Source organism: Corvus kubaryi, unplaced genomic scaffold, assembly GCF_017639235.1.
Source record: "Corvus kubaryi isolate FWS band 111438036 unplaced genomic scaffold, C.kubaryi_AGA036_p1.0 138, whole genome shotgun sequence".
NCBI classification, from domain to species: Eukaryota; Metazoa; Chordata; class Aves; order Passeriformes; family Corvidae; genus Corvus; species Corvus kubaryi.
This window is the reverse complement of record NW_024580672.1, coordinates 18825169-18891884: the sequence shown is the minus strand read 5'-3', so window position 1 is coordinate 18891884 and position 66716 is coordinate 18825169. Positions and strand designations below refer to the sequence as shown.

The 66716-nt window shown below is 39.1% G+C and overlaps 1 protein-coding gene across 4 annotated transcripts; it reads right to left on the bottom strand.

Moving 5' to 3' along the window:
• Positions 1 to 6491: 6491 nt before the first annotated feature.
• WDR11 (WD repeat domain 11) lies at positions 6492 to 41679 on the bottom strand. 4 transcript variants are annotated; one of them, XM_042019464.1, is made up of 29 exons: positions 41492 to 41679; positions 40367 to 40478; positions 36854 to 37007; positions 35466 to 35639; positions 34235 to 34421; positions 33603 to 33768; positions 33239 to 33353; positions 32120 to 32315; positions 30950 to 31053; positions 30303 to 30479; positions 28885 to 28969; positions 24047 to 24153; positions 21864 to 21939; positions 20287 to 20395; positions 19856 to 19980; positions 19308 to 19455; positions 18883 to 18989; positions 18311 to 18425; positions 16940 to 17111; positions 15208 to 15316; positions 14363 to 14425; positions 13342 to 13407; positions 12442 to 12610; positions 12109 to 12204; positions 11586 to 11751; positions 10686 to 10783; positions 9591 to 9736; positions 9125 to 9204; positions 6492 to 8632 (listed from the first exon to the last, which is right to left on the bottom strand). In XM_042019464.1, exons 1-29 carry the CDS (start codon positions 41575 to 41577, stop codon positions 8475 to 8477), a joined length of 3666 nt encoding a protein of 1221 aa, XP_041875398.1. In that variant the 5' UTR covers positions 41578 to 41679; the 3' UTR covers positions 6492 to 8474. The 4 variants fall into 4 exon arrangements, with proteins under 4 accessions (XP_041875398.1, XP_041875399.1, XP_041875400.1 ...); XM_042019465.1 differs by having other exon boundaries at positions 30303 to 30476; XM_042019466.1 differs by having other exon boundaries at positions 30950 to 31050.
• Between the last annotated feature and the right edge of the window lie 25037 nt (positions 41680 to 66716).

The window sequence follows — 66716 nt, the reverse complement described above, 5'->3', positions numbered from 1 at the left end:
GAAAGAAGGAAAGAAAGAAAGAAGGAAAGAAAGAAAGAAGGAAAGAAAGAAAGAAGGAAAGAAAGAAAGAAGGAAAGAAAGAAAGAAGGAAAGAAAGAAAGAAGGAAAGAAAGAAAGAAGGAAAGAAAGAAAGAAGGAAAGAAAGAAAGAAAGAGCTCCTTGGCTTGATAAGGATTTAAGAACTATTTTTCTAGAGGGAAAGGAGAAAGAAAATTTCTCCATTTTGTTACAGCTTGAATGGCCATGCCTGCCTTCTTCTCCCAAACGTAGGAGGCATGAGGTGGTTTGTACAGGATTTTGCATGTGCCAGCTCCTATTTAGTTGGGCAGCACAGAAAAGGCAAAAAAATCAATGCTGATAATCTGAAAAAATCAATCTTCAGGTTGTGGAAATGAAATTTTTATGCTGTCGGGAATTAAGAAACAAGCAAACAAGCACTCCAAATCTGTTCTAGGGGGGATTGTATGCAAACAACCAGAGATTGAGATCCAGTATCGCCATTACTGTAGGTATCAGCTACAATTCCAGCTGCAAGAAGTGATTGAAATAGAACATGGTAGGATAAAAAAGACTCAGATATTTGGGGGGCATTTTGTGTTGGTTTTTTTGCATGGTTGGTTTTTTTTGTTTGTTTATTTGGGTTTTTTGGGGGGGGATTGGGGAATTTTTTTGGTTTGGTGGGGGTTTTTTTTCTGTTTGTTGGCAATTTTTGGTTTGTTTTGGGTTTTGTTGTTGGGGTTATTTTTTTGGTGTGTGTTTTGGGATTGTCATTTTCCTTTTAATGATTTCCAGCTACAGCTGGTACCCACCATGAACATCTGATTACACCACCTGCAGTGCAAGTGATTGCTCTGGTAACTTCAAACACAGATGCTGCAAGTCAAATTTTGTAATTCAAAACGAACCCCAAGCCCCTTCCATCTTTCTTTCTCCCCAGAAGTCTCAAATCCAGGGTTTCACGTGTGCACAGGTCACCTGGAGCCTGTGAAGCCGAGCTCCAAACCCTCACATCTGTGTTCACCTCCCTGGGCCTGAGTCAGCTCCTGCTGAACCAGCCCAGGCAACTGCGAAATGTTGATCTGAAAAACCCACCAAGACCTTCAAACAAACCCCATTATTTTCCAGCCAGGTCCACAGCTCTCTCATGACTCTGCCACACCAGCACAATGTGAGTGAGGATGTGTGGAGAGGAGTTGGGGAAGTGGATGTGGGCAGACATTGGATATTCCCAAAGAGCTGCAGAGAGATGATGGAGCATTCCAAGAATGAAGGGCACAACAGAAAAGGTACTTGGGGGATGTTCCTGTCAGCCAGGGGGGAACAGACCAATCAATGCTATTTATTTTGGGGAGACTTGGCTTCTCTCAGCTCGTCCAGGAGAAATTGCAGAGCAGTGCTGGGGTGTTCTCAGCTCAGAGGGGATGGGGATGCTCAGAGAATCCTTCCTCCAGCAAGTGGCTTCAACTTGAGGCTGGAACCCTCCCAAGGAGGGGGGTTCTGCCCAGGCTCCTCTCTCCAGCCACAACCACGAGCTAAGAGCCCAGCTCAGCCTCTGTCTGCAGCCCCAAACCAGGAGCAGAGCAAAGGATACCCATCGAGAGCAGCATCAACAGCCACTGAACCTCTTCAACCAGAAGAACCCTGCCTGGCTCTCCTGAGAGGCCAAGAAAAGCCTCTCTGCTTCTGCTTTCTGTCAACAGGGGCCAAGAACATTTCAGAAGTTGATTAGGAGGAAAGATCCAATTATTCCTAAAAGATGAACTTGTGTTCACATGACACTCAACGTGCATAATTGTCTGGTTACAAAAATCCTTCCTCTGGCAGGACAAGGAATGGAATTCCCGGACAACAAGGAGTAGCTAAACTGCAACTTTATAGGCTGCACACCAGGGCCTAGGATGTCCTTATCCCCCAGTAATTCAGTTGGAATAGCTTCTTCACAAGGAGTTTTTCGGGCAAACAGAATTCTGTTAAAGAGGACAACTAGTTGTTATTATTATGATCAGATTTCCCACCTCCAAAGATCCCCAGCTGCCTTTCAAACGTTAGGTCCATTGCTGTAATCAACACCCTCTTGTCCCCAAGGCACTTTTCAAGAAAAGTGGGTGGTTACCAAACCTCTGAGGAAAAAGGTCATTTAGGAGCCAGGAAGAGAAGACCAAAATTGCCCTTGAACAAATGACATCTGCAGCAGCAACCTGGCTGGTTTTTCCTAGCACAAGCAAATGCTGGAGCTGAAGCAACACAAAAGAATTACACAGTAAATCCAGACAAGAGATACAGAGCTCTGGAGAAGCTCAAAACTTTCTAAAGTAGCTGGTCCTGCACGCTCCATAAAACACCAGATGAACTTGCCTCTTACATAAAGCATTACTGGAGACAGAAACCAAAGAGGTGTAAAAGAGGTGGGTGTATAAAAGTTCACAAACAGTGCTGGAAAAAAGTATTTCCAAAGGGTCACCAAAATACACTATTATTCATGAGCCTGTGGGTGGAGTCCAAAAGCAGGAAAAAAAAAAAAAAATCTACTCAGTAGGGCCATAAATATGAAACCAGTTTGAAAAAATGACCACACAAAAAAAAGCACAAAGATGACCTTTTAGCAACTGACATTTGTTGCCTGTAGCTTTTTATTAGTTACACTAAGTGAAATAAAAGCCAGACAAGTCGACTGTAACTCTATTATCTCCTGCTACACCAGGGTGAAAAGTAGTAACACTGCACTTTTTTCAAACCACCTGCTGGCGTCTCTTTTGCCCAGTGTATAGCACTATCACTCAATAAACCTCTGGAAAGCAGCCACTGAAACAGAGCTTGTCACGGGGAACCTCCCGACCTGCAGCCACTCTTCGCTAAATGAAGTAGCTGTGACAATGACATGGGGGGAAAAAAAAGTATCTTCAACTTGAGGATCGGATTTCCAGAAAGAAAACCTTTAAGTTGGCTCCAAAAAGTCACACTGGAGAAGTATTTAACAGCCTTGCCTTCACCAGCTGCTGAGTTTGGTCGGACAGGAACTTTGGCTTTCCCTGGAGCATCTGCTCGTGAGCTGCTCCCATCAGCCACAGCTTCTCCTTTTGCTGCTGCATTTGCAGGGAAGGAAGAGAAAATAAGGGGCTGGAGGGGGAAGTTTAACCTATGAAAGGGGACCAACAATTTCAATGGATAGCATGGAAATAAGCCTGGTATCACCTCACTGTAATTGCTTGAAGAGTTGCAAGACTGAAATAAACTTACCAGTGACCTTCTGTGACTGCATTTTGAAGATGCTGCTTCCCTCCTCTGGGGATCCACACTTTTCCTTCTCTTCCACAATTGTTATGTCCAAGCCAGAAAACCATTTAAATCTCAAAACAAAAAAAACCCCACACCAACAAAAAGTTAAACACAAAGAGATTCTAGAACGTATAAAGCAAAAAAATAAAATCTAGATGCTCTATTTCAGCTACATTTGACGTTTTCTGCTTTTACTCTGCCAGAGCAGACGGAATCAGATGGATGAGGTGCCAGCTCATCCCCCAAAGGGTGGCCTATGACTTCCACCTGGAGGTTAAATTCACCCTCTCCAGCACTTCCCCTTTTAATTGGCCATTCCACACCCAACTCATTACAACTTCATTTGTTCAGGTGGGCTGAGGAGACAGAAGAACAAGAGAGAGCAAGGCAGAGTTCTCTGTTACAGGAGGCTGGGAGCCTTCTGACGATCAGCTCTTTAGAACAGGCTGTATTTATGCAACTCCAGCCGCTGTTCACTGTTAAAATTTGCAGGAAATCAGTTAAAATGTCAGTTCAGTGGCCAGGATGTGCTTTGGTAGGAGGGCTTAATTCACTACACATAATGCATGCTTGTCAGAAACCAGGCCTGTTTCAAAAAGGTGGATGTTGTCTTTTGAGAGGGAGCAAAGGAGAGCACTTTGCACGTGGACAGCAAAGTCTGAGTGCATCCACTGCCAGCCTCTGCCCATCCTTAGGGAAGGCAGGATTCAGATCTGCAAAGAAAGTTTGTACAGTGCTTCCACAGAAAAGAACTTGAAGGAGTCCTAATCCACCAGTCTGCTGCTAAAAAATTTCTTTTCAGGTTTTTAAGTTGTTTCTTGTCCCCTCGAATCAACAGGAGTGGACAAAATGCCCTTTTCCTGTGGGGTAAGTGTGAGATCCCAGCTACACAAAGCAATGCCACCAACTCGTGCAAGGGGCTGTGAAGTTGGGAAAGAATTTGTATTATCTGGAGAAATAAACAGATATTGACCTTGCAATTTAATCTTTTAGTCCTCCAACCTTTAGGGAGGTGAGAACACAGCTCTGCTGAACCCCTCTGTGAATACTCCTACATTAAAGATGTCACTTTTAAGCAAAATCTTTTGCCTTGAGTACCTACAAACACCTCACCACCGGCATCCACCTCCTGGTTTTGTTTTGCCATTCTCCCATTCCTACAGAAGCTTTTTTAAACACTCTTTCCTTATCTATCCCAAACCTTATCTTTCCCCTTCCTTATCTTCAGTGTTTAGATAGAAACTGAACCCTAATATTAGAATTCCCAACTCAAAAATATCAGTGGGTCAGTACCAATCTCATTAAGAATTTTATGCCACTCTTGGATCTATGGGTATAAGTTTTTTTACCCTGAACTCATTAATGAATGGTTCACATAAATATCAAAGTTGTGATGAATTATTCTGAGAAATAAGTAAATAAATAAATATTTTAAAAACCCAACCCCAAACCCCAACCTTTTCCAAGCTATTATTATTATTATTCTGCTTCTCACCAGCAATTAAATTTTTAGTTGAGCTTTTAGAATACAATTTTGGGCAGCAAGTGCTCATCCACCAAATTCACTTGCCATTAAAGAATCTGTGATTGTCCTCGTTTTCTGTCTCCAGAGTCAGCTGCACCAAAAAATGATCTCTGATTATTTGCTCAGACACTCAACATCAACACTCTGGGCCAGGTTTCTTGATGTGTAATAAATGCCTCTCTCTGGCTGCAGGGTCTCTAAATTGGCAGACTGCATTTTAATGGAAGCAAATTATAAATAACTTGCAATATAGCACTAATCATTTTTACACTGCAATCAAGTATTTCATGTCATTTTCCCTAATTATTCCCCCCAAATCAATTCTATGTTTATGTGTGTATATATATACATCCACACGCAATTAAACTGAATTTTTAGAGAAATACTTCAGAAACTGACCCAAGCTAGGCAATTTTAGACACTGTTGGTCAATGTTTACTTTACAGGCTGCCTTTATTGTGAAGCACATCATGGTCCAATTAAAACTCTAATTAGGGCCTGCCATTACTAAATCTAAGCTGAAAGACCATTTTCTAGACTTTCCATTGACAGGATAAGTTAATCCATTATCATAAAACTGAACAAATTTGGACTTTTTTAAAGAATCACATCAGGAATTGAGAAGAAATAAGCCCATTTTTAAAATTCAGCACTGCCAAGAGAGTCCCATAACAATATTTACCATAAGCTTCCCTCAGGTTGTACAAACACCAATGGAATGTGAGCACACAGATGCAGAGAGAAAACGCCCATGGGACTGACTGAGCTCCAGAGATGTACAAATTTCGGATGCTTCACTGAACTGAAGACAATTTATGAATCCCTGCAGACTCAATCTTATCCATTTTTTTTATTTTTGTCGGTCATGGAAGCTCAAAATTATTCATATAAAACAATGAGAGGGGTAACCAGCACTAGCTATGCTGCAAGATTGTCTCCAACTACAAGTTCCTCATCTAGACAACCTAAATGCCCCAAAACCTCCTCATTTCCAAAGGTCCTGGCCTTTTGCAAATGAATCTTTAAGCAGTTACTGAATACTCTGCTCTGCTAATCAAACATCACAGTTAATTAATACAAGGCTGGTGTTCAAAGACAAATGCATAAAGAATCTTTGTATATGGACCTGCAAACACAATTCCCTCCATTTCCTCATGGCCAAGGATGGTCACACACAGGTTCCAGAGTTATGGCTTCACTGCTCACAGAAGCTTCAAAATGCAAAACTGAGAAACCACACACTATAAACCTCGGTGGCTACTTGCAGTATTCACAGTGCTTTGAGGAAGGAATTCTCAAAGGGGTTTAAGGGAGTTAAAATCCTATTTCTTTTAAAAATTCATTCAGTTCACTTTGTAGGTTCTGAGCACAGAAAGGGACTGGGGTTTCTTCCGTCACTTATTTCCGTGCTTTTCAAAACTCAGGATGTGCAGACCATGTCCTGCTCTAATTTAACCTGTACAAATTTATGTTTGCTGCTAAAGCCTGGGAATTAACGCTGCTCCAACACAATGTTTCATTAGAATTAATACAGAAAATGTGACTCACATGTACAAAGGATAATCACTTCCTCTATTAAAGCCAGCCCTGAGCATTGTTCCTGGCCAGAAGGCAAAAGGACAACAGTTGCACAACCAGCATTAAATTCCAGGGCAAGCGATGATGGCTTTGTATTAAATCAAGACACACAGAGATTTTAAAAATAGTTTTATTATTGTAATGAGATTGCAATATTATCTAAATAAACTTTTCAATCACTATTACACTCTTGTTTTCCTCATCAAGGTTCCAGTTGGGAATGCTGCAAAGTATTCTGCAACCTGCACACTTAAAAGTTTATAGAAACATTCAGTATTAAAAGGCCTTTGCAATATGTTTGGTTTTTTTAAAAACATCAGAGTTATAAATCCAAGTGTATAGTGAAGTAGATTTATTTCAGAGACCCACTGACACAAAACTTCATGACTGGTCAAAGAACAAGATTGGTGTGCCCACAATAAGTCCATGGGAGCCTTGTCCACAAGTGCTGCTACAAGAGTAGGGATTGAGGAGAGTTGTAGTAGTCAGTGTGAGCCAGAATTCAGGCCACTGCTAATGACAGTTAATTTTGATTAATTCTCTTGCTCACTTAAGGCAAATTTCCTTGTATACTCATCTTCCCAAGCTAAAGCAACTTCATAAGCACAGTTCACAATACACTGAACAAAAGGTATTTGATGGTTATTTATGTAAGATGTGGCAAGAACAAATACAATACACTGCAGTTATAACTCTTCTTTTTCTGTTTAGAATGATGGAACTCCCTTTCTCAGTTTGTATACAAAAAGATTTGGAAGGTCTACCCTTTCCAATTTTATCAGAAATGCTACTTCAGATTTGAACCAAAAGTTTTCTGGAGCTGGTGATGTCCCAAAGCTGATGGGAGTTCTCAATGCATACCCACAAATCTTTGAACAAAAGCAGAATCCAATGCACTGTTACTGTAAGTAGACAAGACACAAATTACATTCAAATTAGAGACATTGTACAGGATTCTTTTCTATACAACAAACTCAACTTCAGTAGCTCCAACAAGCTGAGAAAAAGAATTAAGCTTTGTAGCCTAAATGCCACAGTCTTCAGTTTGCAAGGGCAATGTACCACCAGCACCCCCTCCTCAGCTCTAACATTTCTCATCAGGAATACATAGAAAAGACACATCTGACATTAGAAACAACAATGCAAACAAGTCCTTAAATACTGAAATACTGGCACAAAAATGAGAAAAGAGGGTTTTGGTGGCATCCTTGTGTACGTGTACCATAAGATATGTTAGCAGGAGATGTATCTCATGAAAAAGCCGTCGTTTTGGCTTTGCAAAATGCTTTTTTCATCTATTTTTTCATCTACACTGAATAACAAATCAGTGACTGGGGACAGCACCGGCAGTGTCCTGGCCCTGCTGCAGGAGCCCACCTTTCTGCTCTGGAGGTACAACCACCCCCTATCCTTTGACAGGCAGAATTTAGTCCCTAGGGTGTGCAAGGAGCGCACATTCCAAAATAAAATGGAATATAACAATCCCTTAACTGAAAAAAGTGACATTCCATGGATTTCTGGAATGTTAGGAGAGCAACATTTGTAAGAGAACCTGTCCAAGATTCCATCGCAGTCAGGTATGGAAATGACAATACAGTGAACTGATTTCAATTAACAGTCATTTTAAACAAGAAATTGGACTGAAAAACCATGATGTTCCAGGAAAGAACTGTGTGCTTTGAGATCTCTATTTATTTTTAAATACATTTCTATTTTTATAGTATAGACTCAATTATTTATACATATAAATACAACAGTATTGAAGTTCCATTAAGATTTGATTTTTAGAAGTAAATGGACCAGACTTTTACGCAGGTATGGAAGCCTTTCAGCACGTTTTTAAATTTGATTTCTGCTACAGTTGAAAAAGTAGAAATATTATTGTATCAGTTTATCATAAGCTTCTTTCCCCTCCTATGAAAGTGAAGACAAATTTAACAAAAAGCAACACCACAGTTCTTAATCCTGACTTCGAACACATTTAACAGCATTTGCTCAAATCACACAGATCAGCTATTACAGTGATTCAAGAGAAGAATGTATTTTCACCCAGTGGAATCCCAGTTTGACAGACAACTTCATAAACATGGAATTCTCACTCCTGTGTCACCTCCTCCTTCGGCTGTTTGAGTTCAGTCAGAAGCTCCTTCCCAGTTTCTCCTGCTTTTGAGGCAAAGAGAACAGCTCCCTCCTTGAAGCCCAGGAGCTTCAAGCTTCTGGCATAATCTGCATACACAGCATGGATCAATTTATGTAAATGACGCATTAAGGAAAACACAAATTAATAGCAAAATGGAAAAAAACTCAGAATCCTGACCATTGCAACCAATTGTGCAAATCCATTCTTTTTCAGCACAAATAAGAAGAAAAAAGTTGCTTTAAATGCTACTTTTGAATGCATATTAGTATTTGTAAAGCAACATGCAGAGTGCTATAAACTAAACCTGATACACTGCAGATATGCTTAAGTAGCTATCATCATACAATGGCATAACTTGCAACAGAAATTTTAATATCACAAAGATTGTTTTGTTAATTAGACCTGGAGTTACCTACATGACTTCTTAGTGGCTTTTTTTACATACAAGTTGACATCAGTGATGACTCCATAAATCAGGTATTTTTTACATATGCATGATTATTTATTACTTATAATACAAAAGTTTGTGCAACTGCTCAGCTTTCCAGAACACCAGATCAGATGTGAAGATTTTGGTGAACAAGAGGATTTCAGAAAAAGGATATTTGTATCATCATTAACTTCAAATGCCCCGTACGTCAGACAAGCTTCTACAAATAAAGCTGCTCTATCAAAGTACCTCATACTGTTAAATGGGAAAAAAAAAAAAAGAAAAGAGACTCATTTGTTAGGATACAAACCAGAAACATATTCCAGCATATCATGCCAGCACTTGCACAGAGGCTTTCTAAAACATTTTACATCTCCTTTCTTGCACTCAAGAACTGACACTTGCTATAAATTTTTTTTGAAAGATCAGGGCTCAAGTTACTCAGAAAAAGTCATAGATACTATAAATCATTACTGCTTGGTCCATGGGTGCTGGCAATCTTTTAGAGCCTGCAGTAAAGTGAAACACCAGTTGCAGCCAACAGGTTCAAATTAATTAAAGAAGAACATGCTAAAATAGAAACAGATGTCAGAAACAATTTTGGCCCAGAGCAAACATAGACTGTGCTGTTTCACCTTTACCTGTGCAACATCTCTGCAACTTTGGTGAAGCAGCCAAGAGACAAGAGCACAAGAATGGCCTTGGATTTCTGGTTGACCTGCGGGGAGCAGAGGTGATCGACCCAACGCCGGAGCACATCCGCGCACTCCTCCGAGCTCAGACGGACCTGCGGGAGACAGCAGAGCCCGGGGTGAGTTGCCAGCTCCACATAGAGACAGCATTCTGCTTCTGCTTCATTCTCCTCAGGGCAACACTCTGGACAGAAGCAATTGCATCAGAAACCATCAGTTTTTAATAAAAAGTACACATATTCCTTAACACGACAAAGGAAAATCAGAAATATCTGGGTATAACGATACTCCACTCAGGGCACTCCATTTTTAAATGGGATTAACATTACTTTTACCCCAAGTTGTTCTAAAGTTTTTTTAAACCAAAAAGTTAGAAATCTTCATCCTTTACTGAAGACTTCAGGACCAAACATCTTTATTTTTCTTAAAAGCAGGATTCACTCATTTAGAAAATCTAAGTACAACTTTTTCCAGGCTTTCTTCAGGCAACATAAGAGAAATTTTACTCAAGAGATGCTGAAAAATCCTTATTGACTCCTGCCCATTTATAATGTAGAGGATTAATGCTGTGTCTGGGTAGTTTTGCTGTAATTATATCTGCATACCAAAACAGAAGGTGATGCAAATTTACGTGGGTGGTGCTAATTTTGAAATCAGCTCACACACTACATAAAGCTCAGCACGAAGTCATTGCCCAGTTACTTATCCCCATCCAAGAGTGGATTTTTGTAGTTTATTACCAACTTGGTACTGCTACAGCTATTTGGACCTTCCTAAACCACTGCTTAAAAAGTAGGAAATTGAGTATTCCAAGCCATTTTGGGCCCCAGTCCTGCTATGTGGACAACAAGGACAGACCTGTGTGGTCAGAAGGCTGAAGAACCTGTCAGTGCTGATTGAATGGACTGGCTTCTTGTAGCTAAATGGTATTTCCAATTGATGTTTCAGTTATTTAGGGAACTTCAGCACCCTCCTCAGCCTTCCTAAGCACAGATCTAAGCAGGTGGTGGGTGTTACCAGCCTGGGAAGTGAGGAACTGCACACCTTGGCCAGCCACGCTGCACGGTTCCACTCGCCGTAGGTCTGCAGGTAGCGACAGGCATCTGCAGCCTTGTCAATCAGACACAGCAGCTGCACCCCCTCTGGAACAGAAAAATGCACTCCACTCAGGAAGTTCAGGGAAAAAAAGAGTTGTTATCTAACTGTGGAAAAGGATCTCCATATCCTCAGCATATGAAGATGTTGAGACTGGGTGCCACTTATTGGAGCTTCGTCCCAGGCTACAGAAGCCACACAAAGCTCTCATTTGTCTTTGTTCTAAACAAAAATGTAGGGGTTCACAGGACTTCTCATCATAAAGAGATAATCATCTTTGTAAATCAAATAACTAGATTTCATAGGTAATCCTTTATTTTAATTTAATGTTGTCCACAGAGTAATTATTAACAGTCTACAGAGTGGGAAGTATTTTTTCCAGGCAAGTACAGACTTTTAACTTTCTCTGCATGTCTGAGTATTTCAGCATATGGTGAACAGCTCTTGCATTAAGCAAAATTAACCTGTACTTGTAAGAAAACATGTATTTTGAAGCAAGTTCTAAGCTGAAAAGGAAACAAAGTCTATATTTCATCTCTTGTTATAGGACGCCAAATTTTAGTTAATTCTTTAATTAGAAAAGTGGAAAATACATATTATGTGCTCAGCCTCTTTTTGTGCAAACAACTGCTACAAGATTTACTCCAGAAATAACTTTTACAGTGAAAATGAATCAAGACAAGCTGGATTTTATAACTCAGTTACCGATCATTTTTGTGTTAACTACTCTGGGTAGCATCTCCTACAGACATGCAACCTGTCAGATCTATTACAGCAGGATTCACTCCACAGGCATCCTTAAAAATGATGAGAATTACTATTTTATAAGCAAAGAGAAAGATATTTTACCTGCAAGCTTTCCATTGGCTATCATGTTGGTTGCTACCAGTTTAATGGTGCTTTGAGATGGCCCCGATGAGGTGACAGTGGTGACCAAGCAAGCTTTGAGTGAATCACAGTAATAATGTGCATTCTCTGAACTGGTTTCTAGCAGTAGTTGCACTGCTCTGTCAGTCTGGCAAGAGAAAAAAATACAGCTTTGACCATAACACATTAATTTTGCTTGAAAGCCTTTCTGTTTTTACCCTTTTTAAGACATGGAACAAATAACAATGAAAGTTATTCTAAAACGGGCTGAAAAAATATCTCCCAGTCTAGTAATGACTAAGCTTCTATTTCAATAAGGCACTTGTAATAAGGATAGCATTGAAAACCCATCATGAATTTAACATACTAAGAATGCAAAAACTCTGCACTGGGTTAATACAAGTAGGAAATAACAAATATAGTTAGGAAAAGCTTTACTTGAATAGGCTAAGTACACAAAACAGACAGGGAAGGAGAATAAAAAATTCAAATATTACCCACAAACCTGGCCCAAGAGAAGAAGTTGATCAGCACATTTCCTGGTATGATCATATGTTGATCTCTTCACTTCCTGGAGATTTACCCTTTCTAGCTGAAATTTCTGGACAAAGAAGGAAAAATATTTTAAATGTGAGCCTACCATAAGAAATAAAACCAGGCATTTAAAAGATATGTAAATATCTTGCCAGTTTTTGGAACACCCTCTATTTTTAAGCACCAGGAATGTTTTAATCCAGACTGGTATGTTACTAATAAAAGTGAAATATGTACAGGAAAGTGAGTGTTTATTGTGCTGATGACATTCTTATTAAATTTGGTTTTGAACTCTTTGACATACCTGGAAATAAGAATTTTCACACAGTATGTCATAGCATATATCCAGAGGATTAACCAACTGTTCCTGAAGGACAGCTGTGTCTGCTTTTGCAGGCTTTTCCTGGCATAAACTGTGCAAATAGTGGGCAGCAATAGTCCAGAAATGCAGTTCAGATTCATCCCCATACAGTCTGAGAAGATACAAAGCAAGATGTGAAATAGGTTTGTATTCTTTCATATGCCACATAAAAATATGATATATTTCATTTTCTCAAGGACTGTGCATTCCTGTGCACACCACAAGTACTTTGTATGATCAGTGGGACAAACTCCTAGAGAAGATTAAGGAATGACATTCAGCAAGGTAAGTTACAACAGCAATTAAATGCCAGGAATGTTCAGCATAAAAATATGTGGAAATTGATATTTATTATTATTATTTCACATTTAGCCACCGATCTCCTCTTTCAACCACAAGTTACTAAGTTTGAAAAGTGTCTCTGAATACAGACAGACTAAAATTAGCTCAGTTTAGGCAGAGGAACCACACAGAACAAATACACTTGAAATAAATCCCAGGCCTTCCTCTGTTTGTACAGAACTATTGTGAAGTTCTAAATGACATTTTGGGGCATGACCAACTAAATGTAATGTGGCTGCCAGAATTGCAGTTATGAAAGTGCCACCAAGACTGAGAGAAGTTCCCTGTATCCAGAAATCTAATAAAACTGTGTTTCAGTGAGGTAACATTTCCATTTTGGTCCTAAAACCACTCTGATATATGGGTAACAAAGTAGTTTAGGGACTGCCCTGAGTTAAAGGACAATTGGGTGAGTACCTAAACTTCAGCTCATTCCTATGCCTTAATAGCATTGAGATTTTCTTAGGAAACATTTCCTGTATTTATCTGGATCTCTACTACCTGGCAACCAGGAGACATCTCTGCAGGAGAGTAAAATCTGGATCAAGCAGAAGTTTCTTTATGTCACTGCAAAAGAGAAAGCGTTAAAGAATCCGTAAAATGCTGTGCAGGTTTTTTTGTTTGGTTGGTTTTGAACACAAATAGGATGCACCACATACAAACTGAAAAAATCAAACCCTAAAATACACAATTTCTTTTCTGAAATGAGAAAATGCGTCTATGAAGACAATTACAATAGGAATTATATATAATTTGAAATATAACTGATCTCCAGGACCCAATGCAGTGAGTCCATCAGAACTCTTTATCCTTGCAATATAGGGAATCACCACCAGGGTGTACGCAAAGCTGTCAATTAGTCTGCAGTAATTCTACCAATTACAATATTAATTCAATTACAAGTAATCTTGCAGCTATGTAGTATCATAGCAGAAGGGATGCACATGCATGAATTTAGATTTTCACAAGTGTTTCAAACTGGATAAAAATATGCTGTTACCTTTTCTGTCCTACTACATGAAAGGACAAAAGGAAACTGGAAAAAACTGTAATTTTCATGGTTTAAATGGAATTCCAAAATCTGTTTTCTGTGTAAGCAGAGAAATGTGCATCAACACTGCTCTGGAATTATATCTTCAACAAAGGATTTTCAGAATCGTCTTTTCTTCCTCAGAGTTCAAATATCCTAACAAACCTTGGAGTGTTTAAGCAGCAGTGTCCAGTGCAGTCTGGATCACCATAAAGAACCCTAAATCCATGAGAAGCACTGCTTAAAGCATTCCAAATGCTCACAGGTCAGTTGTAAATCATGTGCTGACACTATCAGTACCTTTAAAGCACCAACTTTAAAATTACATAAAAATTAACATTTTTTTAAAATAAAAACTGTCATTACTCAAGCTTATCTTTAGAGAGGCAAAAAGCATTCTTTCTTCATTAATTGTGAATTGCCACAGACTTCAGATTTTTTGCCTTCTCAGAATTCCATAGCTTACACAAGTAATAATAGGAAAATTCTTACTTGGACAATGAATTCAACTGCTCTTGAAGAAGGTTTTTAATATTTTCATTCTCTGGATAATCACTGGATTTAAAAAAAAAAAAGAAAAAATAGAGGTTTTCTACATTACTAAAAAGACAGAATTATCTGAAATGGAAGAGCACTACTTGTAGGAGAAAAACACAAGCACATGCATGGAAACAACCTCTCACATTCTTTTGGCAAGCCATTCCTGCAGGATTCTTTATCCAGTTACCAATTCCAAAATAGCAGGGAAAGATTGGGTTTGCTTGCACTCAACCTCACAGTTAGTGTCAATCTTTCTTTTCCCATTTTTCTTCTCTTAAAATTAGTGAAATTAGTGAAATTAAAATTAAAATTAGTGAAAATGGCAATGCCTGGAGCATTCGTATGTGACCACGAGCACAATATAGGACACAGAAGCGTGCTCCTATGATGATGTGAACGTGGCTCTCCAAGGGTACAGACAGGTCTATCAGAATATCAGAATATCACTTCCAGTTACACTTTAGGAACAATCCTGACTGCTGCATTAACTTCTAGAACAAACAGAACACACAGTTTTTCTCAGAAATAATATAATGACATAAAAATATTGCCAGTACTTAAAGCAGGCTGCAGTTTTTAATAGCCAAGTGCTACTGAAAGCCAGAAGAAACACCTGACCTTAGAGCCTTATCTATTTATTACTTTTAGTAATAAATAGTGAACTAATTGTATTTTTGCCTGTCCTCAAGAGTGGGGAAACCTATGCATCTAACAGTTATTTGCACAGAAAGACTAATAAAAGATGTAGGCTTTAAAAAATAATAATATGTTATATATAGATCTATATTTCTTCTTACATGTCCATGATATCTAGAGAGTATTTCTCATCCCATGGTTGATGCAGCAGGAATGCTTTTAAAGCTAATGAAGCTCTTGGAACAAGCAGGTAGGGACACCAGACAGGTTCTGAAACAAAAGGAAAAGATTCATTGTAGAGAGGCTCAAGTGCAAAAATGCTGTGTTCAGGAATCAGAAAATGCACCACAGACAACGTAGCAGCAGAAAACACCAGAAAATGTACCACAGAAAATATACCTCCAGAAAATGTACACCAGAAAATGCCCCACCAGAAAATGCCCCAGGCTTGTTTGCAAGCACCAGGAAAATCATAAATAAGTCTTTTCACACACCCAGCACAGGCTGCTAGACATAAAAGCTTATCTCTACACGCAAGCAAAAACATTTCATAGAGGGTACAGGATTATCAACCATGCTCAAATGAGAATTTCAAGATATTCCCTAGTGAATTTAGCCATAGACTCTCCTGGAATGCATTACACTGGCATGAGGCAGAGCTGTGTACAATGATTATTGCTACTGCACGGGCATGGTGCAAAGTAAGTAAAGCTGTACCCAAATGTATCATAAAGCATGATTAGTTTTGCTTTGTCCCCATAGTTCCTACAGTATAACACAAGGATTAAACCCCATCATCTGGAAAGGATGGTGGGAAGTTTAATGAGATAAAAATGATACATTAAGTGCTGTCACACAAATGTAAAAGTCACTAAGTCTGTACTCAGTACAAGGTGTGGGTGACAGGCAGTAAATGCTACCCAGTGACTTAGGAGTAAAATAAGTACCAAAACCAGCTCCATTATTAAAAATTCACAATTCCCTGCATTTCATATGCAGTGAGTGATGCAGGACTCTTGTAAATGTGATTTGGTAATTAAAACATTACCACAGTGCAGAGGCAGAAGGACAGTTAAATCACAGGCAGCCTTACAGCTGGCACAGTTTTAATTTCAGTGTGCTTGGGTTTACAACATTCATCTTTATAACTTATTATTGCAGAACATTCATTTGATAGCAAAAATGGCTGTGATAAATTACATTTCCTCAAATAAGCCCACAGCACAGCTCCCCACATCAGTTTATTACATGTGTTTTAGAATCTACTGTGTTTTAAGGAAATGTTTTAAGGAAATCATATGAGTAAAGGTTGGACTGACTCAAAAGACAACAAGAACAGTTATCTGAACACCAGTAATAATAAATACAGAAAAATGCAGCTTAGTTAACTAGTTAAATATTTAAATTCCCTTCTTAAACATACAGCTAAGAAGGCAAACAGCACTAATATTGCTATTTTAAAGGTCAGTTTGAAAAGCAATGAATCAGACTACAAACACCTGCGAAACTCAGAACATGCATTTCCACACATCAACAAATGTTTCAGTATCATGTAATGAATATCAGTGATGGAGGTACTGATACCTAATTGATGTGCCAATGCTTTTTAAGTCAACTTGCTGGATATCTCTACAGAATGCTCTTATTTTGTTCATTTATATTTCAATTAAGATATTAAAAAGTATATGTAATTTAGGAGATAAAACTTGTATTAAAAAATTCATCCATATGACTTAAGCATAAAAAAAATCCTGTATCTATGAAAAGCAGTAGAGAGGCATCAAAATGTCCACATGTGACAATTCCCTGTTCTAACAGAAGTGCTGAGCTCCACCTTCCAACCAGGAGTGCAGAAGCATCAAGCAGTGGATAGCAAAAAAGACACAGCCATACCTATTAAATCCTGTTCATCCATCCTGAAACATGAGGGCTTCATGGATAAGTCCAGCACTCGGATGCATCCATCATCTGATGCCAGCACCACTTTGTCTGACGTGCACCAGTCCACATCCAAGATCCGGAAATTCACGTTTCTCCCACTTCTTAAACTGCTCACCATTTGTACCTGGGAAAGTTCAGTTATTTTTTATTTTTAGCAGCCTCTCCATCACCCAATGTAAGGCTGTGTCATGCAGCCAGGAGGCACAGCACAAAATTCACAATGAAAGGTGAAGTTAGCCATAAATCATTTCAATAATGGTCTTTTCTGGAGAGTAGGGAATTCAGAACCCTTGGAGTTAGGTCACATGGTTGCCCTGAAACAATACTATTTCCCAATTTAGAGCTGAGAAAAGATCCTTTTGAGCACAGTGTACAGCTGCCTTTTTGTTATCTTTTTTAACAGGACAGGATTAGATGTATAATAGAACTGAGACTATAAAATATTACTACAGATATTCTGAAAGACTTTCAACTGAAAATGTGAATTTAATTTTAAATGCTTTCATGTAGGAAACTCCTTTATCCTAGAAAAATAAAAGGAGAGAACAGCTACAGGAGTATCTTGTGGCATCAAAACTATTCAAATGTGCTTCAAGGAGAGACTCACTGCGTAATATCCTACTCTGCTTATGGAAGTCACAGTAGTTGTTTGTATCTGCTGTCCAATTCTTATCATCAGTGGAGTTTCATATTGCACTAATTAAGTGTGAGTTTAAAGTTGGTGCTCATTACAAAGTGAATGGGGAAAAAAATTTAAATTCCTGTTTCATACCCTGATACCCTGAACTTATTCCAGGGGCTAAGTTAAAACAGTACAATTATTTTTCCTTCCCCACGGTACTATAATCCCCTGACAGACCTACAAAGCAAACCCCAGAAGGTTTGTGAAAATAACTACAGAGGTCCTGAGTAAGAAGAGAAGCTAGGCAATGTTAATGAACAAGTGTCTGCTTTTCTGGTATTCCCTAACAAATTAAAGCTACTCTTGACCATACACAGAAGAAACCTGCAGTAAAAGCAACCTCGTGTCCACAGACTGGGGACTCCTTAAATTTTCAAGGTCTGGCTCAAAACCATTACAAGAGGATGACAAAGAGTATCTCAGACACATTGTCAGCTTCAAGAGTGAAAGACACTTCTCACTGATGGCAGCTTAAAGGTGCTTTATAGGGAGTAAAAGCCTTCGGAGAAAAGCCGTATGACTTTATCACACAACTGTCAGTAAGAAACCATGATTCAGTAAAACTGAATCCCTCACCCTGATTTTCAGAGGTGATGTGTGTGCTTTGAGGAGAAGTGCCTATCAAACCCACAGTCACTTACCTCTTTTGAATCCCAAATTTCTGCCCCATCGTTGTACATTGCAAGAAGTTTTTGATTTCCTTTCCCCGGGGCAAACCGTATTTTCTTCACCCAGCTCCGGTGTGTAGGAATCCCCCTAAGGAAAGACAAGAGCAGGATCCATCATTCTGTACCTAATACTGTAGGAGATTGAATCTTTTCCATGAACTTTGCAGGTCCCGGTATTGCAGACTGAGGAAGAGAACAATCTTTCTATACATGCACACTCAAATGGATGCCCAGATAATTAAAACTAAAATGATGAAATGCTTGGAATAAACACCACAAGATTTAATGTTTTACCAGAAGCCATTGCAGATTTAATGTAAAAAAGATATCTAGCTGGTGTTAAAAGCCTGATTAAATGTTAATTCTTCTGAAAACACAAGGGATTAAATGTAGAGAACTGCGACACAGTAGACATTTTCTGAATTTTTATTTCCAAATGCTTGCATTTTTCCCTACAGTGAAGAATAAAAATGAGGAAGGATGAAAACATTCCACATTCCAACACTTATAATCTCATGTTTGACAGACTTAATCTGCCTTCATACCTGGACACTCTAGCTTTCAAATCCCAGAAGTTCAAGTTTCCATCAACATCTCCAAGAACCAGGATATCCCCTTTCCAGGCAATACAAGTAATGCTACCCATACTTCCCTGAAAATATTTAAGAAGCAGAAAAAAACTTGTGATTAATAGATCCAAATATATGTACAAATATTTCAACAATAATTAAAAAAAAAAAAAAAAAAGACATGATAGACCAAACTCTACTCAGTTAAAACAGAAAAAAATATTTATAAGATTGTGAAACCAGAATTGCTATGGGTTTTGAAGCTGGAATTCATATTTCAGATTTCAAAGTACTGCATTAGTGACCACTTGCTGCTACAAAGCTTATCCCTGATTTTTTTCTGGCAATCAAAGCTAAGCAGAAAATTAAAGCATCAATGACATAGAAAAATTGGAACTCACATCTGGAGGAATTCTTGCACTGTCTTTTACTGAGTTTCCCTCTACTGTGAGATGATAAACCTGCCCATCAGCACCTGTAAACACAAAGTGCTCTCTGGCAGAGATGTTCTGGCTCAGCTCTGATTTACTTTCAGCTTCCTGCAACAAGCTTTAAAAAGAACATGAGACGCAATTATTTCTTTCTTGAAATCAGAATTGCAAGACAAATTCTACCTAATGCACAGAGACAGCACAAAAAAAGCATATATCCTTCTAAACACTTTATTTAACAGTTAACTATTTATTACTTGCACTCTTGTGGAAACGTCCAAGGGCAAATAACAGTTTTACTTAAAGAACCAGCTAACCAATGCACTGCTACAGATACACCTGAGAGAAACAGGTACATCAAAGTCCCACATAGGAAAACGAAAGGGAGGCCCATCAAGTTGCTTTGCTTGCTAGGTACTCAAGCATCAGTTCCAGAATATTCTGTTCCACAGAACAGTGGCACATGGTGGAAAAACAACAATTGCTGTAGCACAGGATTCCATCAGAAGGAGGGGTACCTGATCACAGAGGATTCCACACTGCTGACTTCAGTGTCTGATGCCACTGTCTGCCGGGCCATGGCCTCCCTGGCTGCCAACTGCTTCTTCCTCAGGCTTTTTAAGTTATGGGAAGGTGACCACTCCTGTGAAAAAGAGCCCAGGAAAAATGGAAAAGACAAAGGTTTATTCCCTGAATTTACTGGGGCTTTATAACGATTTTCAAGAAGATTGCTCTCTGTAATACCTCCCTCCATCACCCAAGGGGCAGAGCAGATTTCTTCACCAGAACCTCCTTTTTTCCTGCTTCCATTTGGTGACAGATGAAATGTTAAAGTGCTTCCCCATATATGCTACAGCTACAAGTAACATTTGCTGCAATATTGTTTAAAGATTTTTATACCACCTCAATGTACTACATTTATTAAAGAGTAACAGAATTTACTCCTTACCAAAGCGGTGGCTGTAGGGAAGTTTTTAGACATTTCTCTGAGCAGAGTGCATGTTCTGACATCCCAGATCTCCAGTGGTTTGTCTTTAAATACCACAGCTAGATACTGCCTGAAACAAAGGAGAATTTAGTCCAGCAAGAGTCATTTGAGCATTTTCCTTCACACATGTTGCTCACACCAGCACTCTGGAGACTTCCAAAACTAAGAGGAAGCAGAGCAAATTAAATCCCCCTCTGAAGTTTGTGATTCCCTCGAGTTACTGAGAAGCAAAAGAATGTCTGAAAAAGAGTTCTCTTCAAATCTAACAGAATTATAAATTTCTGACAGGTGGTTCTGCACAATTACTGTGAAGGAGACAAGGGGAGTAATTCAGAGAGAGCAGCAGCACCTCTGATCTCATCGTGTTCAGCCTGAGTCAATGACTGCACCAAACACCAAAGACACACCAAGACTGCAGGCTGGACAGACTTTTTTCTCTCTTGCACATGCATGCCACTTCCTAATCCAGGGATAAATGAGCATAAAATCATCTCACACTAAACCACTTGCCAGTCATGTCTTCGGACTGTTCATCTGTGGAGCTGGATGAGTGTAAACACCTTTAATCTACCACTTTTCACATTCAAGTTGAAAACAGAGAGGCTGTGCAGCAATTTGTCCTCTCAGGCACTGCATTCATCTCTCTGCAAGTGAACCTCCTTTCTTGTCTCACTCAACACTCTCCAGACTCTTCACCTAAGCCCATGGCTGTTCTTAATTTTTAATGCATTATTAAGAACATTGTATGGTTGAACTCTTCCAAATTCTCTGGAACTCCTACATACAAAAATATTCCTGTGCAAGCTAGAGGACATTAATTTTTTTCCTCCACTGTAAAGAAAAAGCTTTTAAGATTTAGAGACAATGCCCTGTTAAATTCAACACCACTTTAATTTCATTTATACAAGAAAGTGAAGTAATTTTCCAGACTACCATGATTATTCTTTTTGCTACTATGAAGACCAGGGGCTCCTGTCACAGGCCTGAGCTCAAAATAATGAGAACTTGAAAGGAAACAATTTGGTCATTTATCAGCTGACTTTTCAAACAACTGTATCTCACATCTGGTTTTTCCAGCAGACAGTTATTATAAAGGCGTGAAATACTTACACAAAAGCTAAATAAATGTGAATAATCATCCACTCTTTAATGTCTAACTTCCTAGTTTTAAATAAGGCTTAAGTTATGGAAAAGAGAATTAACTCATAACAGAATCAAAGTGGACAAAACCAGTTCAGCACTTTTATTAGCCTTAATATTATCAAAATGCCTGTTCAGTAAACACAAGTCCTGCAAGAAATAAAACATTAATTACTGATCTTGCAATATGATTGGATCCTGAAGTGACAAAGTCAACCACAGAAACATTCACAGCTTTTGCACTTGGAATTAATATTCTGAAGCACTTCCCTCTTGATGCTGTTGGATATTTTTCTATACACTCTGAAGTGCTTTTTTTCTTGGAATGTGTGTATTATCATGAGGATTTTCGTGCAACACAGTAAAATTTATAAACTTCCCAAGGCTGATGTACTTACTTCAAATGAGACACCTTTATCATTTCAATGGCTGGCTCGTCGTTGCCTCGCTCCCCACGGAATGCAATGCTCCTGCCTGGAGCACAAAACCAGGAGGGAGAACAGACACAGTCAACAAACTAAACAGAAATACAGAAATAGTTTATAAACTATTCTGTTTGTAAACAGAACCAGTTTACAAACCAGAAGAGAACCAAATCACCTGTCATCTGTAACATTACTCTTGTCATTGTCAAAGTTTTACCACATTTAATTTCACTGCATTTAAAGTTTACATTAAATATAATGTAAACTCTAAAGTCAAGTCTAACACCTGACTCACTTCCAGAGAACATCAACTCAAATGGATGCATCAGAATAACATAGAGAGAGAGTTCAAAGAGTTATTATTTTCCACTCAAAACCAGTGAGAGATTCTCTCTGTTCCCCAAGGAGGAAATTCATTAATAGATTTCAAGTTTGATAAGAGAAATTAACTCCGCCATAACCTAAGTCTGATAGTATTTCATGGTGAGCTACATTCTACACTTATCAGAACAACTCCCCTTCTTTCCAGCTAAAAGAGTAAATCCTAAGAATTTATAATCTTATCCCCAACAAAATTTTCATCCACTAGAAGGAAGTGTTGCAGAATTATAGGTGCTCTAGATATCACTAAAATAAGTAACAACCTACAAACAGCATCTTCTATGCAAGTTCCAGTCTCCTTAGCTTTCAAGGAAAATTCAAGCCATAAACTTTAGCTCCTCTTGTAGCTCACAGCTAAATTACTTAAGCCAATTACACGAATAAATCTAGTTATCAAGAACATTAGTTAGAGCTCTCATGTCAGAGGCTACAGGAAATCTTTCACCTCTGTTTTCAACATCTTAGGAATTGTCCTTCATATTTTTATTCAGAAATGTACATGTGAATTTTGTCAAAGTAAATCTGAATCAGCACAGTTTTCCTAGGCCTAAAATAGAAAGTTGGGCTCCTAAGTGAGGGAAGAAGCAAAACTCAAACAGTTAAATTGCTGTGCCTTCCCTGAAAGCTTTAAAAGAGGAAAAGTACCATTTTTTACCAAACCAAATGCTAAAGTCTCAGATATTCACATTTACTCAAAACTTGGTTGCCTGCAGAAATACTGAACCTTTTATGACTTCTGTCTAGAAATGTTTTATGCTGATTCACAAGCTGAGTGAAAAACCAGATTCCCATTTTACATGAGATTAATTTCCCAATGCACGTATCTTTTCTGTTCTGATTTTAAACAGATGAACAAAAGGCATTCTATGAAAAAATTTACAATGATATCATGCTACAAGAATAACCTCTCTGTGCAGCACCCTGGAAAGACAATTGATGTTTTTTCATAAACTTAAAAACCTCAATTAAAAAAAAATCACTTTACATAAAGCAATTCAGAATTAGTCGTGTGTTCCAAGATTCAGGCTCTTCAATTAGAAATTAAATGGCTCCAGGTTTTCACAATCAAAAGTGATTTAAAATTATTGAAGTGCTTCCTGTTCTGGGCTGTCTAATCTCCCCAGTTCTATCTCCTTGTATTGTGCAAATATTGAGTTCATTACAATTATATTTCTCCTCCTATATAAGGCCAAAATGTTGAAAAAACACACGTAACCTGTTAATTTTGCTACCAACAGTATCTTTTAAACAGTTACTTATTTTTTAACCTTTCCAATTCTTTATGAAAGTATCAGCTTTTATTGTTTAAAATCCATTTTACACTCATTCACACTCGAATCCTGACTATGTGCCTGGCCTGCTGCTGAAACAAACCACAATAAAAGGTTCAACGCTGTTTCAGGTGCACACGAAACAGTGGGTGCAGACTGTGACAAAACACAGTAGGAAATATGGAAAGAAATGAAGTTTGTGAACAAAATCCACCACTAATACCCTGTGTGGCTGCTTCTAGAGCCCCTGCTGACACTTATTATTCTTTCAGTAAGTCCAAAATGTTTTTGCAAAGGTGTTGGTTCAATTCTGTCTGCAGAGCACCAGACAAAAGACATCTTGTGGCTTCACAGAGAAGAGTGAGAACAATTAAAGCTCCTCTTTATTATTTTATTTTGCCATGACAACAGAAGCAATAAAAAAAATAAAAAATAATAGTCAGAACTTGTCACTCCCCAGCAAATCTGTCAGCTCCTGGAGCAGATTTCTCAGTAAACACAAACCTGTTGGAAGGTCCACCAGCTGCAGCTCATTCCTGACCAGTCCCAGATTGTTGGGTGTTGATGTGGCAAAGGAAATGAAGCCAGTCAAGCTTATCCACTCAATTCCCCTGTGATCAGAAGGAAATACAAGGAGCATATCAGCCAAAATATTTGAATTGCTAGAAGTCTGAAGTATTTTTTTTCATGTATATTCTTCTAAAAAACCAGCACAGATGTAATTTTCTAGACTTTCTGGAAACATCATATTTAAGCATAAAAAGAAGCCACACATTAACAACTATGATGTGAATATAAAGTTACTGAAATTTAAGAGCAGCTTTCTTTTCAGACTGTATTGGTTCTTCTTTGGTTAAATAAAAAATTCAGGTAGGAACATTGTTAACTTTTGCAAAAAGGCCTTTACAGATCCTCAGCACTGGAGCGGACTAAAAGCCCTGCTCTGATCAAATCAGTGGTTACTATCAAACAACTCCAATTTCCCAGCACACAGGAAAATATTCATGTGAGGGGCAATGTGGGCAGACTTCAATCTTCCAGTCCACAGAGAGGAGAATAAAAGATGATACAAAAAGGCCCCAAAGAGATTTCACAAAAGAACCAAAAACGTGGTGGTTTTTTGGTTTTGTTCTTTTTGATCACACCAAAGCAGCTCCCAAGCAAATCTTGTTGCAGTGCTGCAAGGATGTTAAGTTCCAGGGCTCAGAACATATTGGCAGCACAGATGGATTCTCAGCCAATTCCTGAAATATACCACAGGGCAAAAGGGACAGAAAGTGGCACCGGGTGGGACTGTTCCAAAACAAGACCCTTCTCCAGTCCCATTTTTTCCCACACACACTTGGTGCCTGCAAAAATTGCTGAGTGCTTTATCTGTGAGATAAATCAAGGAGCTTATCTAAAGAAAATTGAGCTCTAATACACACGTGTGTTCAACTTCATTCTGACACAGATAAAAGGATTTAAGGTTTCCTCAAATCCTTCAAACACAGATTGCTTAAGAGCTGTTCCCAGGACAAGTATTCTGTTACATCAACTGTGTGCTTTGCAAGAATACATGTGAAGTATGAGAAAGATAAGGAACAGTATTTATGACTTACTGTCAGTAAATCCAACTCACACTGTATTAAGCAGAAGTTTCCTAAATGCAGCGGAGATGGTGAAACTAAAAAGCACTTCCATAATATTTTGCACATACAATTTACAGTCATATTTATTATTTTAGTTCAAGCTTTAAAAACATGGGAAGATTTATTCCTAAGTCCTCAAGGAAAGTTAAAAATTTAGGGCCCAGTCTTTTTCCCAGTAGGACCTATGAAAGTTCAACCATTAATTTCAATCAAAATGAGAAATATTCAATTATTAATTGAAACATCACAGGCATGATTGAATAGAAATCTGCAACTGCAGTAATGGGTAACATTGCAAGTCTCCAAAGGGTCAAAAATCCAGGGACGTTTCTGAAACGGAAGAAATGTGAATTCTGACACCATTTCCATTTATCTGTTACTCAGCTATGTTTTTTAGAAAAAGTCCACTCCTAATGCATTGTTAGTGCTGGTATTGTTCACCATTCTCCTTCAAAGACCTGACGCATTTTCTACACTTCTTTCATTAGCTCAGATTTAACAGGGCAAGTCCTTTTTCTCTGCTTCTACCTGGCCATCTGTCAATACCAATAAAAATCTACAGAAACCCAAGACACTCGTAATCAAAAGGAAACCTTAGCTCAGCTAACTGCTTGCACCTGAAACAACAGAATTTTTGTCACTGTCATACATAGAAATTGAGAATCTGAAGACAGTGGTTTGAATTTTAATGACAAAAACAAGTAATGGCTTCCCTACTGAAATAGCCAAAATTTCCTCATAGAAGTCATCTTTGCCTACCAGAATTAAGAGTTACATTCAGCTGCCAACCACTTCTCAGACTGAATCCACTCTTTTAAAATGTAACATTTAGGGATTCTATACATTCAACTTGTCTCAGTTACTTCAGGAGTGAGACTCAGTTGCTTTGATTAATGTTTCCAATGCAAACAAATTACAAAGTGCACTGAAGTGGATAAAAACACAAATTACATTTCCAGTTGGGAATAGATTGTTGTGACTTTATGACATGGCAGCTGCTACTTAAATTTAAGGATTATAAGAAAAAGAGAAAGGCAAAATGGGAGATAAAACCATATGTGCTATCAATGTACTGGTAGATATCTTTCATTTTAATTTCTCTATTCAGGGAAAGTTTTTTTAAGGAGATGATGAATGTTTGCAAAGCAGTTTCCCAAAGAGCAGTCAGCTGAAATTCAAATGCTAAAGCAGCTTCAATTCAACTGCTAAAATTTGGATGCAATGTAGTAATTTTCAAGTCATGCCTGCAGGCCATAGACATTCTTGTTACAGTCAGTGAGATTTTAATTTTAAAAAGAAAAGCTGTTGCAGCCTTGAACTTGCTGAGCTTCAGTGAAAAAGAATGAGCAGCGCTGCTCCAGTCACAGCTATTTAGCTATCAGAATAAGCAAAAGTAGCACTGAGAGCTGCAAATGTGCCACTGAATGTAAAGCTGCACTGCAGGCATTTTATTTGCATGTCTCAAATATATTCGACTCCGCACTGAAGATGTTTTATTACCTCCTGTACTGCCTGTTGTCCACAGGTATCAGACTTGGTTAGCTCATGGTTCTTCCAGTTTCTCTTAGTAATAAGAATGATTTGTATTTCTCTCTATCTTGAAGGAATCCTGACCTCCTGCTCCCAGTTTCTGCCAGGCAGCACAGGCCATAGCTCCCTTCTTGATTTCCCCTCACCACTTACACTCCTGGCAGTGGCCTGATTGATTTTCCCTCTGTGTGCTTTGAAGCCTTCCTGCTGCTGCTTGCCTCAATCTTCTTATAAAAATAAAATTAAACTCAACAGCAAAGTATTTACTTACATAATTCTAAACAAATAGTGAAAGCTAAGTAATAATCATAAATAAAAGAAATATTCAAGGTTACCCACAAGTATGAACCATCTTAAAAGGATGGACAGAAAGGCAATTCTTCCTCCTTCTAGTCACAATGGAATTTCAAAGTTTAAACAAAAACTCAAAGAAACAAAAATTCAGCATGTGACTACACATGTAGAACACTTTAATCTTAAAAAAAAAAAGAAATCATAATTGTTAACACCCAAACCACTCAGTGGCCATTAACTTAGAACATTTGATTTGTAAAGGACAATTGCCTTATTTTTATTACATTCTCTTCCTAAGTACAGAGCACTGAAAACTCTGCTGGCCTTGAGTTACAATTTCAGGGTATTCTCAATTACATACTAAAATAATGATGGTCCCCGAAGGCGTTCTTTCAGATAAAATGGAAACACTGGCATTATTCAGTCTATCTACATTTTAGAAGCAAAGTAAGAATTCCCAGTGAAAGAAAAACTTTTGCACTCCATTAAAATCAATTAAAAAAAAGAAAAGAATCCCCATGCCTTAATCTAAATTGCTTGAAGCATTCCCTTGAACTTGTACAAATTATGTAGAAAGTCATTCTGACAATTGAGGGAACTCTAACAAATATTTAAAAGACTTACCCTGATAACAGCTTCTGGCTAAATAAAATTCACAAAAAATGAATTCTACAAAGACTTGTTGCGGACATTTGCCAGAAAGGTAATGTATTCTTAAAGTTTCTCAAAAGCTGCAAACTCTTTACAAAGTGAAAAGCCCAAACTAACAATACTAAAAATGCACAAAGCTTTTTTTTCTAGTGTATTTATTTCCTCCTCTCTCTCCATCTTTTTATTTTTTTTTGAAATGTGGGTAGTGTAGAACTCATTTTGAGTTCTATAATCACTTTAATAAAAAAGGACTCTCCTCTTGTGCTGCATAACAGAAAGTAAAATGAAAATAATTTCATGTGTAGATAACAGTAGGAAACCAAGAGATTCAAATGGTTTAGAAGAGAAAGGGGAATTCTATTCTTACAGTGTCAAGTAATCACACAACAAACATAAAGTTAATTGTGGTGGTAGATTCCAAGCATGTTTCCACAATGAACTCTCAGAGCTGCCTAGTCTCAGTAACCTGTACTTTCCTTAACTTTTTGCAGAATGCACAGTAAAATGCAGACCTTAGCTAGACGAAGGCTTCATGACACAATTCTGATACAAATTTTTACTAATATTAGTACTAGAAATAAATATTTTATTTTTATGCACCAGTCTGTCTGGAAATATGTATCCAGCAAGCACCACCTTGAATATCTGTGCCACCAGTTATGCAAAAAGTTCTGCTGGTGTGTACACACAGGCACACAGCACAAAAGCTTTAACACTTACTCTCCTCCTTCTTAGGATGGATAAATACGGATTCCTATGTTCCTAACAACCTGTCAATGTAAAATTATCTTTACTTCACTTAGGACTAGAACTGTCTCAACAGCAATTTCATCCTCAAGGGGAGAAAATAATTAAGCCCTGACACACAAACTAGAATTCAAAGGACTCAATCCCAATAGTTATAAATAAGACACTGAAATAAAGTTTCTTGTCCTAAAAAGACTTCTTTGTCCTGCAGTGCATTGAAGAGACTGGAAGTAGTTGATATGCATCCCAGATCAGCAGGCACAGATGCAATTCCAATATTTCTTTCAATGTAATTTTCATTACAGTTTTGTCAGGGTGTTACAGCTCATACACAGCAAAGGCACTGTCAGCGTAGAGCACTCAATGGGCAATTTTCCTGATTTCATTAACAGCAAGGCAAGACACCCACACAGCTGGGTAACATCACTCAGGTGTTTCAGCATTTGTTTCCTAAAAGGAATATAGCAGGAATTAAAATTAAAATCTTACTTGACTTCACAGGAATGGATGCTTAACTCTTTGTGGAGGAGTCCACTTGTAAGGTGAAACACCAGGACAGAGCCATTGCTGGTACCTATAAAAATTGATTAAAGAAATATAGGCACATATTTTATTTTTTTCTTCCATACTTCAGTGCAAATTCAGCATTTACAGCTATTTCTGTCTCTCTATCTTATTTTTAGATACCTGTAACTATTATATTTTACAATTTTAGAAAAACTATTTTAATGTCTAGCACTTAAATCCCAAATATTTAACCCTCTGCAGCCACTGATATCCACCTGGATCAAGACATTCTTCCAAACCTTTTTGTAGAGGCTGTAGAAATCTGATTATTCTTCTTGCATTTCTACAACACACCCATCCAGCTGCAGAAGAAAGGAATGCTTCTTTTTGCTTTGATTACTGGAGATGAGTAAATGCCTCAAGGAAATGTTTTAGCTGTTATCCACCAATAACGCCAGGGGAGAATCCTGGGTAGATTTTATGGAATCATGAAAGTAATTCTGCTTTCTCATCCCTGAAATAATGACATCTTTCAAATTAGAAATCAGTAACTTAGTAGCTATGAGCTTCAATTACATCAAAAACCTTCTGAAATACTGAAACTTACAATTTTCCATTAGACACTTCTTTATATTCATATCAACTTTATGAAATACAACAATGGATACCTAAAGAGCCATTCAGGTATGTTAAATTTGCAAAGACCTTGCTGCAAATCCCTTTGCAAATAGGGAACCTATTTGCTCCCTAATCTTTTTATTTCACCTGTTTTAACAGTTACAGCTCACGGAAAACCACAGGTTACATTTTAGCAGCATTACATCACACCATGATAGACTGCCCACGGTTTAGAGCACAACTCTGAAAGAGGATGCCAAAAAAAATTAGGTTTAAATAGGGAGAACTTCGAGTTAATAAATCAGGTGCTCACTGGCAACTCTTTTAATATCTAGATGACTTTAAGTACATTTGTGGTAAGACAGAATAGATTCATCCAGGAAAAATAACGTGCTGCGAGTGTAATTTTAGAAACTCACATCAGAGCAAAACTAAATTCTCTGTAAAGTTCATTTACTTATTCCAGGAATGCAGGGCTGCAGAAGTCAGTATTTCCTGACATTCAGAATGAAGTGAAAGCAACATGTAAAATGCTGAGTGTATCAACAGACCAATATCACAGTAAATGACAGGATAAATACAAACTTACTATATACAGCATCTTTCAGGTAGCACTGCTTAAACCCAAGGCAGGAAAAAAGAACCCAAAGACTATCAAAGAAGCAAACCAATACAAGGATCACCATCTGCAATAAGTTACACAGGATCAACAAATAGATTTTAATTTTATTAGCAACTATATTTGCATTTAATATTGAATATATTGTTTTCAAGGCACTCACCAACAGCAAGGATGGGCTCATACTGTTTGATGTTTTTGGTTGTGAGGGGCGGGCACATGCGGATGGCGAACGGAGGCAGAGGCAGCCCTGACAGAAGTCCTGTCAGCAGGAATTTGAGGTGCACTTCCTGCAGAAATGAATTCCTTAACTCTTCTCCAGCGCTTGCACCTTGCCCTGCTTAAAAATGAAAGCTCTTGTTAGTAAGAAATTATAATTGGAGATGTTATGGAAAGTTTTCAGACAGGAATTTATATAATAAAAAGCTACAAATGCAGAAGGCACATTTGTTCCTCTTGGGCTTTGTATGATGAAACTTTTTGGAAAAATGGTTGCCATCTAGATTTCACAAAGATGGCATGTGTCAGATACATCGGCTTCTAAGATTAGGATCAAAAAATCAAAGTGTTTTGGCCAGATTCCATTTTAAAACACTATTTTTCCTCAAAGAAAATGAACTTAGAACACTAGTCCTCAACATAAAATCCTCAAGAGCATTCATTTGATAATTTCTTTAGCAAACAGGAATTCTTTTTATTTCAGACTTACCATTAGAAAATAATTCTTAAGTTCTTAAGAAAAGTAAGATGTACAATGATTCAAAACCATGAGAAATTAGTAGCAGTAGTATCAATGAAAGAAATTCTTACCAATCATGTTGTCTAATGAGAGGTCTGGAAGTTTATTTTGGAATGCTCCTACAGGGATTCCACAGAAGGAGACTGGGGAGTACAGAGGTGATGCACTTGAACTGCTGCAAAAGAAATGGAAACAAGTTCCTCTTACAAGGACAATCTCCATCCCCAAGGGACTCAAACAGCCCCTGCAGCCTTGGCAGCCACGTCCTGCTGGGCTGGGGCAGCTCTGTGTCTTGAGCAAAGAGCAGAGACCTACTTGGCTCTTACAGTATTACATTTTTCCTGGTTATATAATCATGACAAAGATCAATGTTTTAGAAATGACTCTTAAGAATAGAAGAAGTAAAACCCAAGAACATATGGATTCTAGAGTAGCTTTCCTGGATATGCAGCACAAGGAATCCATCTAGCAGTATTTTTGAGAACAGCAAGAATAAAAACACTAAATCTCTGATGAGGAACAAAAGGATCTATGTTGAAAATCTGGTACTACTGACATTTAAAATAATTCTGTTTCTTTTATGGCAGTACGTTATTTATTTTATTCCATGGTACTTTAAAGGGTTATTGCAGCAGAACAACCTTAATACAATGAATGTTCAAGGCACTGTATTACTTCACACAGTATTTTGAGAGACTGCTCAAAATGTAAAATTTTAAAGGCTCTGTGTATCAAAACATTGTTTATACCACCCTATTCCAGTCACCTGCTGTGCAGCTTCATATTGCTCAGTGTCAAATTCACACAAATGCAGCAGAAAGCCATTCCCCTACTAAAAGCATAGTTCTTTACAGACTCATTTGGTCCTTACGTATGACAGAAAGTGAGGGATCCATTCCTAAGGAAAATTATATGGTCTGAAGAAAGCCAAATGAGAGGAAAATGCTCCCCCAAAATAATGTGAACAGTCATTCTGTCTCTTGTTTTCTTAGTCCAGACAGTCAGGATGGAACTGCCTTTTAAAGTGAAAAGAGTAAATATAGTTCCTGCACTTCCTCAAAGAAAGGGAACTGATCTATCTGGGTGACATAATTTGCTCCTCTTCCTTCACCCACACACATGTACAGTACTTGAAACACTTCCACACACAGAAGGATCACTGTTGACTTTAAAATACAATGAAATACTGAACACCACTTGTAAAAAAAAGCAGCTTTGGTAAGAAAAGGAAATCCCATTACCTGTTCCGCACATTTCTGCCAGAAATGCAGGATTTTAATTCCCAGATCATCACCCTGCCATCACTGACTATGAGCGCTGCAGAATTCTCATTCACTGGGCAGCACACCATGCTGAAGGGTCGAACTGTTTTGGTCACCCTGATGGCATCACACTGACTTCTTAAATCATAAACCAGCTCCTGAACTGGGTCTGGATCTGTAACATCAACATCCCCCAGAGGACAAAAAATTAGGGTGAAAAATACGTAATGAGATCAATCAACAAAGGTAAATTTGAAGAACAACTGAGCTCTTAGATTGAAATCCATGTGCTTCCTGTGCAACCATTAGGAAAAGCAATCAAAAACTACACACTCTTGATCTTGCTGTACACAAAACGGCTCTGGAAAGCTCTCCAAAATGTAACTTTGTCTTTGTACTATATTATTCCATATGAATCTTGTAAAACCTAAAAAAAACCCTGTTTCATAGCTGGGAAGAATATGCACCTGCTCTCCACAATCTGAAACTCCAGGTTCATTGGTAAACCTGGAAACCAGTAATGTAGCTCACTAGAAATTAGCAAACTGCCCAAACCAAAATAAACAAACAAAAATCACTGTTTTCCCTTTTTTCCAGTCTCCACCATTAGATTTAAAAGACCATTCTTAGTAACATTTCATGAGACAAAAGTTTAATAGTTCAGATTTAATCTAAATTTAAGCCCATATCTTAGCTCTAAAATAAATTTTTCCAATTGACCAAATGACTTCCAAAATCTTGTGTTTGTCTGAAAAATGTTTTTTCTTAAAGATAAAAAGAACGCCATAATCATATTTTACTTAAAACATTCTTGTATATGGTACTGTTAAGCTACTTAATAACTCAAGTATTATGTAGTGATAGAAGTATTTTCAGGATATTAATAGAAACTATTTTGCACTTAATATCAGAGAAGTCAAAAACTGTTTAGGGAAAATGTAGCATAAATTTCAATTTAAACTCAATATATAAGAGACAAAACGCTAGAATGGCTGTAATTCATCATCCTGCGTGGGGCATGATGGTCATTATTGGTGTTAAATTATTAATTAAAATGCATCAAAATTCATTTCTGGACATTTTTGACACAAAACTCACCTGGCTCCTCATTTGGAGTTGCAGTGATGCTGCAGTTGGATCTGCGAACCCTTAATGTGATACAACCATTTTCATGTAGGCAAAATAACCCATCCCTCTGAAAACAAGGGATTACCTGGGCAAAGAGATGTCTGTTAGATTGCATACTCAAAATCCTACCCTTTGCAAAGGACACTTGCAAGGGAACCTACAACTCCTGATGTTTAAGCAAACCATTAAAAATGCTACCATTAAGGCAACACTTCCATTAATTTCTTCAGCTACAGGGTTTGTGACTAAGGAAGTCAATTAAATTGAAAAATTGAAAGGTTTTGATTGAATTGTTTGCTGTTACAAGGATAAAACCCAATCAAATCTTCCTTACCTGTATGAAAGGCACCCCTGTCCTTTCAATTGCAATCACACCCACTGTCTGATTCACTTCCAAGTCAAGGATCAGAATTTCCCTGGGATACAGTAAGAGCATGTAGTTTCTTTTGGAAGGCAAATATGACAACTGAAGACAGTCGTTGAGTGTTACAGATTCAGCACTGGAAAATCAGACATGAACTTTTATCAGCTTGTGTCAACAAACAGCAAGTTCAAAATAAAATTAACAGTTTCATTTTTCCTGCAATTGCATTTTTTCAAGTAACCCCTATTTTGATAACAAGGCAATTGCAGATTTCCATTTATCTGTCAGAGCATCACCGCCTTCCAAAAACACATTCTGTTGACTTTTGTCTAAATAAGATTATAGAGTAATTTTAAAAATTGCACTTCATTCAAATGGAACAAGTGTAATTCTTGCACATCTCAAATCCAATGCAATTCACTTGGGAACAGTGCTGGCTGCCCTGACATTTACTGGCATTCATGGGAAATTACCCTCAGACACAGTGCTTACTCCAATTTGTACACTGTTGTGCTTATTACCTTACAGGCTTTAACCTAAGTACATTGATAAAATATACACGTATACAAAGCATTATCTGAGAAGAAGTATTTGCAACCTACCTTGGTTTTTCATTACTGATTAGGATTTTTACTTTATCAAGGGCCTTTTTGGCCCCTGTAGCAGCAGCCAGCTTGTTGTGAGAAGGACTGGAATGCGGACTAGAGATGTAAACTTTCTTCCCTGAGCTGGCTGGAGCTTTGGAAGGGGAGAAGTCAGAGATGAACACAATTCCTTCACTAGTGAGTACTGGACCAAGAAAGAAAAATAGCACGATTCAGTCTGAAATTTGATTGTGGCATTCCATTTTAATGACATTTTGATGAGGAGAAATGCTAATAACTTCGGTAATACTGTATCAGATAGAAAACTTGTAATTCTAGACAACCAGCACTTTCCAACTGAAAGAGCAGCAGATGGTCCATTACAATCAATTAATAGCCAAAAAACTCAACTTTTCAAAATTAAGTTTATATTAAAAACTACCGTGTTACTGGCAGAAAGAGTTGTTCTCTCTCATCAACTGTTTTTAAGATTCACAATGCAAATAGAAGGCAGAATACACATAGACTGTATCACCATATTTTGTTCTTATGCAGAGCATGGCTCAAATAATCATTAATTCACATTATTTATGTTGCAGCATAAAACTCAGCTAAAGTGTTTATAGAAGGTTGAATGGTATGGCAGAAAAAAAAATCCCCAGACTACAAAGGCTGGCAACTGCACAGTCTCATTACAGATCAGAAGTGGTAAAGCTAAACTCAAGAATAAAACAGTGACTCTCTTATTTCTCTCAGCTTCTTTCTGCTAAAATTAATAAACCTGTACTACATCCCCCTTGACATCTGAATTGCTTCTGGTACTGATCTCACACTGAGTCCTCTAAAATCCTTTCTGTTGAAAATAACGTTTATTCTTGGTCTACTTATCTCACTGCCTTCTCCCTCAGCACCCATCCTTTTACATTTCACAGGGCTCTCTATACTTGGCTTTCTCCAGCTCCCTCTCTACACACTTCACACTCCCTTTTGTAAAGTCTCAAACATCTCTTTTCAGATCTCTAACTTCTCCACTCATGCCTGCTTTTCCCCTTGCCACACAACAGCATCCTCTGAAATAAGATTCCACACTGGCCAAAGGCTCCCTGTCTTTGCTTTCAGACTTCTTATTGGCATTTCTGACATTATTGTCTCTAATCCATTACTTTTAATTTCAACATTTACATTCTAGTTTAACGATTTTCCTGGTCACACATATCTAGACCCCACTGTTTTACACATATTAACTTACAAGCTAAATGTGAGGGATCAAAGGGGTCAAATGAAAAAGACAGGATATTTTCAGCATAACTCTTCTTCCAAAGTTTGGTGCCTGTGTCTGCATTCCACAGTACAATATAGTTAGGTGGGTGAACTGCAAGCAGTAAATCTCTGGAAGCATCTTGATTCCACAGCCACTGCATGTCTGTCAAAGGAAACAGGGAACAAATTTATTATTTGGGATGGTATCAATATCAGACCTGGAAATAAACGTCTTCTCCATTCTAAATCCTTTTAATCAGTCTTAAGCTCAAGAGCAAAATGAAACTGAGTGTGACACTCAAAAATGCAAGTAGAGTGCTTAAAGAACAGGATCAGTTGGAAGGGGTACAATCATCCCAGCTGGGCATCATTTAAATATTCAGGATAAATGGACATTGAAGACTAAGTTTTCTGTCAGTAAGAACAGAGAGACCCCTCAGTTCCTTGCAAGGAGCCGTACAGAGCTCTGTCCATGCTGACAGAGCAGTGCTGGAGACAACAGGCAGGCAGTGGATGAAGGCTCCCCAGGGCACCTCCTACCAGTCACTACATGACCTCACCAGCTCACAGATTTCTACAGTTCATAGGTATTAAGATGTCAAAAAAAAACCCCCCCTCTTCCTTCCTCAGCTGTTATTCTGTTTTACCAATTCAGCTCATTCAGAGCTGGTAAGAGCTTTCCCTAGTTTCACAGAAAACGTGAGATTTCATTTGACCTGAGAAACTGTAGAAATCTTCAATTGTCATGGTCAGAACTCCTTTAAACGTTCAGTGAATTGGTGTCAGGAGCAAACAAAACCCAATTTATAATGCAAGAACAAAGTAAAAAAGCTTACAAAAGGAAGTGTGGCCAATAAAGAAATTTTCAGTGGCCCAGTATCAGACTTAAAATATTGCATTTTCTTTCACAGGATTTATAAAACAGAAAAATAACAAAAAAACCCACCCTAATTTCATAAGAGGACTTTCATATAATAGGTTAAAAAACCCACCAGGTATGACATAAGCATCATCACAAATTTTTAAAATAGCTGAAATGCTCAAAAAACCCCAACCCCAACTGAAAGGCATGAAGATGTATTTGACATAATAAATGTTATTATTTCAGTCAATAACATTCATAAAAATAGATTCTACCTTTTTGCACAAGATCTTGGAAAACATCACCATAATGAATTAAATCTCACAGCATTCCTCTGGGGGACAGTAAATCTTACATTTACTCATAAAACGAACAAGCAAACATACAGAAGGCTGGTAATCCCAACAGCAAAACTCCCTGTCAGAACTGAGCACAGTTTATAAAAAGCAGGTGATGGATTTGTACACAATGCTCTATAAAATAAGTCCTATATAAACATCAGGCACTATCATTACCTTGAATGGGCTTTGAATGTTCCTGTATTTCACAGCGAGCAGTTCCTGTTGCCACATCCCACACAATTATTTTTCCTGTGGCATCAGCAGAAGCCAAACGTAAGGAATATGGAGAGCCAATATTGTGGTGGTAATTTTCCTTAGCCCATTTAACCTGAAAATACAGATGGGAATTGGTTAAAGGAGACAAATCTGTAACACAGACACCACACTTCATGTTCTTCAGATAGATAAATAATGAACTCAATAAAAAAGCATGGTAATAGTTAAAGCCAACAGCACCTGTAACATACCTTTAAGCTACCATCACTTGTGTAAATTTAAGGTAGGTCACCACTGTGCTGCATGACTGCATGGCTGATATTCTCAAATTACATAAATCAACAGTTCTCGTTCCTGAAGGTAACTACAACAATCCAAACACACACACCATGTATGTAAAGAATTTACTCAAATATTTAGAGGAAACTAAATGGCAGTGTTTAAGGTTCTGTGGGCCGCCACAAACCAAAACCCACTGACTTCCAAACAAATGAAAGCTGAAAAATTATCATTCCATTTTTATACACATCCTAAAACGTGTGATTTTCTGAATCTAGCAAATATATTGTGGTACTGGTGAGGAAGGAAGGTTAGTCTTTCATCTACGTGTTGGCTCATAACTAAATAACAAAATAAGGTATTGCTGACATTTGATAACTTTTTGGTTATTTTCAGCACGTTGCCACCACTGATTTCCAGGTACCACTTTCCACTTTGGCATTTCAAACTGCACAGGCTTGTAAAGTGGCAATACTTATGAGAAATCTGTGTCTTGAAATCTGAAACACTCAGTCTACAACTCCCCCCGGATTACAAGGCGATGGATAACATTGACTTCTACCTTATCAGTCCCACATGGAGCTGTTTTGCTATCTGCTTCTAAGGCGAACTTCTGCCCCAGAAGAGACTGCAGACACTGACAGAATAAAGAAACATTATTGCTAAGCTAATGGGAATTCACCTGCTACAAAAATTCCACCCTAGCCAGCTACCCATGTGCTGTCACTGCCTGACACAGAAAGGGTGAGGCAAACACAAGACTTTCTGTAGATCCTGAAAACATGACATTTAAAAACTGAGATAGGATTATCATTAGGCACCACTAACTTTGCTCCATGAAACAGATTTACAGCAGCATTCAGAGCCCTGCAGGCACCTTTGTGCTGCCCCTCTCAGAGGTGTGAGCAGGATGTATCTCACAAACCAGCTGAATCAATTACACAAATGTGACACGTGCACAGCACACAATCTCTAGCTCTAGCTATAAACTCAAAGTATGTTTCTACCAGAATCACAAAGAGTTCTTGAGAGACTCTCCTCTACCTATAAATTTCATTTTTGCAATTCCTGCTTCCCTGCTGTTCAAGAAAGAACTACCCCTGAGGATATCTGCATGTAAAACTGTAATTGTAAAAACCTACAAAGCTACTTATTTCTCAGTTAAATATATATTACTTCAAAGCAAATTCCAAGTCTGGAAAACATCCTTTCTCAAAGGAGGAGTTGTCACCAAGTTCAGAACAAAAAGGAGATCTTTACATGACCAGCCCTGACCAGAAGAGCCCATGTGATGCTTCCACACCATGAACCTCTTTCCTCTCTGCAGTCACACTGCTCCAACAAGGTCCCCACACAGGACTTGACCTTCTGATAAAAGAAATTATTTTCTATAAGTATCAGTCACTGTCTACCCTGACTTCAAAATACAGCAGCATCAGAAACAGGAACCAGAGGTGACTTTCTTGAATTTCCACAATCCATACCCCCTCATTTATAAGGCCTTATTATCACTGTTTACTAATGCATCAAAAAGGACACAAGCATAACTTCAATCCTCTCATTCTTGTGATAGATGAAAAAACTTCTCTCATAATTTGATTTTCTTCTGTAAAAGCATGCTTTCAATACTCTTTGTACAGGTAAAATCGGATACAATCCATGTCATACAAAGTCATCATCCTCCCACAAACGCCTTTTGGACAGATGGACAACTAACATGGATCCATTTCCAGTTAAGCTATTATCTATCCCAAACACAGTTATGACAGCCAAAAGACACGATGTATTTAAAGGAAAATAGCAAAATGGACTGCAAAAGGATCATGAAACAATTGCTTTTTTCTTTGTTTTCTTCATAACAGATGTAGAGTACTTTGGAATTTTTCAGAACTGAAGCACAGGGTTTTTGGGAGAAGATCTCCATGGACTGAGTTTGCTGGGGTGAGCCTCTACTACAAGGAGTTTAAGTCAGACTTACACAGCCACTCCAGCTTATTTATGCTCTTAGCTTTTATAAACTCATAAAAAAAACCAATTTAGGAATTGAAGAAAATTTCTTAGAGATGTAAAGGTATCTGCAATCATCATGGACTCATAATCATTTCTTATATAACGCCTATTTCTTAAAGTAGAAGGGAATTTCTTTACATTCTTTCACCTCATAAATTAGCCATTGTCTTACAGTCTACTTCTGTTCATAAAGCTTCAGGTAGTGGCTTTGAAAAATTATCTTATAAATTACTGGACTTCAGCACTTCTTTTACTATTGAAATAATGTAACTTCTCAAAGCTAGCAAATGTAACCAAAACTCATTAAAATGCTATCACTGCATGGAATAATATCAAATTTTGCTACAATTTGTTATCTAAGCTAAGTGAAAATGTTAAAGCAGAATGCACAATGAACCTTTTTCTTCTGCTATAAAAACATCCCACCAAAATCCCCCTATGACCCTATTATTCTTCATAAATTATTGACTGCCTTCTAATAAATACAGCACTTGTGCCAAGGACCATCAAACACATCTGCCAGGCAAACAATCCTCTAAACCTTAAGTGAATCTGTCATTGTCCACAATCAAAGAAATGATGAATCAAAGAAATACATCCTGTTCCACACTCCACCCAAAGTCAAACTCTGCAATTTCAAGTCAAGGACCTTCAAAGGAAAGCAAAGGCAGCCTACGCTTAAACTAAAATTTTAACCATTTTATATCACTAAAATAAATGTTCAGCTTTGTCTGCTATTGTTCCTTTTCGATAGGTAAAAAAATTTTAAAAAGCTTAAAAGTAGCTTTCTAGACAAATGGTGCACTTCCCACAACAGGGAGGATCAGAAAGGGCAGCAGCGAAGAGCTCCATTTGGTATTTTGTAATGCTCATTTGAAATCCTCTCATGTTATCAGCTCTCCTAGAAATGTATCTATGTTCTGTAACACTAACAAATGTTTCTAGATAGTCTATATTTTATATTCTATATCTACATTTTCTAGAAAGACATACCATCAACCTCAGCTCGAATTTCAGCACATATGGTTTGACTTAGCTGCAAAAGAGATCACCTAAAATATGGGTATTTTACATCACATTTCATGTGAAAATCACATGGAACATCATGTGAAGTATTTACAGTGATTTAGAACGATAACGTCTGCACCAGAAACAATATACCTTAAACCAGACACATCTCACCTTGACAACACTGGCTTTGTGTCTTTCCAAAACCTGCAAAGTCTGAGCAGAATTGGCATCCACTACCAGCACGAGGGAATGGCATCCATATGCAATCAAACCTTGCCAGCCCCTGGAAGAGCACAGAGCATCATCAACAAGTAAAATGGAACAAAAGCTCTTCACATCAGGAATGAGGAGTTTTTTTGGTAAGTTGAATGCATGCTACTAGAAACCATAATTGATGTTTATCAGATGATAAATACTATTTAGTAACATAAAAGCATTATAAAATAATATTGCACTGTCTGCTGAAACCCTAAGCCACCACAAAGCACCTCTTTGTGTCCCATCTCTAAAAGTCTTCCTCTCTAAGTTTAAAACATCACATAGGAATTCATGAAGAGCATTCCCAAATTTTACATGTACGAACACAGGTAAGAAATATATTTGCAATTATATAATTAATTGCGTATTTTTAAACTATTTATTTACTTATTTACAGACAAAAAAGGAGCATGTTAACAATCATTACAGTAACAGGGAAAATCTGCTGAGGCCTGTCTGACTTCAGGATAAGATGACAACAGTATCACAGAATGGTTTGGGACGGAAGGGACCTTAAAGCTCATCCAGTGCCACCCCCTCCCATGGGCAGGGACACCTTCCACTATCCCAGGTTGCTCCAAGCCCCGTCCAGCCTGGCCTTGGACACTTCCAGGGATGGGGCAGCCACAGCTTCTCTGGGCACCCTGTGCCAGGGCCTCAGCACCCTCACAGGGAAGAATTTCTTCCTGATACCTAATCTCGACCTATTCTGCTTCAATGGGAACCCACGTGTCACTGCCGGGAGGGACTGGGCCACGCTTATCCCTGGGCACGGCTTTGCCCCTGCCCAGAGCTGGACAGCAGCAGCTCCATGGGCTCCGTGCCTGCGCTGCGCCGGCCGCTCCAGGGGATGGATCCATCACTACCCCAGCCCCCGATTCCCGACGCTGCACGGGGGCTCCCTGGACGCCCCGGCACCAGCGTGGCCTCGCAGGCGGAGGCAACGCCGGGGCAGAGCCAAGCCCGACCCGCGGCTGCGGCCAAGGAGCCGCGGGGGGGGACCCGGGACCCCACGCCCGCCCGCGGCCCGGCCCTCACCAATCCGCCGCGCCCCGGTTGGGCGCGCTGAGGGCGCCCGTCAGGGTCCGCGCCGGCAGCTTGATGTTGACGGTGAAACGCTGCATAGCGAGGCCGGCAGGCAAAGGAGCCCAGAGCGCAGCCCGGCGGGGCGGCCCCAGCCCCGGCAGCCGCTGCCGAGCGCCGCGGCCCTGCCGGCACCGCCCCGCAGGAAGCGCCGCCTCAGCGCCGCCGCCGCTCGCAGCTCGGCCGGGGCCCCGCGGCCCGGGAACGGCAGTTCCGCCGCCCTGCCCTGCCCCGGCCCGCCCCGGCCGGGCCGTGCGGGTGTCTGGGGCCGGACGTGGCCCTTCCGGATCTCGGAATCGTTCGAGTTGGAAGGGACCTCTGGAGATCATCCAAGGCAGGGTCACCCGGCGCAGGTGGCGCAGGAACGCGTCCAGGTGGGTTTGGAATGTCTCCAGACAGGGAGACTCCACACCCTCCCCGGGCACCTGTTCCAGAGCTCTGCCGCCCTCCGTGTGAGGAAGTTCCTCCTCATGTTGAGGTGGAACTTGTGTTTTAGTTTGTGGCCGTTGCTGTTCGTCTTGTCGCTGGGCACCACTGAAGAGTCTGGCACCATGCTCTGACACACCTTAGAGATAATTTGTGTGCATCGATGAGATCCACTCTCAGTCTTCTCTAGCTCAAACACTCCCCCAGTCTCTCCTCATCAGAGAGATGCTCCGGACCCCTCATCATCTTTGTGGCCCTGCTGGACCGTCTCAGCAGCTCCGTGGCTTGCACTGAGAGGCCCAGGACTGGACACAGAAGGGACACAGAAGGGACCCCCCAGAGCTGCCACCCATGGCCAGGGACACGGTGCTGCCGTGTTGGTTGTACATCCATGGCTGGAAGGGGAAAGGACCCGCGGGATGTGAGAGTCCAGCTCCAGGGATGCTTATGTTTCTTGTCAGGCTGCAACCTGGGACACCTCGCTGTCCCGTTTCCAGGTGCTTGGATTCTGCAGGACCTGCTGCTATAGCCAGAGCATTTTTTTCACCGCAGTAATTTCTCCTCCAAAATGCGTCTTCAACAGTGAAACACGGCAGTGACAGACCTCTTTGGTACCCTCAATAGCAGGGATGCAGCAGCACACCTCACACCACAACGCACCTACCCATCCTCCATCTGTCCCCAAGCTGTCACTCGCACCAGGCAAAGCCACCTGGGATGACACATCCCTGTGCAGGAGCACTGGACATTTGCACTGGAGCACACCAGGCTGCCGAGCATTGAGGTTGGACTCGATAATCTCAAAGGTCTTTTCCAACCTGATTGTGTGATTCTGTGAAGCTTCTAAAACAGTTTTCTGTGCCACAGCATTAATAAGATAACAAGAATTCCATACTTCCAGACTCGTTATTTAACATACATGGGCTGTTGGGGTGTTTGTTTCTCTTTGAAATAATAGTAATAATTGTTTATTTGTTATATTTTGTGGAGAAAAAGATGCCACTAGATGGCCAGAGATGGCAAGAATGTAATGCCAGCCACACTCTCTTACACTGCCGCAGTGTCACTTTGTCACAGAAAATGCAATAGTGCTAATCCTCTTTTTCCCTCTTTTCATTCTAATCACAATTGAATTTGTCCAAGTGGGAGCTCAAGAAACAACCTGCAGCTGAGCCTTTTCCAACTCTCTTCTGAAGAAATCTGCTCTTCAAGCACAGTACATCACTCACTGCCACTTTCAGGTCACCATAACATTGGAACTTATTTCTTGAAACTGTCTTGTCCCAAGAGATCTCTCCTACTCCTAAAACTGAAAAATAACAGTTTGGAGAAGAGCTTTTTTATTCCCTTTTCTTTGTCATTATTTGAGGACTACGTGATCTGCACCTCTGGAGATCAATTTTGTAAGACCCTGAGCAGCCACTAGCTTCATTAATTTTAGTTATTTTTTGCTAATGGTGTGTTTTCACTCTGTGTCCTTGGACAATGTGCTGCTGCTCAGGTTTTTGGAGGATTTGGCTTATTTTCTTGCTTTGTTGGATTGGGGCTTTGTGAGAAGGGTCCTTTGGAACTTTTATTGCACAATAGAAGCAGAAATTCTTCTCGACAGTTTTCCATCTATTTTCCTGGCATCAGAAAACCAAGCTATAAATGAAGTGCTGAAAGGAAATAGATGCTTTAAGGTAGTTGAAGATAAGGATAGATACCAGAAAAGGGAAGCAAAAGAGGAAATGAGGGCTGTATCACCAAATTGGTTGAAAAAAATTAAGAATCTGAGTGATTTTCAGGGTCAGATAAGGTGAAAATCACAGTGCATGAGCCAGGTGAATTCTGAGGATTCATCAGAGGGACAGGGAGGAGATGAGGAAAAGGTTTGTGAACAATGATAAGGATCATTGGAAGAGCTGAAAGGAATAGAAGTGTGAGATGTCAGAGGGAAAGCAGAGTGTGCACTGGATGAACTGATTCCACTTCTGACCCACAGCTGCTCACCAACACAGAGACTGATGCACAGCAAAGGGATGTGAACTAAAGATGTTCAGAGATGTAAACTTCTTTTTTTGGGGTGGTTAACTGTATGTCCTCTTTCACATCTTATTGTTAAATTAAACCATTGCCAAGCAAGGATGCAAAATACATCAAGGCACTTTGTTCTCTCACTCTTCTGTAAATACAATAATACACTTTTGGCTGCTATAGCAAAAAGAAATACCAAGCTTACAGCTGTTTAACTGCAGAGTCAGTAAAGCCATTAAACCCACCAAAACCTCTGGGACTATCAAATGTCCAAGATGTGGGAGAGACTTCATTCCAGATAGCTTCAATAGTCCTCACTAAGACATATAGAGAATAAATTTCTGGGTGATCATAAAAACACATTTTAATAAATTACTGATTAAATAAATAATGAGAACTATGATTTTACATAGCTTCTGGCTCATGACTGCAAATGATTTTTCTGTGAGTTTGAACAAGAGAAAGTGGGACCAAAGTAGAGACGTGTACAGCCTCCCTTTTAGTTTTCTCCTTTACATAGCAATTATTGCAAGGATATTCTTGTGAAAGCTTCTGGGACCTCTTTGATTTCCATGGCCTTAAGTTAGAGCTGCAGGAGCTCCTGGGATCCAGTGGTGAACCACCACGTTCTGTGTGCTGTGCATTCCATTATACAAACCCCAGGTTGAGATTGGGGTGTGTAACCAATCCACACATGCTATGGGGCAGGGTTCTATTTACATTACAAATTGTGCTGCTCTTGCCTTGGTGGTGTCATTTCTACTCCCTGCATTTAAAGCTCCTTGAGTTTTCTGCTGGTTAAGAGTCCCTGGTTGAAAGGGGGCTGACTAAAAACTGATGCCATTCTCTCTTTTTAGGTGTTTTGCACAGAGCAAGAGACTTGCACAGTTGAGTTTTGCCTCACACTTTGTTTTTTTTTTATTTTTTCTTTGCAAAGGGGATGTATCTAAAGTCAAGACTCGTTTAATCATAGTCTAATTTAATAATCCCAGTAGGGATCTTTTTATTTCATGTTGTGTTTTCAGAAAAAGATTAAATAAAAAGTATTGATGAAGGAGATTCTATTTCTGGGACATCTGAGTTCCGCTAAATTTAACACAAAAATAAAACCAATATGTGAATTTCAGAGTATGGAATATTTAGCTTCTAGAACTCTATCAGCTGTCTGCAAAACCAGATGGCTTTAATCAAAGACTCAAACGCTTGTCTCCCTTTCCAAATGCTTTCAACTGAAAAGTTTAAAATTATCCAGAAACTTCCCTCCAAGTGAGCATGGTCTAATCCAGTTCCACTGAAGCTGCTGAACATGTAAATGTAAATTCCCAAAGGTTGTGGGGTGAACTATGAAGAGACTCAAATGACTGCCTGCAGCCTTATTTCGTTTTGACCAAGTTTCATCAAAGGAGAAATTTCTCAAGTGGTCTGTTGTGATTTTTTTTTGGAAAATATTTTCCTTCCCCTTACATATTTCTCTAAGGGTCCAAAAAGATGATGAATTGTAGAAATATTTAATTCACATATTAAACTTCATTTCTATGGTGCCAGTTTGTGCCATTTCTTTCTAATTTGATCCTAGCCACAGCTGTCCATGACTGCTGTAGCACAATCACTGAGGAGCCCTGGCCCTCACATTTCTTTATGGTCCTTTCTTTGAGTATTCCTGCAGATGAACATTTACCCACCTCCCTGAAATAGATTACTGTAACTGAGGGCAAAATCCCTGCAGAAATACTGTAGAAAAAAAGACAGAGATCCGAAAGATGTGTGATCTCTCACAAACACAAAGAGGGAACGAGAATGCCAATCCCAGACATCAGCATCCAGGGGCAATTTGATTGATTTGGACTTCAAAATTTGGGGGTTTTACTAAGAAGAGAAATCAGAATGTCCACTAGCAGAACCCTGAGGTTTTTTAGTGGTGAGTAATTCTAGAGCTCAGACACTGGTTCATGCTTTAGGCAAGCATGGAGGGGTGTCAGGCACTGTAATCCAACAAATGGGTTAAAGGGGAGAAGATTTAAATGTTTCAGAGCTTTGGAAACACCGTAGCAACCTGAGAGAGCATTTGTTTGTTATTTTATTAGGTATGCAATAAAGGATTTCTTTTTTTTTTTTTGTAGCTAATAAGTAATTTATCAGCATCAGTGCATTGTGCTCTAAGATACAGGATGAGAGCAACAGCGGTGTGAAGCTGGGATTTGAAATCTGTGTGAAACAATGCAGGATACTCAACACTGATGAATCAATCAGTGTTCCTGACAACCTGAGGTCCCATGACATAAATGTTTAAAGAGGAAGAAGTCTCTAAGAAGACAGGCTTCCTGAAAAAATAATGGAAAATGAAGCAAAAACTGATTTTAAGAGTCATGCAACTCCATGACTACAGCTAATGAAAATGTGAACACAGTAATTTACTGAGTTTGATAAAGTGCATATTGGGAAATAGAAGTGTCCTCATGTATAATGTATATTAAATGGATGGAAAAGTTTTAATCCCTGTTATTAATGTTTTGGGTTGTGCAGGGTTTTTTAAACTAAATTTAAAAATTCAAATGTCCAGAAACCATGGTAACAATGTATATCCAGTAAAGTGTTATTAATTTCTGCACGTTATATAACCTACACATTAATATTTAAGGTTGGATGCAGCCCAAAAATAATTCTTATGAGAGCATAAACCTTAATTATTTCATGATGTATAATATTTTCATTAAATGGTTTTCACATTCTTTGGCAAAATCTACATTAGGACTTGTTTGTATCCAATGTCCAATGAAGTTTGTGTGTTAAAGTGTGACCTTGTTTCAAGGCTCTGGATGGAAGAAAATAAATGTGTATAATTCAGTGTGTAGCAGTACAATCTGCATGTGGGAAGTAAAAAAAACCAGCCTGGCACATCATCCACTCGAACCACAAAAATTCCTGCACCAGTGCCTCTCCTCCACAAACCGGGGTGGGAATTCTCTGCTCTCATGGTTTATGATGCAGTGAAACTTTGAGTCTCTTATAAGCTCAAAGGACACTGAAAGTACTTAAATCCTGCTCGGATAATACAATATAAAGTATCAAATAAAATGTTAGGATGACCTGTGAAAGATAAAATCCCTCTGTAAATACAAGGAGCATTAGCAAGCTGACAGTGACATTAAAGCCAGGTTTTGCTCACCATATTTGCTGTTCCTCCAGTGCTCCTTGGCTGTCAGGTGTTCCTGTGGCTGCCCACTCTTGTTACAGGTGATGGATGTATTCCCACAGTCCCTCTGAGAGGCAGCAACTGAGAAGGCATCACATATTCAGTGTTTAAAGCAGCTTTATAATCACTCTTTTTCCCCTCATAAAATATATTTTAAGATTGTTACGCAATGGTTTTGCTGTGGGATTTGAATTCTTTGGTGGATTTTACTGCTCTTTTTTGTAAGGCATCCTGAAAAATGCTCTGATCTCTTTGATATGCTTACATATATTAGGTGGAGGGCCTGAGCCTGACAGGTAAACAGGGGCAAAAAATAGAAAATTCCATAAATATGATGCACAAAGCTTGCTTTCCATCTCAGCACGGTGATGACCTGTGACTTCCCTCTAGCTGTGCATGATTTCTTTTTCCTCTGGAGTAATTATAAATTGATCACAGGCAGGAAGAAAAGTTGCAGTTTTTGGAACACAAGGTTCAAGTGAACCACAGTTTCCAGACAAGTTGGTTTGGGATTTTCCACTTTTCCAGTTTAAATAAAAGAAAAATTATCACTGAGGAACCAGTCTTTAAGAAAGAGAATATCATGCAGCAGTCTGGAAGAAAAAATTATCATCTAGTGCAATCTGTATGTTGGCAGCAGAAAAAAATACACAGATTTGTGTCAGAGAGTAATTCCACACAGCTGCTGGGATCAAAATATCAAATAAAAATATTTTTCAAATCAGCTTCTGGAGCTGGTTCAGTGATGATGCTTTACAGGTTGTGGCTCTTGTTGACAGCAATTAAAGTCTGGGAACCACAGGAAAGAGAAAAATCCGTGGTCGGTGCACTGAAGGTAAGACACAGGAGCTTCTTCTTCAAGGCTACTTCCTGCCAGTGCTGCATTTCACACTTTAAACTGCTTTCTCAGGGGCCATTGAGTTACAGAAAGAAATCAAATGAGTCTTAATGCTTTTTAAGATTTCAGGTTTTAAAGAGCTTATGTAAATATTTCCCATAAGTACCATAAATATTTGATCTGACTTTGAAGTAGTGCTGAAAAGGCAAATTTTATGATCAGTGATAAAGGCAATGTGGAGGCAAAAATCCTCATAAGGCCCATCACTTTTGACATAGTAAGTGTCCTGTCCATATAAGTGTCTGCAGGGTAGGAAATGACTTGGCTGAAATACTGAATCTATTAGCAGGCAAATACCATGTATCCATATATATGAAAATCATCCTGTGAAAAGTCCATTAAAAAAAAATAGATCTTCTAGTAGAGATCAGAACCCTGCCTCACCAACCATGAATAAAATATATTTCTTTACAGCCCTGTTTGAGCTGTAAATGTTGGTTTATGTTCTGTGGCATTAGCAGTATCCATCTGTTTTTTCCGCTTTAGTGAAAGTAGTGGAGAGACTCTATGGCTTTGCTTTACTGGTGACTTTCTGCAAAGTTCACATCCTCCTCTTTGAAGAGGATTCCTTAAAATGTGAAATTGCTCTTCCAACATGCACTGGATGTCATAAAAATCATAATATCTACTGTTTTAGTTCATTCTCATATATACAAGAGAAACTTTGGCTTCAGTCGTGATAAATTGACTCTAAGGCCCTCCACACTGGGGCAATGTTCCCATACTCGATTTTATGTACTTTTATTTACCTTTCCAGTTCTGACTTTTTTCAGTTCATCACAAGAAAAGCAAAGGTAATTAAAACCAAAAAATCACCAAAACCCACACACAGACACTCATACAAATCCTACCAAAACCCAAACCGGCCTTCAGGAGTTGGCATGAAAATCTTTTTAGGAATTTGATCAGTGAAAGACATCTCGTGCGTGAGAAGTGTGAGTTCAAGTGGGAATTATGATGAAATGAAGGACTAAGACATCCCTGAAATCGGAGACTTCTACAGTGTCCTTCCAGGCCTCATTAAGCTTGCCTGAAATGAGCCAATCAGTGTTGAAAAAATTCAGAAACAATAAAGAATTTATATATTTTTTAAACTTTACTCATTGTGGGATCATAAAGCAGAGCTATAAGAAATGCATTTGTGAACTTAAACTTACAACAGAGCAATTTATACAGGAATGCACAAATGGGTGGTGATTTTTTCATGCAAATAATATTTGGAGGAATCTGACAACAGCTTTGTCATGACAAACTTACATGGAAATAACCTTTTAACTGTAGGAGGTAATTTAAGAAATCAGATTTTTCCAGAGTGCAGTTTGGCCGGGGAATTTAAAATCTCTGCTGTGATTTTCTCACTCAGGGAAATGTACCTCTATCTCTTTCTTTCAAAAGATTTTCAGATTGTTGTCTTGAAGCTCAGCCCTAAAGGAATGGCTGTATTCCTGTGCTGCAAATACTGGGGATGGTTTCAGTATTTCATTTTTTCTGCTCCCCAGAGTAGGACTCCTGGGAAAGCAGGAAGGGTGGAAATAAATTCAGCTGGAAGCCAGTTCACTGAGGATATGTTTACAATAATATACTCCATGACTGGCATTCTTAATGGGACAGATTGTGAGAATACTTCCAAATATTGTCATGAGTAACCATGTCCCTTTTCTTTTCCTATAAAACAATAAAAGAAATTTCACTCTAAGCCAGATCTTCAATTCTGACAAAAGTGCTTCTTTCCATTAAACTACAGCTCAACTTTTGCCTCTGTGTTGATGGTTTCTGTACCTCCATCCCAGAGGAGGTGCTCTTTGTGCTGCTCACTTGGTTTGAGCTCCCTACCTCTGAATCCTGCCCATCCAAGCTTCCAGTTTGTTTTCCCAAATTATCACTGTGCTAACAGTAAGCTGAATAAAAACCAGACCTGTTTATCATCCTCTGTGGAGCAAGGGGAACATTTTGTCTGCTTCAACAAATGCAAAGTTCCCTTTGTGATGCATTTGACTGTAAACTTTACCACACCTGGCAAGTTTAGATATGACATTTCTGTTCTTCATTAGGCTAAAAGCCCCCAGATCCCTGATAATAGGATTTTCACAATAGCTCTCACAATGGGGAGCAAGATTATTCTTTTACTGGGGACATGACATGAATTCATCTTCCCTTGGGAATGAATTCTACTCCAAAATTTGCATGATTTAAGGCCTATTTATTCCTTAATTCTTAATGGTTATAATTCAATAAGTATCTATATTGATGACCATGTGGTTTCAGTATACTTGAGGCTTTCAGTGCAGGAGAAATTACTTTTCTAAGACTGTCAGTGTTTTTGAAGGATGTTGGGAGAAGAATATTTCTTGAATTCTCTTTGGGAAAAAAAGAGTGGTTTTCAAGGTTTATATATCAGTATTAAAAGCACAGGATCTGCTGTCACCAAAGTTCCTATCCTCAAAACTTCAGCAGGTGAAAGAAGGTGGCTGCTTGTGGTAGCAATGGAGAGAAATTGGAGAGATGAAGGAGCACAGGACAACAGTGCAGATCCCCATGAAGCTGATCAACATGACCCAGAGCTCAGCTGCTGCCAGCCAGGGCAAAGAGTCTGTGGTAAACACGATTTTCACAGGCTAAGTGTTCAGCTATTCTTTAAAGATTTCCTTCCTTTTACTTCCCATTCCACTACAAACTACTTCTTCCAGAAATTCTGGAAGTTTTGCTATGAGAAAGATCTAGTATTCAGTTTTAACACAAATTAAACAGCCAATTTTTGACTGACAAGGGCAACAGATCTGAAATGGTGAGCCCAAAGCACTTTTCCCCTGCTTATCAGTTTTTCATCCTTATATTTTCATCTTCCTTCTCTTTGTCTCTCTTTGCTGCATTTTGCACATAGTGGGGAATAAAGATGTTTTTCATATAATGGATTATTGTAGATGAGTTTTCCATAACAAAACAGTACTCAAGCTCCCTATTCTCCACAGAATTTTTAATAAAATATCCCTGATTTGAAGACAGAATGATCAATCTGAATCAGATCCCAGACATGCAAGCTTCAGAGCAGAAAACATGAAAAGTAATTAAATATTTAGCATGAGTTATACAATATTAAAACCAAAGGAGACTTAGAGTCAGAGGAATGCTATTAACAAAGCATTCTTGATTTTGACACAAAAAAAATGTTTAACCTGTTAACAAAAGTAGACCTCAAATAAAAACACAAGTTCTTAGACCTAGCTCCCTAACTTTTTGTAGATGTAGCTTTAAATTATTAATACATACTACTTGAAACTTCTGACTTGCATTTTTAATAATAAAACTTTTTTTGTACCAAGTAAAAAATGTGACAGCTCTTGCAGGGCTATTTTCAGCCTAGTGTGAGCCTGCCAGTCCTCCTGTCCCCAGCAATCTCCTTCCATCTGCAGGAAAGGAGGAGAAACCTTCCAGAAACAGAGAATATGGGACCTCAGTCAATCCTCCTCTTACTTGGCCTGAATATAAGAACCTTTTGCACACCTTATAAATGCAAATTGTTGAGCATACAAAGTGATCTGTAGAAATTAGGCATAAATCCATAAGGTTTTGTATTTGGCAAAACTGTTTTCCAGAAGATTTTAAATCCCCTATCTTTCCAGGGATTAGAAATGCTGATTGGCCTGTAAAAGTCAACAAATTGGATAGATGCAGATGATTTACCTGACCAACAGTCATTATTTCTTGCATATTTTTAAGAAAAAAGACAGTTATCGAATGTAATTTTGTCGTTCTCAATATGTTGTGGTCCTTTGTAAGGTAATTTAAACACAAGTAATCTCAAGGGCTTGTTTTTCTTCATGATATTGACAAACATGACTAATCCATGTGCCACGATTTACTGAGGGATAAGTGCCCATTTACAGAGGTTAAAAAAACCAAATCCCAAACAACACCACTAAAGCACAAAAAATATTTAGTAATTTTTCCCCTTTAAAAGACATCACCTTTCTTCAGTTTTTGTTTTATTTTCCATGTTTTAAAACTTTCAAAGGACTAGTTATGTGACTTCAGGAACGTATTTTTGCAACAGAAAAGACTGTGTTGGCACTGTGAGCATTTGCACTGTTCTACCCCTCTTTGTATTCTTATTTATGCATTAGAATTTGGGCAGTAATTTAAAAATTATTGTAGCAAGATTAGAAATTACACAAGGAAAGTGGCAGGGAGGAATAAGAAGAGAACCAAATAGAAACCTGATTACTTCAGGTATTACCATTGGGATCGTATAATTAAGTGCATTCCTCATTTCATTACAAAATTCAATAAAAAGTATAACTGCATTATTTTTCAGTCAGCAACCTTTTTTTTTTTTTTAAATTCCAATTTCCATATTGACCTCCTCAGTCCTCAGAAGGGTTTTGGGGCAAAATGAGTTCTTGCATCTTTGATGAGGTTGAAAACAATCTGATTCGTGATTTTTCCATATCTCTTCAGTTCAGTGAGTCACTGTGTGAGACACCTTCGTGCACAGCAAGATTAAGCAATGGGCAGCACTGTCAGGTTGCAGACAGATCTGGTAAATTTGTGGGGGTGGGAAACGATGTGTTTGCTCATAAGTAGCTCTGAAGTAGGAATAGATAAACTGTGCTACCCAAATATTTTGCTTTTCAGTTGCATAAAGAAAGCCTTTTCTGGTCCAAACTCCGTGGTACTCTAAATACCAAGAAGTTTTTGCTGTGATTAATGGAGATTCCTCCCAAGATATGACGTGGTGGCTGGAGTGGTAATTTATCCTGTTAAGTGTTTGCTGCTGATACCCATCAGCGTTAATGGCCTGGCAAAGGCATTCACAGCAAGGGATCAACCACGGAGAGCTGCTTTAAAAAGGAAAAGTTTATATTGTTGTAACTGAAATAACAATGCTTACCTGTCGCAGGGCACTGAACATTCCTCACCGTACAACTTCTCAAGGAAAAAATTACCACGATGCTTATTTTGCTGTAGGAAAAACTGTGTCACAGGACGATGAAGAAGCTCGTCCAGGTTACCCAAGAAAGTGGTGGCTCAGCTAGGAAAACTGTGAGTTTGTTATGTCCCAGTCTGATGCCCTGTGATCCTCAACTAAAAGGATTCACAAACAGCAGGAGGCTTCATAGCAAAAGCTCTTCATTAGCATTGTGGATATCATGCTGAAACTAATTGATACATTGTGGATCTCACATCCACCCTCCTTTGAAAATCAGTGTTTAGCTGCGAGTAACCACGGTGTTTCCCATAAAAGTGCTTGTAACACTAAAACCACTTACAGCTACTGGAGTACACAGCACATCTGTCAAAAGAAAATCCTCATTAATAAAGTATGAGAATTCTGGCTCTTCTACAAAGTCGTAATGTGGCACCAAACCCTTCCCGCTGCTTGTGATAATTTTGCCTTTGAGAAGAATGAAGTTTTCTAACGTGGGCTCACATCAGTGGAGTTACTGCAATGAGGAATTTGATCCCTCCTTTCCTTTCTTAACAGCAATGAGAAAAACAGGTGCAGTGAGAAGAAATAGTTGCAAAAGGCCTGTGAAAGCAGACCGGCTGTTCCAGGTCTTCTGGTGTTTGCACATCTGCTGGAAGTGCCTCTGATACTCTGCACCGACTGGGATGTGGATGCTCTGGCCTATCCCTCTCTCAGTGAAAAGGATGGTTCCTGGAAGCAGCATTTGATTGATTTGCCCCTGGCTCACCAAACACAGCCTACACAGTTAATATTTATCATAATAATTAACATCAGATTGATACTGTGCTACAAAAGTAAAACAGCAGCAGATCAATTATTTCAGTGAAAAATTGCTGCCCTTTCAAACAAAGCTTCCAAATTTTCACAACAGCCGCTGGTGTGAAACTTGAGGCATTTACATTTTTAATTTCCCCTTGCCATGACTGGTTTTAATTAACAAAAATTACAGTGGCAATGATTGGCACGGATAGATGCTGAAACTAATTACTCAGATGGCATGAGTTAAGATTTAAAATGTAGATTTAATTTTGGAAAAGAACAATATAAATAAATATCAGCTCTAGAGCCCTTACAAATATTACAGATTGCACCAGTGAGCTGACCTGTCTCTTACAGGGGAGGGGATTTTGTCAGCATATTTGTAGGCAGTGCTCTGCCATATTTACTAAAGCCTTTCCCAGAGGCAGTTTCTCATACATTTGTTATTCCTCTCCATCTCTTTGATTAAACAATTGAGCCCCCTTGTAGCTTTTCTATTTTTACATATTTTGATCTATTTGGTCAATGTAAGGATGTGTTTTCAAAGCTGTCTTGAAACATGCAAAGACTTTTGATTGTACCTCCTGCAGTCCTCAAAGGCAATGACATCTCATAATTAACAAACAGCTCTGGGTATATTAAAAATGTATTCCCACAATTTCGTGGTTGAGGGAAAAAAGATTTAGAAATTAGCTTGAATTGGCTTTTGTTGTGTTTTATTGCTCTTGGGTTTTTATATGGTAGGTCTTCTAGAAGTCAAAGAATAATGAAAGAAATACCAGAAACTGGGAGCAAAGCAGAAATGGAAGGAAAAAGAAGAGAGAAAGGACTAGAAAATGAGATTTGAGTCCCATCTAGTAGTGATAAACGTTTCTAAAAATATAGGGTGAATATGTCTGTTGTTTTCCCTGCTCTATTTTACACTGCAAGTCAGCAAGTGGTTGACCATTTTTCTGTGTAATCAGCGGAAATTATTTGGGTAAAAAGTCCTGTTTTGTGGACTACCCAAGTGTAACCATCTCATAATATCTTAGAGTTGAAATATTTGGTTATTAGAAGTCTCTTCCTTTTGCTGAGTTTCAGTTCATGTTCCGCTTCTATATTTCACAACACATGCTTAACACATTAATTTCATACTCATGGGTTTTAATGAGTTTTCTGTGTTCCATAAGTAGCATTTTTGCTAAAGTTCCTTTTAACTTAGGCTTTTAAATAGCTGTTTTTTTAAAAGGCAAACAGCAGTTTCACCGAATTGCTCCTGTTCTTCCCACAGGTTTGAAGTCCAAGAGGGATGATAGGATCTGCTCTGTCTCCTTCTCAAGTCACAGGGACTCAGTACCCTCAGGCTAGAGATCAAATAGGCTCAAGTCAGAAAAATGGAGACTGCAGATTTCATTTTGAATGCAAACTAAACATCTCTCAGCAAAACTCTCTTCTGATTTCATGGAAATGATGGAAACATAGCCAGCACGGGCTTCAGGGCAGGAATTATTTCAGGCAGTCTCATTCTAATATTGTCCAAAGCACCTACTTCTACAGACCCTAAATTGTGCAAGAAATAAAATTGTAGGAAGAAGGGCACATCCTCTCACCAAAATGATCAGGCAGAAGAAACAACCAGCAGCTCACTGTAACAGTACCCTGCCAGATCTTTATTAATATGACTGTTGTAATAATAATGTATATAATGGGTCTTTTCAGCCAGAGAGCATTTGATGGGCTCATGCTCACATAGTGTAAAATGACGCTGCTCTACCAAAATGAGTGCAGCTCTGCTGAGTCAGGTGAAGCATAAATTAACTGATTGTTGTGAAAGTGGAGAAGAGAAATGATGGTGGCATTTCAGCAGACAGAATTTGCTCAGATTTGAGGGATGCCAGGTTTAAGAGTGCAGCATGGGCAAAAAGTGAAACCCAGTCTTTCTTAACCACAGCCCCTTGTGGACTTGACTGATGTCTCCCACTCTTGGTAAATGCAGTTAAACCATTCCCTTGGAGCAGGAAGCAGAGGGAGAGATCCTGCCCCAGACTCCAATTCTCACTACAATGCATTTCCCCAGCAGTCACTCAGCACATTTTCACTTCAGGAAGGGGCTGCAAATGCCTCGCTCTGCCAGGCAAACTGCCCTTTTGGGATGGAGACAGTCTAAGTTTTTAGCCTTCTCAGCTAGGAGCCTTCTCAGTTACTCTTTTTAGGCACTCCTGGAGAACTGCAAGAAATCCTGGTCTTCCTAAGCTTGTCTATCTTTAAAACCCCATGTCTTTTTACCTGGAAAGCGAACTCCTTTCAAGGGCATTTGGTCAATGAGACATTTTCTCCCCTGCATCCTCTCCTCTGCAGGCAGAGCTCAAGGTGCTACTGAAGATTACAGCCAACCCCCTAACCTCCTTTAGATAAAAACCTGGATTTCCCACTATTGTGAGATGCAGCAGAGACTTGTACCATTGTACTAGTTTGAAAACAAACCAGTGGGAGGCACTAAGTCAGAATAACAATTTAATGGAAATTAAAGAAAAGGGGGAAAAAAAAAAAGGTAAAAGAAAACACTGTCAAACTGACAGAGTCAAGGTACAACCTGACACCCTGTTAGGCACGGTGGTGGTAGCAGTCTGGTAGAATGGTGGCTGCAGTCCTCTGAAGCAGTGATCCTGTAGTAAAACAGTCTGCTCTTCCTCAGGAAGTCCAGTGGTGGCTGTGTAGCTCCTGTCCTCTGGAAATCCAGTGGGAAGCCAGTGTCTCTGGTGTTCAGCCTCAGATTATATCCACGATGGGATGCTTGGTTCCTCCCTCTGGGCGGAGCATCTCACAATGGGGTAACGAGTCATGAGGCCAAGTGTTGATTAGGCTCATTAACAGGAGAATAGTCCGGAGGGAGTTATCTCTGAGTCAGGCGGCAGGACAATGATGGGCAATTAACAGAAAGATAGTCTGGGGGGAGGAGGCAAGGAAACACTGCCCCACCTGGTTTCAACGGCTCCTGAGGATGGTAATAGAATACACTGCAACCCAGGACAACCATTCACCCCATGACTGGACCAGAATAAAAACTCTCCTTTTGTTTTCCAAGTTTCCAAACTTCCTTATTTCCCCAGAAGAATCCTCTGTGGTATAGCACTCATGCTTGTCTTGTCATTTCTTAAGCACCTGCAATGAGGACAGACATCAGCTGGATTATATTTTTAGATGAGCCTCACTTAAACCCTGATGTTTACTCTAAGTTACAGATTAATTTCTTGAATTTTCCTTCTGTAGTGGATTTCTTAGGGATACAGGTGTGCTCACCAATGCAAACACCACCATTATCTTCATTTACATTGTGTAAAATATTTTAAATTTCACCACAGAGCTGGAAATTGTGTCTGTCTGGCAAATTTAGTTGAAACATCCCAGTTTTCTACCGAGCCCAGTTCTCTCCTCAGACTGCTGAAATTGGATTACACCAAGGAATAAATTATAGAAGGTGCTAAGAACAGCCAACAGCCAGCACCAAAACATTTCAAGACTCTTACAGATGAAGGTCTGAAACCCCTCCAAAACAATAAATAAAACCAGGATTCTTACTGCAGATTTTTAATCATCTTGGAAAACTGACTCAATTTCAAGAATCTTAGAGAAGTTTTGCCCTGCACTTATATTTATTACTACACCTGAGGAGTAGTTGTTCCCAAGTTGCCCTCAACAGAAATCCACTCAGACACACTGTCAGTAGAATACAAAATTTTGGTTAAGGAGCTAAGCTGACCTTAATTTCAGCACATTGCTATATAGCTCACTGAGTTTGTTTTAATATGCCAATAGAAATTCAGCTGGTGCACAATGCTCCTCTGTTGTTGTGATTTTCAAACAAATTCAGGCATAAAGTTTATAACAGCATATTAATTCCTAGTCCATGTAATTTCCTGAATTTAAAAAGGGGAGGATGGGACTGGTCAGAACTGCTGCTTTTCATTCCAGCACAGGTCTCCTGCAGGACCATAACTTTGTCCAGCTTGGGGCTGTCAGCCCTGGCAGGGATTACAGCCCAAGCAAACCTTGTGGGTGAGGCTGACCATGATCCCACTGATGCTTGTGCTGGCACAGGGTGCACCCAGGTGAGTTTGTTCCTCTGTTACCTTTCCCTCCACCCTTTTGCTACCAATTGAGAGCAGCTGTCTGAGTTAAGTGCTGGAATCCACACCTGATTCCCCAGTTCAAATGACCTGATTTTCCCTCAAATTAGAAGATGCTGTTTTGCTTAATGCCTTCGGGAAACAGACTGTCCTGTCCAAATACACACACTGTGTATTTATAGATCTTCAATACACAAGGCTGAAAAACATTGGCTTCCTTCCTTGGCTGAAAACTGGGTTAATGAGGAGAAACATCTGCCAGTCTGGAGATTCAGTAGTCCTGGCCATGTGGCAAGCATCTCAATAAAGTAATGAAATCCAACAGCTTAAATTAGGGAGAACACTAGGAATAAAAGTTATTTACTTATAACAAGGCTGTCAAGAAACCTCCTCTCTTTTTATTTCTGAGATGAGCTGCAAAAAGTCTCGGGACATGATTTGTCTCCTTCACTGAGGGCAGGAGACACTGGAAAGGCAATGGTCCAGGGAACAGTGACAGCTCACATTCCCTTACCCAAGGCCTGTGCAAACAGGGAACAGAAGACAGAGAGGTGATGCTGATGAATTATTCATGGCCAGTAATGCACACCCTGCACAGGGGTGGGCATATGAAGCCCCCATCTCCATTTCCTCTCCTGCAAACAGCTCAAGGAACAGCTCTCTCAACTGACAACTCCAATACCCCAACATTTTGTTCTACGTGGGATTAGAAACGATGTGCAAATAAATCTGTAATTTCTCTGGAAATGCTTCACAGCCTCCACAAAAAGAACAGTTGTACATCTCCAAGCAGCACATGCCTCTTTATTATATTTCTTGGTTGGAGTTTTGAAAAAGTGAATCTATTCCTTCTGAAAGATGCTGCACTGACAATCTGGCAGAGACCTTGAGGGCTGCACTGCTTGGTCCAGTCACAGATTTGAGCTGGAAGCACCAGTAGAGATGCGAGAAGGCTTCTGTTCAATCTCAAGCTAAGGACAGCACATACTCAGAGTGTCAGTCTTTTGCTAAACAATGATCAGAGGTTCAGTTTTTAAATGGTGACTCAGAGTAATTTACATATAGAGAGCATGAATTTAAAACCTTTGATCTCATTCCACGATGTCCAGTGGGTCCTAAGTGGTCTCCAGGATACTTGCTTCCTGAAAACTTCTGCAAATGCTTTTTAAAGGTAGTCTGGCCTCTTTGTAGGACATCAGCCATAAACATGAATCCAAAATCATGAACTCCTTTGAAGAAGGGATAACATCAGGAAAAAGACAAACAGGTGAAAATATAATTCAAAATATTGGCTAAAGCCCATGAGTCATGCCCAGTGTCTTGTATCCATTGTGATTTCATCTCTGAATATTCAAGAGAAGTCTATTTTGAAAATCAATCAGCAGATTCTGATTTCTGAAAAAAATCTGACTCAAGCTGAGTTGAAACTTTATTTTTTTATGCTCTTAAGTCTTTTATTTTACTGGCTAGGCAGAAATTCATGGGGAAGGCTGGGAAGTGGCGGGGGTGGGATTTGCTACAGCTGACATTGCTTTATAAAATCTGCCTCGGGGCTCTTTGTGGTGCCTGAAATGGTGTGAGACATGCAGGAGCTGCTCTAATGCTCAATGTTTTCCAGGGATGCTGCCCCAGTGCCATTCTGTGCTATTAACAACTGGATCAAATGTTAAGCAGTTCATTGGGAGTACCCTTTCTTTAAATAATGAAAGGAGCTCTTATATCCACTGAAACAGTCCCCAGGAGCGAGTAATTAATTTGTATCTTTTCCACTATGAATCATAACCTCCCTATAATAAAATACAACAGGATTGAACTTAGTTCTTTGATAAAAATGTACAGTATTGGTAGAAAGATGCTAAATCTTCAGTTTTCAGAATTGGTTAGGAGCTTTTTTTAATCTGATACAGCAGCTGTTGAAAGGAATCGCAGTCCCGAGGGGTTGCAAAGTGGAAAAAATAAAATTAAAAATTAGCATAATAATTTTACTAGAGGCCTATCATAGTTTGGATGTTTATTCCTTTTCTATTTAATTTCCTCCTTATCAGGGGCACAATACACACACCTTCCTGAAATATGGAAAGAGAAAAGGGTAATACTGCAAGAACAGTAAATCATTCATTATAGGAAGTTTTCTGTCTTCATGCTGTGGGCAAAATTAGGGTTAGTGGCAAACAAACACCCAAGTGGGTAAAATTAAAACTATTTTCCACCACCAAAAAGACACTTACAAAGCTTTGTCACATCATCACAAGGATGATGATTTTGGCAGCATTTTAATTGCATCTGTTATCTGTGGGCGTGGGCAGCCCAATGAAACTCATCTGAGAGCTGCACGGATGTGTCTTCATTAACTGATGACATTAAGCTAATGATAAAATAATGATCTGTGCAGGACTAATGCTTTTACTGTAATGTCATAACCGATGAAGAGTGTTTTTTTGGATTGCTTTGGTATTTCCGTAAAATAATTCCTAAAACTGATTTTTCCAAGGCTGTTTTCTTCTCCCAGGTTGTCCAGCAAAAGGAAACACCACAGCAGGTTGCCTTTCCAGCATGCAGTCAACTGTGCTTTGACAAAGAGCTGTCTGTGATGACGTTTTGGTTGTAAACCTCATCCATTTTTCAAAGGCTTGAGGCTTGAAGGACCTTCCCCCACCAGTTAAGCCTGGACTTTTACAAGCTGCAGTAGAACTGCACCCTGTGAGAAGCTGAGTGTCAGCGATTTCATGAGTGATGAGACCAGGGTGACACAAAGCTTTTATGGCATCATGGGGCCATGGACAGTTATGGAAAAATCAGAGTGCACTCCAGAAACATGGGAACATCCCACTGCCAAATGCCTTAGCTTTGCCCAGCACTCCCAGAAGCTAAAGCTGAAGTCTTTCCTGGATCCCTCTGAAGTAAGAGAGGGCCAAGAAGTGAGGCAAGATGCAAGAACTGAGATAAAACCACCACCTACAGCTGGGCAGGGAGTAACCTCCCCATCTTCAGCACATCTGCCATCCACCAAGCTGTTAATGCATTCTGCCAAAGCTGTTCTGATCTTCCTAGTCCAACAGCCCTCCTTCTCTTTCATATCCAACTACACAAAAGACGTCACTTACTCCCTTCCATCATTTCCTCACCCCACTTAGCAGACCAGTCTGGCCCAGGCTGAATCTTTTCACACACCCAAGTCTGACTTACTGCAGGCTCAGCTCATTGCAGGGTAATTTTCAATAAAATACTTCATTTACTAACTTAGGTAGAGCTCCTTCCCTTGGAGGCTCTGCCTGAGTGTTGAGGAAAAGGGTTAATTATTAGAGCTGGATAGAACAAAACAAATAAAATGTTTTCTGTGATTGAAGGCACACAAAACAGAGAGTTGTTCAGATATCCTTCACAAGACTCACAGCACACTGCACACAGCAAATAATTAAGAACACTTAAAAACAGTAGCTCCATTTTTTAGGTAGCCTAAATCCTTTGAATGCATTCATTGTTGGAAAAGAGTCCTTGATTATAAGAATTAACTCCTATTTTAAAAAGTAACTGAGTGATTCGGACGTGAAAATTCCAGGGTGGTTCAACAACACAACAAACAAATGATTTAAGACACTCAGAGACATTCAAGCAATACAAGCCTGTTTTAGCTCTTACTCAGGTTCTGTTGCCTCCATGTGCTCAGTGAGCCAGAGGATGCTCTCAGCTGCCACATGGCAAAGTTTTTAGACCCTACACTTCCAGCAAAGTACAACAGGTTGTAGCCATCCACTCCTAAGGGTAGTTCTCTAATTACATGCCAGAGAAAGGTGTAATAATGGCATAGAATTTGGTAGCAGATACTTCTTCCTCTTCCATAGCTTGTAAGAAATCTAAGTTCAGTAGGAAGAATTTCCATACAGTAATAGGCTCCACATTGGTATTTTCATATGCTCGTTATCTAAGCACACTGTTTGGAAAGATGATTTATTGCAGGCCAGCATTTTCTTATTATTTGTGGTGTGATTTGTCATTACCCACACTTAAGTGAAACATCTGCTCACACAACTCTGCTACATCTCATACAGAAACATTAACTTTTCCAGGCACAGCCAGAGCATATCAGAAAAGGAATCTCACTCCCTTTTCTTCAAATCACTGGGGTGATGAGGAACATGAACTATTTTACATTTTGTCTCAAGACAGTTATAAATAATGAATCCTCTAGGTCACTGAATGTCACTATTTCAGTTTTCACCCATAGGATGATGGAAAACCCCAATTTTTCTTCCTGTGTATTTTCTCTCTCTCACACACCACCATCAGAAATTCAGTTTTTGCATTAATAATTGCAATCATCCTTCCATATATAATTCTTCTTTTTTCACAGAGGTTTTTCTCCATGGTTTGGTTGTGACTGACTGGATATTCAGGGCCTTTTTCCTCGAGACTCCTTGTTACTCCCTAAAGGCATTCTCTAGTTTCCTTTCATCTGCCACCACTTCTTTGATGTTGGGGGCTCTTTTCTTTATCTCTCTTGAAGCTTACAGGCCAAATTTTCAGAATTTAAGCTGAAACTGCAAAGGGCAGAATAGAATAAAGATGTATATTGTTAACTTGGACCATACTGGAGCATAAAATAAAATATAAATCTCAGCCAAGAAAAATGCACTGCATAACAGGAGAACAGAAAATAGCCCAAGTAGCTGAAATCACACAATGCTCCAAACACTGGGTTTTCTTGTCTGTGAGCCACACTAAGTATGAGCTGCCTTAATGTTTTTTTTGAAATAGCCCCTCTAGTGCAATGCAGCTAAAGGGAAGTTATACGCTCCTTGTTATTGATCAGCAGCTGTAAAAAAAAAATGTCAAGAGCAGAGGTGTGGAAGAAATGAAGTCCCACAAGTAAAAGACACACAGGAGAGGAGCAGAAAAGCCTGGAGAAGGAGAACTCCCTGGAGCAGCAGCAGCTGGAAGAGGCACCTCCTGATTTTTGCCCTTCACTCCCCATGTTTTTAAATGTTCCCTAAAAGTCTCCTTTTTATACAGTTTGGAAACCTGTATTAAATAGCTGTTCTCAGAGAAGTTGATTACTTCTCAGACTCCATGATAAATTTCCTCAGTTAATATCTTTTTTCACAAGAATTACAGTCTTCAATTTAGTAGAGTTATAAAAGCTAACTTGAACTCTTCTGATTTCACTGTAAAGTGGGGAGATTTGGAAAGATTTAATAACTGATAATCTGCTTGGCAGAAAGAATGTAAGTTTTCCTCAGATGCATATTTCTGAGCATGCACAGACTGCAAAAGAGTGTTATAAAAACATTGGAAAGAATGATAAACTAGACAAAGACAGTGAAAAATATACTTATAGGTTATGGGATTCTGATAAGCACAGTATTACATTGTAATATGATGATCACCCTAAAATGAGATGCTATAACAAAATCAATGCTGACTGCTCTCTTTGCAGGGGTTTAATAGGGAGAAGTAAAATCTGTGAAGATCATGACCAGCCCTTAGCAATCCCCCTGTGACTGCAATAAATTACATAAAGTCATTCAGGCAGTAAATTACTCGGAGATTGTTACAGATCCAACTTCTCCAGAATGTCTCTTTAATCAGCATGTAACCTCACAGAAGTATCTCTAATAGAAGGCACTGGACTGTGAGTTTTGCCTTCCTGGGTCAGACTTTTTCTCAAAGCCTGGCTTTATTCTCTGCAGTTTTACAGGGCTAGCACCAGCACAATTCCTTGTATCAACACTGATCTCTTTCCTCTCTCAGACCAATTATTCAAATCATTAACTGTTAGTATTTAATGAAATTTCTTGGTTCCAGCCTCATTAAAAGTCAATATTGTTTGTTAGCCAGGTGAGCATTCGGTGCATTCTCTAATTAACAAAGCTCATGCCAGTGAGCTCTGCTGCAATTCTCTTTTTAGTTCAAGCCTTTGAGTGTTTACAGCTATTATTTTGTGTTAAATGTGCTATTCAAGAACAGCTTTCACTGGAAACTGCTCTTTACATGTCTGTCCATGCAGCCCTACAAACTGAGGTGTTCCACAAGCTCGCTCCTCACTTGAACAGAAATGATAATGTTGACCTGCCCGTAAAAAACTGAGCAGTCACTATAGAAAGTTTGCCTTTTTCTAGGGGACATTCTTCCACTTTTACTAATTTTCTGGACTATTTACTCTACATCAACCTCTCTGGCATGGGAAATATTGATGCATTGCTGTCTAAGTCAGGGAGAATCGGTTTAACAAAAGGTCAGGCTCAGAGGGTACGTGTCAGCTTTGGGTGAGTGATACCCATAGTGGCCTTTGTCAGAGAGGCTGAATGGCAGCAGTGGTGCTGCCAATCTGTAATTTTAACAGGACAATCCAAATTCACCTGTAGGGATTCTTTGGATTTTTTTATTTCTTGATTTTTTAAGTGCTTCCCCACCCCCCATATGCTCACTTGCTTCCTGACCTTGGAGAAATTAGAACTCACTGTATCTTTATTGTCTCTCCTTTTAAGAATGTGGTAATACTTCTCTAAATGCTGCCTTAGCTTTCAGACTTTTTCAAGAAAAGCTTTGATGAGCAGATACCATAAGGGTAGGTATATTAAAAAATAGTCACAAGGCAATATAGAAGCTACATTTTCACCACTGACACAGAAGATTAAGTATCAAATATGCTGAAATACTTGCTAGAGAGTAATAGAATAATAATCCTAGAAGAAATTGCTGTTCAGAAGAGTTTCACAGAACTGACTAGTGTGGAGGACTTTCAGATCCCACGACATTTCATTGTCAGAACCAGCCAGTTTTATAATTCCTGCAAGTTACGTCCCCAAATGCTGTGTTTGAAGAAGTTTTCAGCAATTGTCACTGAAGTTGGAAAAAAAAAAAAAAAAAAAAAAAAAGAGGCACCTTAGATCTTCTTCATGTTTATCTGATTGTAGATGGACTTTTTGTGCAATTTCAACCCCATTGCATTCAATACAACACTGAACCTCCCAGAGGGATGCAAAACTCTGTGCTTTTCCATCCTGACTAAAATCAGGAGTGTTGGGCACCAACTATACAGTGATGAGAACACAAACTACCAGATTGGCTCTCCTGCACACAACAAGAGTGGCTTAACTTGAACGAGAGATGTAGGAGGTGTCCGGAGGCTTGAGGACACAGATTGTCAGGCAGATAGCCACAAGCTTGGGATCTCATCAGCCTCTGTCAGTTTTAGAGCTGGGCTCATCTGTGGGCTGAGCAGGGAATATCTGAGGCAGTTTGTCAAACATGACAATCTGGCCATGTCAGTAAAGACACAACCATGTCACAGTTTAAATAACACAGTGAAGGACAGGCTGATTGATGCCCCAGTTACATAAAATCAAGAGAAAAGCCACTCCACCTTGTTCTTTCTCATCACATGGAAATAGTCACACAGGTTAACCAAGGAAAGCTGATCACCAGAGCTATTGCATAGCCTAAATTGATATTTATGAAGCAGGTAGAGCACTCTAAAGGAAGAATCTGATTGTGACATTTTCAGGGGAAAAAAAAGAAAACAAATCAAAAATAAGAAAACCAACCATTATCAGAACTTTTATCAGATTTCAATACATTGAATGGAAACCAAAATAAGCATGTAATCACTTCTTAGAGATCAGACCAAAACTGTTTCTTTGATTTTAGAGTACCAAGTATGCATCTGGACCATTAAATTCCCTTTGTTACACATCAAGCCACCCTTATTTATCAGTCTGATTTTACAGCAGTCAGGAGAAACCTGGATTTAACTCCAAGACACACTGTTCTTTTTATAATTAAGACAAACACACAGAATGCTTTCTTCTCCCACACTCTGCACCTGCAACATTATGCTCCAGGCTGTTGGCTAGCAGATCCTCACTGATTTATAAAACACAAGACAACTGTCATTTTGCCCACAATCTCCACACTTTGTTTTTTCCCTTTTTTTTCCTCCCCCAGGATAATTCAGAGTCTTAATCTCATGAATGGCCTGAACCAGATGTCACACAGGTGTCTCCTTCTGATTGTCTCTGCTTTGAGGCTGAGACAGACAGAGATGAAGCTTTAGATTGTGAGGACACCAAAGTAACATTTAGATTGGAAATACTCATTCCTTGTTAGCAAGCATGAGCAGAAGGACAGAGGGTAGGAAAAGGAGATGGAATTCAAAATAATCTTTAGGAATCTTTTAGTTATTGCATGCAGTTTCCGTCTAAGATGACCGTGATGCATAATGAAAGGACATGGGAGTTACCCAAGTGCATTTAAAGGAGATAAGTTAGACAAAACAAAACAAAATTAATCACATGGGGGAAAAAAAAAGGATATCCTAGAGTAAGAAGGTGAGAGAAATAAAATCTACATGGACAAAAACATCCTTACTAGATTGCAGAGAGAAAAAGGGAAGGAATCTAGACTGGAAGCCTGAAAACAAAAATTCTCATTAAAGAATGAAAAAGAAATACCTGGAAAGAAAACTAGCTGCGCAAAGAAGATAAAAAACCCAAGAGAAATCCATGTACTTGAAAGATTGTGCAGAAATGGTGAAATAACAAATTGTACACAGACCAAGAATGCCCTGAGGGGAAAATCTGACCAAAAAAACAGAATTGGAAAGTAAACCAACAAAGTGCTCAAGCAGAAGAAAGAATATCAAAAACTGGAGTGGGGAGGACAGAGTGTGTTGCACTATATTTTATGAAAAGATGGAGCTTCTTTACCACTTTGACTCTATTCAGACTAAGTGAGAAAACTTGAAATTAAACTCAATATAAGTACTTTTCCTGGAGCCTGATGAGGGACTATGGTTTTACAAAGACATCATTTCT

Coding starts and splice junctions, on each gene's coding strand:
- WDR11 (XM_042019464.1), bottom strand. CDS start 41,577: ATGCAGCGTTTCACCGTCAACATCAAGCTGCCGGCGCGGACCCTGACG. Junction 18,426..18,882: donor TTGAAAGCTAGAGTGTCCAG/GTATGAAGGCAG, acceptor GTCTTTCCTTAG/GGGGATTCCTACACACCGGA. Junction 8,633..9,124: donor TGAAGTTAATGATGATACAA/ATATCCTTTTTC, acceptor TGCGTCATTTAC/ATAAATTGATCCATGCTGTG.